At 43.4% G+C, this 71,226-nt stretch overlaps 2 protein-coding genes across 5 annotated transcripts in view; both read left to right on the forward strand.

Moving 5' to 3' along the window:
• Positions 1-11,588: 11,588 nt before the first annotated feature.
• Positions 11,589-44,772, forward strand: DDX6 (DEAD-box helicase 6). 4 transcript variants are annotated; one of them, XM_039229322.1, is made up of 14 exons: positions 11,589-11,652; positions 14,475-14,948; positions 18,823-18,886; positions 20,449-20,553; positions 30,231-30,360; positions 31,679-31,825; positions 32,921-33,015; positions 34,478-34,600; positions 35,096-35,224; positions 36,213-36,329; positions 37,673-37,736; positions 40,835-40,936; positions 41,439-41,621; positions 42,871-44,772. In XM_039229322.1, the coding sequence occupies exons 2-13, from the start codon at positions 14,749-14,751 to the stop codon at positions 41,612-41,614; spliced, it is 1,452 nt and encodes a 483-aa protein (XP_039085253.1). In that variant the 5' UTR covers positions 11,589-11,652; positions 14,475-14,748; the 3' UTR covers positions 41,615-41,621; positions 42,871-44,772. The 4 variants fall into 4 exon arrangements, with proteins under 4 accessions (XP_039085253.1, XP_039085252.1, XP_039085254.1 ...); XM_039229321.1 differs by lacking the exon at positions 11,589-11,652 and adding an exon at positions 11,791-11,868; XM_039229323.1 differs by lacking the exon at positions 11,589-11,652 and adding an exon at positions 11,800-11,872.
• A 25,750-nt stretch (positions 44,773-70,522) lies between these two features.
• Positions 70,523-71,226, forward strand: part of TREH (trehalase) — a 25,299-nt gene continuing 24,595 nt past the window's right edge. The window contains exons 1-2 of the mRNA XM_039229372.1: positions 70,523-70,553; positions 70,756-70,809. Of these exons, the coding sequence (XP_039085303.1) occupies positions 70,546-70,553; positions 70,756-70,809 (62 nt within the window). The 5' untranslated portion in view covers positions 70,523-70,545. The remainder of the gene's footprint in view (positions 70,554-70,755; positions 70,810-71,226) is intronic.

Genomic DNA, 71,226 nt, shown 5'->3' on the forward strand with positions numbered 1-71,226 from the left:
ATGGTAGTGATGCTCTCAGATTAAAACATATATCACCATGTCTGTGTGGAAAACAGATCAGGGTAAGGAAAGAGGGAATAAAGAAAGAGTCCTGGTTAGGCACTTGCAGCAGTCAACAGGCCAATGAAAGACAACCCTGTGGATGGTGAGGGAGGCAATGGGGTAGACAGATACAGGAAATGTTTCAAAGGTTGAACCCATAGGCCTTGGTGACAGATTGGATATGGGAGATGAGGGGAAGATTGAGACAGTATGCAGCCCTTTTGGAAGGGTTATTTTTGAGGAGGAGACCAAAGGGAAAGTGCAGTTGACTCAAGAGCCCATTTAATAAACATTTACTGAGCGCCTTCCAAATGCCAGGCCATGTGCTAGGTGTCAGACACACAGAGAAGACAAAGTCATGGGTAGATCCAGTCCTAATAGAAGGCAAACCTACAAACCTACCAAATGAACTCTGAATCCAGCTGATTTGCACAGTAAGAGAAATTTGCCCGGTGGTGGCACAGACGTGGGAGTGCTTCACGCTGCCTGGGGTTCCGGAGGGAAGAGATGTCAGGGAAGAGAGTAAGGTTAGGTTCTGTGGAAGATGAGTGTATAGGTGGGGAAGGGAAACTGCAGAATCCCAAGCTCCATGACCTTGATTTTTTGCATGAAGAATGCGACAGTCTTCTGCTACGTGTAGGTACGAGAAGACTTCAAGGATTGCTGTATATTCTTGGCTGTGTTCTCCACAGGTGGGGTGGCTGGATTTGTAACTTCAGCATTCAGCGTGATGTCTTGGCTCTAGTCACAGGGCATTTTATCATCCAGCGATATGCCTGAGGGCATGGGCATATCCCTTCCCCATCTTCTTTTTCCCCAAGTTACTTATTATGATTCTACTATTCATTCAGCAGCATTTAATAGGTATCTACTGTGTACCTGGCATAGGACAAATGAATGAATAATGAATGAATGAATAAACAAAAGAATGAATGGTTAAATGAATGAACAAGAATTATAGTTTGTCATTGACAGTCGAAACAAGATTTAACTGAAAACTTGATAACAATTATATTTTTAGCCACCCTACCTTCAGCATTGAAACAGGTTTTGAAGCTGCCTAGATTATGCACTATAAAAATAGTTGTTGTTTACTGAGGCTTGCAATGAGTCAGGGCCAATGCTAAGCATTTTACATATGTTTCTCCTTTACTCTTCTTACGATCAGCCCAGAGGCAGATGTATCATCCTGATTTTACAGATGAGAAAACAGGTTTTGGGAGGCTGAATGGCGTAGGAATTCAAACCCAGGTCTAATTATTCCAAAGTCAGATCTCAACACTATGCATAATGTCCTTCTTCCCCTACCTCTAAAAGACACTATGCTTTTGCATAAACATTACATGATCATTTGAACCTGTGCCCTTTTAGTTCCTGAAAATGTTAAGAGTGGAGATATCGGAAGCTCCTACTTTTGCTGGCTGGGAGAAGAGACATGCATCTACAAAGAGGGACAGTGATCTTCGACCCTAGTGTCCCTGACTATGGACACCTACCCCAATATTTTCTACCATTGCCATCATTTCACTCTTTCCTGCAAATTAATGGCACCACCAAGTACCGAGCATGTCAATATCAAGCCATGTATAAAGATGACTTGTTCATAGTTCTGCTATGTGCAATGGAGAATTTTAAGACATGACACTTGCCTTCAGAGAGTTTCCAGTTGAGCAGAAATCGGACATAAGACCACAAAAAAAAAAAATCCCTCAGTCAAAGCACACTAACCAATGTGTAGTTGGGGACTAAATTGTGTGGCACAGTCTACAAACGAAGAGGTTAGAAGACATGATATTTGGCATCATCTGGGCAAGGAAAAGTAAGGTCCAGTGAATCTTTTTTTAACGTAACACATTATGTGTTAGGTATTATGTTACACTCTTCACATACATGATCTCATTTTAATGTATCACCCAATCCTATTCAACAAACACTTCCTGAACTTCTACGATATTTATGCAAAATACCAGGGGCACCAGGGTGGCTTAGTCAGTTGAGGGTTCTGACTCTTGATCTCAGCTCAGAGTCATGAGTTCAAGCACTGTGTTGGGCTCTATGCTGGGCACAAAGCCTACAAAAACAAAATATAAACAGGAGCACCTGAGCGGCTCCTTGATTAAGCATCCAACTCTTGATTTTGGCTCAGGTCATGGTCTCACGGTTTGTGAGTTCAAGCCCCACATTGGCCTCTGAGCGTGGAGCGTGCTTGGGATTCTCTGTCTCCTTCTCTGTCTCTCTCTCTGCCCCTCTCTCTCTCTACTCAAATCAAAATACCTCACTAGGTGTTATTGGTGAAAGAAATATGAACATGACTTTGTTCCTGTCCTCAGTGAATTTAGAAATTAGATGTGTATGCAAATACAAATGGCTATGATACAGGGCTATAAATACAGTGATTATATAATTTATTGGGACACTTTTGAGACTCGACAGGATATTAATAATTACTGAAGACAAACAAACCCAAGCATAAACTCAAACTGTTCTGAACAAACCAGGTCGTATCACCTTACCAGTGAATGAACTTGAAGTGGTAGGAAGACAAAGGAGCACTTGGGGGTGAATCAGGGAAGCCCAGGGATAGAAGTGGATTTGAGCTGGGCTTGCTGCAAGGGAGGGCACAGGCAATAGGCATGTAAACAAAATAATTTCCAGTAGCTTAATGGGGTAAAGAGTGAAGGGGGGGAGGGAAGAGGACGAAGGCATCTCAGAGGAGGGAACATTTAAGCTGACGCTTGAATGATAAGAAAGATCAAGAAATTCAAAGACAAAAGAAAAACAAGTCACCAGAATAGTCTTATCCCAGTAGTGATCTGAAGGTCAGTAGGGCCAACCTCCCACTCATGGGGTCTGATAATAATTAAGAAGCAGAAATGGAAGCGATATTCCAGAGCAAGAACGGATGTCACCTAGTATAATGCCTGTTCCTCGGAGGCCCTCGGTAAATGCTGTTCCTCCCTCCTCTCCCACTCAGCAAGTAATGGGAGTGAGAGAAGATTGTTTTTGTTTGTTGTTTAGAATGGAGAAAAGGTTGGGCCTGAATCCAGGTTAAGGGGAAGAACCAGCAGCAAGAGAGATATTAAAAAGGTGAGGGAGGGGCGCCTGGGTAGATCAGTCTGTTGAACATCCGGGATTCTTGATTTCAGGTGAGGTCATGGTTCCGGGGTCCTAGGATCAAGCCTGCTTAAGATCTCTCTCCTCCCTCTGCCCGTTTTCCTGACTAGTGTGTACTGCCTCTAAAAACAAAAAACAAAAAAAAAAGTAAGGGAAAGGTGGTAACCAATGGGATATTTAATTTAAAAAAGGATGGACGTCAGGGCCGTATGACCCTTAGATAGGAGGTATGATACTTCATTGTTTTAGGTGGAACAAACAGAAGTCTACGTGAGGGAGGTGGAAAGCTAATGAAGCTTCTATGGTAAGGCTTTTTTTTTTTGAATGTTTTATTTATTTCTGAGAGAGAGAGAGAGAGAGAGAGAGAGCGGGAGTAGGGGAGGGTCAGAGAGAGAGGGAGATACAGAATCTGAAACAGGCTCCAAGCTCTGGGCTAGCTTGTTGGCACAGAGCCCGACGTGGGGCTCGAACCCATGAACTGTGAGATCATGACCTGAGTCACAGTCAAATACTTAACTGACTGAGCCACCTCAGCTGCTGTGGGGAAAATGCCCTTTAAGAATAGTAACTGAGGGGGGCGCCTGGGTGCCTTAGTCGGTTAAGTGTCAACTTTCGCTTAGGTCATGATCTTGCGGTTCGTGGGTTTGAGCCCCGCGTCGGGCTCTGTGCTGACTGCCGGCTCAGAGCCTGGAGCCTGTTTCAGTCTGTGTCTCCCTCTCTCTCTGACCCTCCCCTGCTCACGCTCGCTCTCTCTCCTAGAAATGAATAAAACACATTAAAAAAAAATTAAAAAAAAACAAAACTTTCTTAAAAAAAAATAAATAAACATTAAAAAAATAACAATAAAAAATAAATTCTTGTAGGACCAATATGATATATATATTTTTTATTTTATATTTTTCTACACCTTAAGGTCCTATAGAGTGACAGTGCCTTATGGGTACTTAATACATCTTGATTGAAAATGTTGAAAAGAAGGGCGCCTGAGTGGCTCANGTGAAGTCCTAAGAATAGTTCCTGGTGAAAAAAAAAAGAACAGTAACTCAGGGGCACCTGGGTGGCTCACTCGGTTAAGCATCCAACTTCGGCTCAGGTCATGATCTCATGGTTCGTGGGTTCGAGCCCCGCGTCGGGCTCTGTGCTGACAGCTGAGATCCTGGAGCCTGCTTCAGATTCTGTGTCTCTCTCTCTCTCTGATCCTCTCCTGCTCACGCTGCCATTCTTTCTCTCTCTCTCTCTCTCTCTCTCAGAAATAAATAAAACCTTAAAAAAAAAAAAGAACAGTGGCTGGTTCTCATTGTTGGCTGCACATTAAGATCTTCTTGGGAGACTTAAAACAAAAAGTGATGCTGGGTGCCCAGCCCCAAGGATTTTGATTTGATTCCTCTGGGATGGGGCCCAGGCACCAGTGTTTTTTAAAGTGCCTATGTTGACGCTAATGAGCAGCCATGATTGAGAACCACCAGTAAGAGGCTTGCCGAGGGCTCAGCTGAGGTGTGGGAACAGGAATTTGCTGTTGAGCCAACAATCAGCCTGGTTACACGCCTCTCTCCAGCATCAACTATTCCTGGAGCAGAAGCTGTGAAATTAGAGTGGCACTTGTTTGAGGTTGGTAAGACGCTAAGCTGAAGAAGTAAGTGAGGACACAGACTGGGGAGAAAGAATTGAACCGGCCAACCTTAGGCTCTAATCTGATCGAATAAGAATAGATTCAGATGAAATCTAATAAAATAGTAATAGCAATTTTTAAGTACCATCTACCAACTACTAAAATAAGGGAAATTATACAAATTCTCATTTACTCCTGCACAGCTGTGGGTCCCATTATCCCGCATTTTATACATGGAGAAGGTGAAGCTTAGAAGTTAAGTTTCCAGGGGAACTTGGCTGGCTCAAGAGCATCCAACTCAGGGTTGTGAGTTCAAGCTCCATGTTGGGTATAGAAATCACTTAAATAAATAGATATTTTTTAAAAAAGGAAAGGTTCCCAAGTTTATAGAGTTAGTAAGTGTCAGAAGTGGGATTTGAACCCATATCTGACTGACTCTGGAACCTGAACTCTGGTTGAGCAGGAGCTCAAAGTGGGAAAATTGGGAGGGCAGGAGCTTGCGACAATCTACTGGGTTCTGAATGGAACTTAGGCCCAGAGGAAAGAAAATGAGAGAGTTTCCAAGGGAAACTATGGAAGGTGAGGGGTGGGTCTCCTGTCAAGAGACCAGGGCCCCTGATGTATTGGAGGAAGAATGGGAAATCAAATGGGGTGGGGACACTGGCAGTCTCAATCTGACCATGGCATATAGACTCCAGGCGGTAAAAAGAAACTAGAAGACATTGGGGCACTTGGGTGGCTCAGTTGGTTAAGCATCTGACTTCAGCTCAGGTCACGATCTCACAGTTTGTGGGTTCGAGCCCCACATCAGGCTCTGTGCTAATGGCTCAGAGCCTGTTTCAGATTCTGTGTCTCCCTCTCTCTCTGCCCTTTCCCCACTCATTCTCTATCTCTCAAAACTGAATAAATGCTGAAAGAAAATTAAAAAAAAAAAGAAACTAGGAGACATAAACGGGTTATGGAGGGGATGGTTGACATGATAAAGAACAATGTTTAAATTTCATCGAATAGATGAAGAGCTAGAAGGTCACTTCTGCACTGAAATACTGTTTTCTCCCCCACATTCCTTGTCTTGCCGTGGTAGCCAGAGATGTTACTTAGCCCAACCTTGGCATTCAGGACTGAAGACATTGCAAACTCTTTAGCTCTAAGATACTTTCCCACAGCTCATGCCTAAGATTGCAGTCTATTTTCAAAGACCAATGAAAGCTCTGCCAATTGACTAGTGTTAAGAAATCAGGGGGCGCCTAGGTGGCTCAGCCTGTTAAACGTCTGACTTCGGCTCGGGTCATGATCTCACGGTTCGTGGGTTTGAGCCCCGCATCGGGCTCTGGGCTGGCAGCTAGCTCACAGCCTGGAGCCTGTTTCAGATTCTGTGTCTCCCTCTATCTCTGACCCTCCCCTGCTCACACTGTCTCTTTCTCTCTCTCTCAGAAATAAATAAAACATTTTTTAAAAATTTAAAAAAAGAAATCAGGGCTGGACACTTGTCACAATTGTTTCTACCCTTGCAAGGGAAGGTTATTCAGAAATATAATTTTGTTACAAGGTCCTGAGTACAAAGGAGGCATGGTACACATCCCAACACCATGACAATTCCACAAGTTCGTCATGGACCCCCATCAATGTCGCCTGTCAGCAACAAATTGCCCTTGAGCTAATTCAGAAAGTACGCATCATCAATGGGGATGGTGAGGTTCTTTCTTGATCTGATTAGACCAAATTAAATGTATACCTAAAGAACGAGTTTTCAGATTTCAGTGTCTTCCCAGCCACACATTATTTTCAAATTAATGAATAAGTTCAAATTGTTGGTGCACAGTAATTTTAGGAGAACCAAAGCGGCAAAACAAATAGGTAGGATTATCTGGGTGATGACCAAAACAATGCTGGGACCTGGGGCGCCTGGGTGGCTCAGTTGGTTAAGCGTCTGACTTTGGCTCAGGTCATGATCCCGTGGTTCATGGGTTCAAGCTCTGCGTCAGTCTCTGTGCTAACAGCTCAGAGCCTGGAGCCTCCTTTGGATTCTGTATTTCCCTCTCTATCTGCCCCCCACCAGAAAATAAATAAACATTAAAAAAACAAAACAAAACAATGTGGGACCTGATGAGGCCACAAGAAACCTGGTGACCTGAGCTAGCTGGTTGTGGTACCCTGGGAACAGGGAGATTTTTTCTGTCAAAGGGAGTATGAATTCTGCAAATGAAAGCTGAGAGTTTGGGGGAAATGTGTTTAACCCACCCACTTCCCTCTCTGGTTGTAATCTTGCATTCCTACTTTTCAACTTAAATTGGAACATTTATTCCAACAAAATGTGCGTGGTGTGGTCTCCCAGTGATTGAAGACATCTGGAGGCGCCTGGGTGGCTCAGTCGTTTAAGCCTCTGACTTTAGCTCAGGTCATGATCTCACAGTTCATGGTTCAAGCCCCAAATCAGGCTCTGTGCTGACAGCTTAGAGCCTGGAGCCTGCTTCCAATTCTGTGACTCTCTCTCTCTCTGCTCCTCCCCTTTTATGCTGTCTCTCTCTGTCTCTCAAAAAATAAACCTTAAAAAAAAAAAGACATCTGCTTAGTGTGCGTTGATGTCTATGCAGTGCCTGTACCTCTCTGAGGGTATCTTTGCTAAGCCCTCAGTAGGCTAATGCTGCTTCATTTTCCTCAGGTGTGTGAACTGAAGAGGCAATTTTTACTGGCTATAAGGCCAAAGAAAATGGTACTTGACATTCTGGGCCTATTAGCTTTCAGTCTTGGTTAGCCACTACCAGATGTTGCTCGAGGGTATTTGGAGAAGAACTTTATCTGTTGAACCTCCTTTTGGAAAATCAAAAGATTAGCCTGCAAACCATGTAAGATGGAAAATGCTGTACTATAAAGCTTAGGCAAGTGTGATATAATCATTTTGTTGAGAATATGGTATGGACAAATATGTTTTCTTCTAAGTAATGAAGTAGTTGAGTTTAAAACAAAATCATGTTTATTTTTTAAAAAAACTTATAGAAAGCTAAAATTGTGAAATCTCTTTTAGCATGTTGAAAACATTTGGAGTTTTTTTTTGGGGGGGGGGGTGTGCCTGGCTGGTTCAGTGGGAGGAGGATGTGAGACTCTTGATCTCGGGGTAGTGAGTTCGAGCCCCAAGTTGGGTGTAAAGATTACTTAAATCAATAAACAAATAGACTTTTTAAAAAATGAAACTTTTAAAAAAATGAGTATCACAGATGTATATGTTCCAGGTTGAAATTACTTGGAATTCTAGATACCAAGTATTTTAAATTGAAGTTAAAATGAAATCAAGTATAAATTAACCTGGGATTTTTCCCCTTTCTCGGTATTTTTAGGTAAATAAAGGAGGACATGAGACTGGCAAACAATATTTGCTGGGAGGATCCACTATGGTGGTCAAATTCCAAGTAGCGTTTTCTAGTTGCAGCTCATGACCTACAAAAAAAAAAAATTCTGTGTTTTAAACAGAGATGATGAAAACCTCCATTTTGTTTACGAATCTTTTTTTTTTTTTTTTTTTTTTTTTTTATCTTTCCTACAGGGGTGCCTGGGTGGCTCAGTCAGTTAAGGTTAAGCGTCTGACTTCAGCCCAAGTCATGATCTCACTGGTTCGTGGGTTCAAGCCCCGCCTCGGGCTCTGTGCTGACAGCCAGCTCAGAGCCTGGAGCCTGTTTCAGATTCTATGTCTCCCTCTCTCTCTGACCCTCCCCTGCTCACGCTCGCTCTCTCTCAGAAATAAATAAAACATCAAAAAAAAAATCTTTCCTACAGACCAGTTCTCTAGGAGCCAGCCAACAATGCAGGCCTAACACTTTAGCTAACAGCTTCATAGTTCAAAACCCAATAAGTAGGGTATGGAGGAAACAAATGGAAATGGCCAATACATCTTGGGAAGCACTTTACTACAATTACTAGGTGACTGCACTGGGGACAATATACCCTCCAGATGCCATATTTACCTCAGATTACCCAAACTATTATATTCAATAGTAACTAAAAGTCCAAAGGATTGGATTTTTGTGATATTTTTATTTTATTGTTTTTAGGTTTATCTTTATTTATTTTGAGAGAAAGATAGAGAGCGAGCAGGGGCGGGGGAGAGAAAGAGAGAGACAGAATCCTAAGCAGGCTTCATGCTGTCAGCGCAAAGCCTGATGGGAGACTCAAAGTCATGAATGGTGAGATCACCACCTGAGCTGAAATCAAGAGTTGGATGCTTAACTGACTGAGTCACCCAGGCGCCCCTTAAGTATAATTTATAAATATGAGGATACTATGTACATTATGAAATAATTCATCTGTATTCCTAAAGTGTCATATTTTCTACAATTCTCGTTAATCTGTTTGAATTGGGGAGAAAAAAATATATTGAGATAGTAGGACTGGACCTCCCAAACCCCGAAATTGAACCCAGAAGAAGATCCAAGGATTCATAGCTTAATTCTGCACCATCGATGCTTCTCACCAGAAAACTCCAAAGAGCTGACATAGCTTGTAAGGATATCTGAGTATCTTACAAGACCATTTTGCAGAACCATTAAAGGTTTTAGTCCTGGCAGGATTCCTAGGTGAGAAAGGGCAGCTATTTCATATTCCCTCTTCACTTTGGTTTTTTGTCATGACCTCAACCAGACTCCTTTTGAAAGTAATCACTGATTTGTGAACACAAACCCTTTTCCTTTGCTTGGTCTCATTTCTTTTCTTTTCTTTTAATGTTTATTTTTAAGAGGGAGAGACACAGAGTGAAAGCTCGAGAGGGGAAGAGAGAGAAGGAAACACAGAATCTGAAGTGGGCTTCAGGCTCTGAGCGGTCAGTTTAGGGTGAGGCAGAGCTGCGTCTCAGGAAAGGTGAGATCGTGACCTAAACCAAAGTCGGATACTTAACCAACTGAGTCATCCAGGCACCCCTGCTCTCATTTCTTGAGTGGCTTGGACCAAGAGACCCACCACCAGGCAGTGGCCTGTTTTAAATCCTTAGGCTCCTCTCCCTCCCACTTACTTCTTTGCTCTCCTTCCCTTAGCATTCCTGCTACTTGGAAAGGCAGTGAGGCAAACAAGGCCTCACACTTTAACTTTAATAACATGTTACAGGGCCACCTGAGCGGCTCAGTCGGTTAAGCAACCGGCTCTTGGTTTTGGCTCAGTTCATGATCTCACGGGTTCGTCAGAGTCAGATCGAGCCCCCACATCCAGCTCTGCACTGACAGCACCGAGCCTGCTTGCTATTCTCTCTCCGTCTCTTTGCCCCTCCCCACTTGTGCCACCCTCTCCATCTCTCTCTCTCAAAATAAATAAATAAACATTAAAAAAAAAAAAAGGAACAACTTAGCCATCCTCTCTCTAGGATGGGCACAAAGTGCAGGGTTATTCCCTTGCATGACTGGATGTTTTTAAAATCTGGGTGGGAGATGACGCTCTAAATTTTAATTGTTAATTTTTTTAAAAATTGTAAGGGGAGCCTTCTTCATAATCTCGAGAATAGGCTTTTCACACTTCTCTACAACCTTCCCATCGGCTGTGTGGAAATAAAGACGACCAAAGGGGACCGGGCTATTTATTCGGAGCCTGCTAAGCGAGAGGCCGCCACCTTTACTTAGTTTGGGAGACTCCAAAGCAGGCAGCGAAAACAAGGGAAGGCTTGAGGTGGGCTGTGATTGGCCGTCGTGGGCCTGAGAAGCCGGAGGCAGGCTAACTGGAGGCGGCGCTGTTCTGTGATTGGCTCGGGGAACATATTTGGCTTTCTCTGATTGGCCGCGCCTTGGAAGCGGGGGCGAACACTGAGGAAGCTGGCAGTGACCGAGCGCAGCTCGCTCTGGGCGCGTCACAGCCGAGGCCACGGTCTGGCTTCCCGAGCCGATTGCCGCAGAGGCGGAGGGTCGGAGTTTTGTTGTCGCACACGGTCTGGCCATTGTCCCATACGGCCCCTCACCTGGGGCAGACCCAGGTTTTCCTTTCCCCTTGACCTAGGAGGAAGCTCCCCAGCTTCAAATTTTTGTTTTCGCTGGGACAAGCCAGCGCTCCTGACGTATCAGGACCGGACATTTATGGGAACAAATCCTGAAATCTCTTTCTAGTGAGGGTCAGGCCGAGGGAAAGAATCGCTCTCCTGGTCCTACTGCCACGAGAAGGGACACCAGCAGCTTTCCAGGCCGGCTCCCCCCCGCCGCGACTCCCGAGCTGGCCTCCCGGGGTCGGGCAGGTCGCAGCCCCGGGGGCCCCCGCGCGCCCCCGTCCGCCCCGTGCCCCTTCCGGTCCCCACTCCCGGGCGCACGCCGACGCCTCCGGGTCCCTGGTTCCGCGCGTTCCTGGACGGAGGCCCCCCGGTCCTGCAGCAGCCTCCGCGGCCCGCGGGGGACGTCAGGTCAGCTCTCCCGTCCCCGAGTCGCGACCGGGACGGCTCGTTCTCGGAACGAGTCCTCGCTCAGGAACAAGCAGCGACTTCTCTGGTCACGACCCCCGATTCCCAGTGTCAAAGGGGCGAAGGCAGGGTGGACTCTTCCCGACCACTATGTCCCACTCATTTCTCCAGCTGCGGAAAAAGCCAGCCCCTCTTCCCGCTCAGGAAGGAGCTCGTATTGCCCCCTCGACTCTGCGTCAGCGGGGCCCCCATCTGTGTGAGAGCGCGGCCGTCCACCATTTTCTCCTCGGGGAGGTTCCCTGGCCCGCGTTCCTCCGGCCGCGAAGCCGGGGAGGCCGTGACGCCGCGGCCCTCGCCATCTTGCCTGTAGGAGGAGCCGCGGCCGCCGCGGCCGCCATGCGGACAGGCAGGGGGAGGGGGAGACGAGGGGGAGGGGGCGGCGGGCCGGGGGGGGGAGGGGCAGAGCAGCGGAGTTAGCTCAGCCCGGGCGGCGACTCTGGCGGCGCCATGAAAGCGGGCAGCGGCGGAGGTAGGGCTGGGCGGTCGGAGAGCCGGCGGGCGCGGGCGTCCCTGCCGAGCTGCCCTCGGAGCGGGGCGGGGGCGGGGGCGGGGGCGGGAGGAGGAGGCAGAAGCGAGGGGCCGGGTGGGGGCGGGCGGAGGTTTCCGAGGAGGAAGGAGCCGCCGCCATTTTGGGAGCTTCGAGTCAACAATAAAGGACCGAGGGTGCCGAGCGGGAGTGGCCTCGGTTGGTAGGACTCGGGACCGAGCCGCGGGGAGTGGGGTGAGGTGGTGGGATCGAGGTCAGCGGTGCGGTCGGGGTCGGGAGAAGCCCCCGGGCCGGTGTGGGGGGCGCTGTGAGGCGGAGGCCTGAGGCCTGGCCGGGGCCCGGGGAGAAAGGCGGGCGGCAGCCGTGTGGGGTGGGGGCGCCTGAGAGGAGTCGGATACGGGAGTGGCGTGCGCGGCGGGGTCCGGATTAGGAGTGGCCGGAGTACTCGGAGGAGCTTCGTGGAAGTCGAGGGGATGTGGGACCACCGGGGCGGCAAGGACTTCGGGGGATGGTGGAGGTTATAGGGTACGAGGCAGCCCTATAGGGGGCGGCAGGGACAAACAGTGTCGGAGGGCTCGCTTCGGAAGAGGACCCGCTGCTGCTTGGTTGGAGGAAGGCCTCGTAGGTCGGTAACAAGAGGCTGATTACGGAGCCCCCGAGTCGTGGAGGAAAGGAGGGGCTTTCTGACTTCAAGGGTTACTCTTTGGGGCCTTACAGGGGGAATCCCTATTGTTTCCTGCCCGCAGAGTTGGTTCCTTGCTCTTGTGGCGCAGCTGCGATTACAGGGCCCCAACCCTTTTGTGTTTATGGTCACTGGGGGCTCACTTGAAGTATTGTGGGGGTTTTGGGGGGGGCGTACTGGGGGAGAGAGAAATTATTGCCCCACTATTACGGAGCGCAAATCATTCGCTTCTTTCCCTTGTCGCTCCACTCCCTTTTCTCTCCCACGGCCCCCTTCTCCCTTCCGAATAAAACAGTCCAACTTGCAGACCAAGCTTAGTGAAACTGCGCTGCATTTGCAAACAAAAGCCCTTGTCTGAGATGACGATACTGTTTTGGGTGTGAAACTGTCAATTGCTAACTACAATCTGGGAAGTGCTGTAATTAACTCGGCAAGGGGCTCCTCCCAACTAGTCTACGTTTCGTTCGTATTTTTGAAAATGCAGAATGTAACTTGCAGGTCTAAATTGGGAAGGGGTAGGAGGAATATTTCCTTCTCTGAGACAGAAAGCTGCAGTGCAGGTTTCCGTTCAAGTAAGAAGGGAGTACTAGTTACATTTTGGATCTAGGGAGATGGGAGGTCTTACGTGCTGGAGGAACAATAATGGTACCTTTTAATCTTTAGAGGCAGCCTTCTTCATCGTCTTAGTGCTTTGCGACCAAACAAGTCTCGTGTGAACTCCATGATATTGTGGATCATAATATAAACCTGTCAGTACAGGAAACTGTTCAATGCCTTGAAATGAAATTAGGTGCTGTTAACCACGGTCTGATAAGGGGTCAGATTCTAAGTGAGTTAGAAATATACAGCTTGGTGTATGTAATAATCAGGATTTGCTGGTCAGCAACTTTATTTTTAAAAATTTTTTTAAATAAAATTTTAAAAAAATTTTAAAAAGACATAACTAGTTGTCTTTTAGAAAAGTTTATTGTTTTTGAATTCTTGGTGTTTGGCAACAAAGTCAACACTAATTAATAGGTGTATTTTTGGTAAGAAATACAAAGGAGTTTTAAAAAGAACCCAACAGAGCAGTCCTTGATTTTCTGGGCTTTGTAAATTGTTTTGTTTACTACATTGTAAAATAAGAATTCAATTCGGGCAATAATTTAAAACGGCAGAGATTACCTAGTTCTTTTTTAAAACAACTATTAATTAGTATTCTAGATTTCTTGGAAAGTTTGGTTAAAGTTACTAGTGTATTTTAGTCTTTACTAGATTTTTAACATAGGCAATTTGCTTTTTGTGTTTTTATAGATGGGTATATTTAATAACAAAGTTAATATTTCAAGTTAGGATATACTTTTGAAGTGTGTTACTGGAAATGTATGTGACTAATAGTTTTTTAGTATTAAATTTTATTAAGGTAGCTAAAGATTTTCTTGGCTGTTTCTCAAGCAAAAGATTGTGACATGTAGACATGTCTGTATCTCTTGACTGCTTCAGTTATAATCTTAAAGGGCAAAGCTTAAGAGAAGAAAAGAATTTATTTTTTTTCATGAAGTTCAACTTACATGGTTGAAATTAATAGAGGCACAAATGTGGGATTTTCTTCCTGAAAGCATAAAGTTAAGTCAAAAGCTCAATTTCAAGAACTCTCAGTTGATGTCGGAAATAGGGAAAAAAATATACATTGTCTTGCCTTGTTCCAAGATATGTATTGGAAATTTTACTAATTTTACAATTAGCAAAATGTGTGATACTTCTTTGAGTTGTAATGCAATTAAGTGTAATGAATCATTGACTTTTAGAGGTGTCAGGGACTTTTAAAGAATTCATGAGGGAGGAAAATGAAGGGAAGAGATCATCATTTGACAACTAATGCTAATTTAATCACAGTATCTTTCTACCTGATCTTTTTTGGGTTGCTTTGAACTGACAAAATGTTTGATATTGGTCTCATTTGGCTTGGTTTTTTGAGGCAGTTAATCTCTGTGTGTCTCTCCTAGCACAGCTAGTTTTGGTCTAAGTATGTCTGCGTTTTTAATTCTTCAATAGAGTGATTTCGTCTAAAGGGGTTGTTTAAAAGGCAAAGTTTTTTTCTAACTTTCCTGTGTTTGCTAACTAAACTTTCTCTTTGTTTCAGATTGAAGTGAGTGAATTCAGATACATAACTCAACCTTGTTAGAGGGCCTTTTAAAAAATAAAAAGTTGATTCGGTGCATGAGAGCAAGTTACTGCTGCTTACCGTTCAGAGACTTACAGGTGCTTGCCTGCATTGCAATAAAGGACTCATATATTGAGCAAGACTTATATTTATCTCTTCGTTTTGGAGAGCCTAATAAACTGTTATTACAGTTTCTCTACTGACTTTCAAAAGTTTTGAAGTTTGAAAGAGACATCTTTACAGTTAATACAGCATGAGCACGGCCAGAACAGAGAACCCTGTTATAATGGGTCTGTCCAGTCAAAATGGTCAGCTGAGGGGCCCTGTGAAGCCCAGTGGTGGCCCCGGAGGAGGGGGCACACAGACACAGCAACAGATGAACCAGCTGAAAAATACCAACACAATCAATAATGGCACTCAGCAGCAAGCACAGAGTATGACCACCACTATTAAGTAAGTGTTAGAATAAATACACTTTGGGAGACCAAGGAGATTTCTTTTTGTTACTTTGTTGTTGACTACTTTATTCCTTTTTTTTTTTTTTTATGTTTTATCCATTTCTGAGAGAGAGACAGCGTGAGCAGGGGAGGGTCAGAGAGGGAGACACAGAATCTGAAACAGGCTCCAGGCTCTGAGCTAGCTGTCAGCACAGAGCCTGATGTGGGGCTCGAACCCACGAACCGCGAGATCATGACCTGAGCTAAAGTCAGGCGCCCCTACTTTATTCCTTACTTAATAACATTTTGATTGCAAATAGAGGACAGATGACCTTGTATTATGGCCAGTGGGTATTTTTAAGTTTATATGACTTCATTAAAAATTTTTTTTAAGATTATATTACTTTTAGTATTGTTTTAGATAAAGCTTTCTCTTTTTACACATACACAATATTGCAAACAGTTATGTCATAGGGGACTCAAGATTTTGAACTCTTGGAAATGTGTATCTCTGAATGGTCCCAAGTCCCTTTGTTGACTCTAAAAACTTAGGAATCTCATCTTAACTGCAGAACTTTTTTTCTTTTAAATCTGCTGTTTGTCATCTAAGTGTACACTTTAAATTATTTGACTGATAACTATTAGTCTAGAGATTCAGTTAATAGAAAACATTAATTTGACTCTTGACCCCATTTTATGTTTGGCTTTATTAAGAATCTAGCCATAGAGATTGATTTACTCTCTTGAAATCTTCATATGATGAAACTGTTTCATGGAACTAAAGTGTATGTTTTATCACAACCTAGATCTTCTCCATGCCTAAGAAGCACTTCCTAAAGAAAAGTAGCCTTTCAATATCCTATAGATGGTTATTGGTATGTGATTTGCTAGTGACCTGTAAGAATTAACTTCCAGGGGCACCTGGGTGGCTCAGTCAGTTGGGCGTCTGGCTTCAGCTCAGGTCATGATCTCATGGTTCGTAGGTTCGAGCCCCGCATTGGGCTCTATACTGACAGCTAGCTCAGAGCCTGGAACCTGTCTTTGGATTCTGTATCTCCCTCTCTCTCTGACCCTCCCCTGCTCACTCTGTCTGTCTCTCTCAGAAATAAATAAAACATTAAAAAAAAACAAACAAAAAGAATCAACTTCCAGTGGAATTGATTTGGTCATTGAGAGAATTGGCATCAGTACATATTTTGGTCTGGTCTTTTGGCATATTTTATTATTTTTAACATGAATGCTTTAATTAGTATAGAAACAAAAAATAATTTCTAAATTGTAGTTTCTCTTGACAGTATGAATAGGCTAGCAAAATGTAGGCTATTTTTTAAACATAAAGATGTGTTATTGAATTATTTTCTACTTAAATTCTGATTTGAGACAACAGTAGATTTTGCTTTCTCTTTTTTGCTTATCCCGGGGTTAATGGTTACTTTTTAATTCTGGGTTCTTTGTTTTTAAGTTTATTTAAAAAATGTTTTTTTAATGTTCACTTTTGAGAGAGCGAGAGAGACTGTGAGCCGGGGGAGGGCCAGAGAGAGCAGGAGACACAGACTCTGAAGCAGGCTCCAGGATCTGAGTTGTCAGCACACAGGGCTTTAACTCAAGAACCACGAGTTTATGACCTGCGCACTGAAGTCGGCAGCTTACCAACTGAGCCACCCAGGCGCCCCTAATGTTTATTTTCAAGAGAGAGAGTGGGAGAGGGGCAGAGAGGAAGTGCAACAGAGGATCTGAAGCAGGCTCCCCTGACAGCAGAGAGCCCAATATGGGGCTCAAACTCAAGAACTGTGAGATCATGACCTGAGCCACCAAGGCGCCCCTAATTCTGTGGGTTGCTTAAATCTCAGTTTGTCATCTCCCTAATGAAGGTTTCTAGATCCCATCATTGTCTTCAGCAATCTTTTAATACTTATCTCTATCACTTATTTTCTCATTTTCAACAGTTTGGGTTTTTTTTTTTAATCTCCTAAGATTATAAGTTCCTTGTAAGATTTTCCATTCTATTTCTGCATTTTTATTCACTTTATATTGAATTTGACAGGGGCAAGTTGGCCTGCTAGGATGTACAACTGAAATTCTTGTTCAGACAACCTTGATGTGTTTTCTAAGCAGAGGTGAAAGACTTTGGTACCCTTGGAACTGGTAGCAAATAGTTAACCTATGTTAGAGTATCTTAAATTATGTAGGACCTAGCTTTAAGTAAAATGGCTCCTCTTTCTAAATCAAGACTCTTGAGATGTTTTGGCGGCTCTGATTGTATAAGAATTGCTATAATGAAATCAGTGAAAACTTTATTTTAAAGATGACACAATTGAAAGCATTGTATGCTTTACTGACAATTTTTTTCCTGTTAGATGCTTTGAGTGTAATTTGAGGTTTTTACCTGACCAAAAAGAGAAATTTATTTTATGTGTTTCTGTTTTGTGATTTCAAGCATTCTCAGCAAAAAAGATAGGGAGATGTTCATTAACAGCTAATGCTGAGTTCTTATTTTGCCAGGCACCGGCAAATGCTGAGTGCTTTATATAAATTACTTGCTATAATTCTTTTTTTTTAATGGTTATTTATTTTCAGAGCGCATTCAGGAGTGGGAAAGGGGCTCAGAGAGAATCCCAAGCAGGCTCTGCACTGTCAGTGCAAGCTGGACACGGCTTAATCCGAGGAACCATGATATCGTGACCTGAGCTGAAATCAAGAGTCTGACACTTACCTGACTGAGCAACCCAGGCACCCCCATTTGATGTAATTCTTAACCCACTTTATATAGGAGAGAATTAGAGGCTTAAAAAAGTAACTGCTGCAATGTCACAGAAATAATAAATAGTAGAGTCAGAGCTTGACCTGGTTTGAAACTAAAATTTGGAAACTTTAGAGCTCTTGGTTTTAACTAGTCACCAAAAGTTAGAAACTCAGTGCTTCCAGAAGACTGTGGCAGATGAGAGGGTAGTTACTTGGTCTAACTAAAGGAGTCTGCTGCTTGATTTAAGCTCCCAGTTATTAAGCTTTTTCAAACTCTTGACATGCAGACATTTGGAACTAGTGTTACTAAAGCTTCCAGTTTTTTCAGGAAAAGCCAGAACGTGGACTTTCATATGAAATCTTCTAATTTTTAAACATTGGCAACTAATTTAAATTGAAACACACTACATATATCAAAACATATGGGTTTCCAGTTTTGACAACAGTTGCACTATGTACTACACTGCTGCTCTTAAGAGGAGGGATGCCCAAGGGTGCCTGCGTGGCTCAGTATATTAAGCATCCGACTCTTGATTTTGGCTCAGGTCATGATTCTGGAATCAAGGAATTGAGCCCTGTGTTGGAGTGGAGCCTGCTTAGGTTTTTTGCTCTCCTTCCATCTGTCCCTCCCTCTCTCTTCCTCCCTTTCCCTCTCTCTCCCTTTCCCTGTCTCTCCCTTTCCCTCTCTCTCTCCCCGCTCTCTCCCCCCCCACTCTCTCCCCCCACCCCTGCCACCCTTCCCTCTGCCCCTCCCACTGGCTTGTGCCTTCTCTTTCCAAAAAAAGGGGGGGTGGTGGGGAGACAAGTGCCTTGTTCCCTTCTCTCTTTTTAAGGTTTTATTCACGTAAGTAATCTCTGCACCCAACTTGGGGCTCAAGAGTCACATGCTCTTCCAACTGAGCCACCCACAGTACCCCTGCCTTACTCCCTTCTATTTTTGATTTTTTTTAAATCCTCTCTAGATTGTTGTTCTTTTGTAAGAAGAGCAGTTTTTCTAAAGCTGTTTATTTCTCTTAACTATATTCTGAAGTAAATGGCAATGTATTAAACTTACTGTGTTTATTATAATTGTGGTGAATCGTGTTTGTATTATTAGAAGAGTGATGCTGTGCATTCTCATGCTTCAATTTTTCCTGTGTTCTCTGTAGACCTGGTGATGACTGGAAAAAGACTTTAAAACTCCCTCCAAAGGATCTAAGAATCAAAACTTCGGTAAGTTGGTTGTAAAATTCAAGTGGAAAAATGATGTGGAAACTCTAAAAGTGTTGTAGTTCCTTAACAGGTGCTGTGTGTTTACTCTGAAATAGGTTGAAGTGGTTGAAATTATATAGATTCTGTATGATGAGTTGCCAAAATTTTTCACTATTTGAAGGTATTCTTATTAATACAGTAATGTATGCCTGTATATTAAATACTGGGTTTACATATGTGTATTTTGTCTAACTTATGTAATACTTTCATGATTTGCAAGGCATTTTCTCAAAATTCTCTTTTGCCCCCACCAACATAGTAAGATTTAGGTTAGTATTAACTCTATTTTGTTGTTTAATTTTTTTTAATGTTTTATTTATTTCTGAGAGAGAGAAAGAGAGGCAGCGTGAGCACGGGAGGGTCAGAGAGAAAGGGAGACAAAGAATCCAAAGCAGGCTCCATCCAGGCTCTAAGCTAGCTGTCAGCACAGAGCCCAATGTGGGGCTCAAACCCACGACCCCGTGAGATCGTAACCTGAACCGAAGTCGGACACTTAACTCTCTGAGCCACCCAAGCGCCCCAGTATTAACCCTATTTTGTGGATGAGAACAAGGAAGGTTGAAAGGTTAGTTCCAGTTAGGGGTGGTTTTTGTCTCTTAGGAGACATTTAGCAGTAGCTAGAGACATTTTTGGTTAACTCATCTGGTTAAACTCAACTGGGTGGATGCTACAGGGCATCCCCTTACAACAGAATTTTCTGGCCCAAATGTCAGTAGTGTTAAGTATGAGAAACCTTTATTTAGGATACAATGTTTGTAGACAGTGAGTGGTGGGAGCTAGGGTTTGACCTCACATCTTGTGATTTGTAATTCATAGCATGGTACTTAAATAGAAATAACAGTATTCTACCAGTTCTCAGAAGAATATAACCACAGGGTGGCCTTTCCCCAAAACAATTTATTTTATTTTTTAATTAAAAAAAAAAAATTTTTTTTTAATGTTTCTTTATTTTGAGAGAGCGAGAGAATCCCAAGCAGGCTCTGCACTATAAGCACAGAGCCCGACATGGGCCCCGAACTCACAAACTTTAAGATCATGACCTGAGCTGAAATCAGGCAGCAGGCACCCCTCCCCAAAACAATTTTTTTTTTTAATTTTTTATTTAAATTTAAATAATTTAAATTTGCTTCAGAGAGCAAGACAGAGCATGGACAGGGGAGGTGCAGAGAGAGGGAGACACAGAATCTGAAGGAGGCTCCAGGCTCCGAGCTATCCATGCAGAGCCTGACGCAGGACTCAAGGAATTGTGAGATCATGACCCAAGCCGAAGTCAGCTGCTTAACCAACTGAGCCACCCAGGCTCTCCCTGCACCAAACAATTTTTAAATGCCTTATGTGTATTAAACAGTTGTTATTTTTTAGGAATACTTGAAATATAAAGATCAAGACAACTAATTTGCATATATTTATAATTCAAATGGGGTAGATAAAAATAAGTCTGAAGCAAACTCAAGCATACTAACTGCCAAAGGAACACAGTTGTACTTTATTATTTTGTTGTTTTGTTTTGTCTGCATGAGTAGGATGTGACCTCCACAAAAGGAAATGAGTTTGAAGATTACTGTTTGAAACGGGAGTTACTGATGGGAATTTTTGAAATGGGCTGGGAAAAGCCATCTCCTATTCAGGTATGTTTACCCTTTTTATCCATGTGTGATGTTAATGCGTTAGGTAGTCCATACTTTTTGATCTGTGTGGATGATACAATTAACCAACACTTTTGTTTGTGTATACACATGCACATACGTACTTTCTCTGAACCTTTTAAGGATAAGTCACAAAATCATGTCCCATTGTGTAGCAACATGGATGGAACTTGAGAGTGTTAACGCTGAGCGAAATAAGTCAGGCAGAGAGGGACAGATACCATATTTTTGCACGTATAGGAGGATTAAGAGGAACTTAATGAGGACCATGGGGGAGAAGAAGGGGAAAAATAGTGGGGGAGAGGGAGGGAAGCAAACCATGAGAGACTCTTGAATGCCGAGAACAAATGGGCTGATAGGGGTGGGGGGGTGAGAGGGGGTGATGGGCATGGAGGAGGGCATTTGCGGGGTTGAGCACTGGGTGTTATATGGAAACCAACTTGACAAACTATTTAAGGAAAAGAAGAACAAAAGCATGGCCCATTGCCTGTAAATATGTCCGTGTGTATTTCCTTGAGAATAGGACGTTTATTTATTTATTTTTTAAAGTAATCTCTGTGCCCAATGTGGGGCTTGAACTCACAACCCTGAGATGAAGGGTAACCTGCCAACTGTGCCAGCCAGGTGCCCCTAGGTACCTGTGTGAAACTGTTGTATAGTTATCTTTGGTCAGTTTAATACAGTATTAGTATCTCATCTATCATTTGTATTCTAATTTTTAATTGACTCTAAAATATCCTTTATAGGATTTTTTTTCTTTTCTGTATAGGATGCGTTCTAGGATCAGGTATATTACAAAACTATATTACATAGTTAATTATGTTTCTTTAACATTTTTTGTGAGCATTTCCTAGTCTTTTTTTTTTTTTTTTTTTGGTGTTTATAACATTGACGTTAAAAACACAGCCCTCTTTTATTTTTTAATAGAATATCCCTCATTTTGGGCTGATGTCCTGTCTACATGTGATGAGTCTCAAGCTATTCATTCTTTTTTTTTTTTTTAAATATATTTATTTTTAGGAGAGAGAGAGACAGTGTGAGGAGGGGAGGGTCAGAGAGAGAGGGAGACACAGACTCTGAAACAGGTTCCAGGCTCCGAGCTGGCAGTCAGCACAGAGCCCGACGCGGGGCTTGAACCCACGAACTGCGAGATCATGACCTAAGCGAAAGTTGGACGCTTAACCGACTAAGCCACCCAGGCGCCCCTCAAGCTATTCATTCTTAGTCAGGATACTGTAGAAGTCATGTTATGGCCTTCTCAAGCTACCACATTGGGAGGTATACACAGTGTTCTATTTCTCAACAGTGAATTTAATTTTGATAACCCTCTCAAGGTAGTGCCTGATTTTTAAAAAAAAAATTTTTTTTAATGTTTTTATTTCTGAGAGAGAGAGAGAACATGAGCAGAGGAGGGTCAGAGAGAGAGAGGGAGACACAGACTCTGAAACAGGCTCCAGGCTGTGAGCTGGCAGTCAGCACAGAGCCCGACGCGGGGCTCGAACCCACGAACCGTGAGATCATGACCTGAGATGAAGTCGGACGCTTAACCGACTGAGCCACCCAGGCGCTCCTAAAGTTTTTATTTATTTTGAGAGTGTATACACATGCATGAGCAGGGAAAGGGCAGAGAGAGGATCTCAGGCAGGCTCTGTGGTGTCAGTGTGGAGCCCAGTGCAGGGCTCAGTCTCACCATGAGATCATGACCTGAGCTGAAATCAAGTTGGACACTTAACTGAGCCATCCAGGCACCCCTAATTAATTGCTTTTTTCCCCCCTGAAAACTAATAAGCAGCCTATGGGGAGCACTTTAAGACCATGCAGGTATCTTATTCCTCCATCAAAAAAAAAAAATGATTTCTCTCTAGTCTTAGTATACGTTGGTGATTCTTGCATACTCTCATCTTTACTCTGGTGAATTATGATGAATTTCCAATAATAGTGCTCCTTGCACGTTTGGCCTTGTGAAGAAGAGCCTTCCCTTTTCATGTAGCTGCATATTATTAGTGTGGACGTATGAATTTTTTTCCCCTAGTGGTATTGTTGTGGTCAGATTCTCCCATTTTTGGCTATGGTGAGCTCCTTCAAGCTGGTTTCTGTGTTTTTGTAATATCCCCCCATCCTCCACCCCTGCTTTTTTCTGATAGACTATCTTTTGGAGCAATTTTAAGTCCACAGCAATTGAGCAGAAAATAGAGATTTTGCATAAACCCCGGTCCCTACTCCTGCATAGTTTCCTTCATTATCAACATCCCTCACGTGAATGGTACATTTTTTATAACTAAGGAAGTTCTGTTAACCGTACCCAAAGTTTGTAGTATGTTTATAGTATGCGTTAGTGTTCACTCTTGGTGGTGTACTTTCTGTAGGTTTGAACAAATGTATGCTGACATGTACCCATCACTATAGTATCACACAGAGTAGTTTTACTGCCCTAAAAATCCCCTGTGCTCTGCCTTTTCCCTTCTCGCTCCCCCCTCTTTTTCCTTGAGTGCTTCCTTTTTGGTATATCATGATGTCTAGTTTATCTGCAGCTATGTTGTCCCAGCCTTGGAATCAGCCACTTCTGCAGGGAGCCTTGATTATCAGCGGGACAGTAGTATTAGAGACTTACATCTGAGTACTAAGTGCACTCTTTTCTCCTTGACTCTTTGGGTGGAAATGTGTATGTGCACACACATATGTGTGGACCTAAACATGCATGTTAATTGAAACTTTTGGATCCTGGCTGCAGTAAGGACAAACCCTGTGACAAAGAGCACTTTTTCATTGAGCAAACATGTACTGAGTGACCCAGAAAATGTTAGATGCTGGAGATGTTGTGATGAACAAGACAGATAGGGTTCCTGCCCTCAGAGCCAGGTGGATAAGACTGCTAACTGTACAGATAATTCCAGTGTGAATTGTGTATATATGTAGCCATTAAAGAAGGACGGAATAACCTGGAAGAAGTGATCCATATTCCAAGCAGAGAACACTGGGATAGCGATTCCCTAGGGATTCTTATCTTTGTGTGCCTTTGTGGACAAACTAAAGAGGTTTATTGTGGTGAAGAAAGTATCAAGGTTATATATCATCAGATAGCAGTTTGAGTACATACATTAAAAATATTTTGGAATTGGGGCGCCTGGGTGGCTTAGTCGGTTAAGCGTCCGACTTTCGCTTAGGTCATGATCTCGCGGTTCGTGGGTTCAGGCCCCGCGTCGGGCTCTGTGCTGACTGCCAGCTCAGAGCCTGGAGCCTGTTTCAGTCTGTGACTCCCTCTCTCTCTGACCCTCCCCTGTTCACGCTGTCTCTCTCCTAGAAATAAATAAAACCTTTAGGAAAAAAAAATACTTTGGAATTTACTTTTACATACTGTAGTTTATGTTAATCTGTTTTATCTACAGGGACGAAAGTTTTATGAGAGTCTTCTATTGTAGGGACCATATCACTCAACCTTGTATCTCTAGTACTCAGAAAGGTACATGGCAGAAAATGCCTGTGATATTCAGTAGTATTTAGAATGTTTTGATGAAATTATGGTTGACCTGTCCACATGTGACCTTGGTCTGTTAGAACTATTGAAGAGCCTAGCTTTGCAGTCAGACTGCCCAGGTTGAATTCCTAATTCCCCTCCTAAGTTAATTATTTGAAGTCTCTCTCTAATCATCAGTTTCCTGGCCTATAAAGTTGATATAATAGTGTATATCATAGAGTTGTTGTTGTGGAGATAAAGTGAGGTAATTCATGATAGTATGCTTGGTATAGTGCCTAGTAGATGATGAATGCTCTATTATTGTTATGGGTTATTATTCCATATACTTGTTTTATGAGAAAAAGGAAAGGCAGGAGGCAAGAAGGAATAAATGCCCCTGCCTTCCTCAAAAAAGAAAAAAAAAAAACCCAAAAGATTGGTTCATTTAGGAGACCTATTTTTTGTTTTTTATGTCTTTTTTTATTTAGAGAGAGAGAGACAAGTGGGGGAGGGGCAGAGAGAGAGGGAGATACAGAATCTGAAACAGGCTCCAGGCTCTGAGCTAGCTGTCAGCACAGAGCCCGACATGGGGCTCGAACCCACGAATCGTGAGATCAAGACCTGAGCCGAAGTCAGATGCTTAACCAACTGAGCCATCCAGGTGCCCCGCCTAGGAGACCTGTTTCTTTTTCCTTTTTTTTTTTCTTTTTTTTTAAGTTTTATTTATTTTTGAGAGAGAGAGGCAGCATGAGCAGGGGAGGGTCAGAGAGAGAAGGAGACCCAGAATCCGAAGACGGGCTCCAGGCTCTGAGCTAGCTGTCAGCACAGAACCCGACGCGGGGCCCAAACCCAGGAACCGTGAGATCATGACCTGAGCCGAAGTCGGACGCTTAACTGACTGAGCCACCCAGGTGCCACTAGGAGACCTATTTCTTAATGGATCCTTGCTGGCTCTGTTTCCCACCTTTGTATTATAACTTAAAATTGACTTTGTATTTTTTTAAATTATGTATTTATTTTGGGGTGGGGAGAAAGGGAGAGAAAGAATCCCTAGCAGGCTCTGCGCTATTTGTGTAGAACCTGATGCAGGGCTCAGTCTCACAAACCATGAGATTATGACCTGAGCCAAAATCGGGAGTTGGATACTTAACAGACTGAGCCACCAAGGCACGCCTAAAATTGACTTTGTTGTTTGCATCTAAGTATTAATATAATATACAGGCAGTTTTCTCTCTAGCCACATAACCAGTTTCACATCTAGCTTTTTCTATAAAGTAAAAATAAGTAATCTTCCTCACAGGGTTTTTGTGAGAATCAAATGCAATTTGTAAACAAAATATTTTGACATAGCAAAGCAGTGTACAAATACAGAGTATTATTTTAGATGCTCGGGACCACCATTCACATTTTCTTTTTCTTCACTTATTTTGCCTGAGAATCTGTGGAAAATAAAAGATGGTCCTTAGAATTATTCAGTTTAACAAACCGTAAAAAGATTTTGAAACAAAGAAATTTAGAAACCCTCTATTTAACCTCATGCCTGGCTGCCTTCTGTTTGTTTTGTTCTTACCTACTTTTTCTCTCTTGTTTTCCAGTTGTTTTTAAGGTTTTCTATAGTACTTGGTTTTACAGTGTTGTCCAGACATTATTTCCCCAAAGACAAAAACCTTTTTGATCAGATGGGTGTCATCTGCATTTGAATCTTTTTTAAGATGTAGTGAAATTTTGTTGGCTATAAGATTATTGGACAGTGAAGCACTTAAAATTACATCTTCAAAATATGTAATACACATTCCATTCCTGACAGGCTGGAGCCATATATACTACAGATTGCTTCCACACGTCTTTCTTTGGTGCAACCATCTGTGACTCTAGATCTAGTTCCGAATGCTATCCCCCAGAGCTAGCATATCTATGCCATTCTAACAGCATAGCTTTATAGGAGCACAGACTTCTTTGGAAGGCCTAAGAATCCACTGTTTTATTCTGCTTAACATCGTGAAGCCTTACAGAGTCAACTCTTGAACAACAAAGGTTTGAACTGCATGGATCCACTTATACAGACTGTAAATGTATTTTTCGTAGGAATTTCTTAATACTTTCTTTTCTCTAGCTTTATTATTTATTTACATAGAACATACAAAATGTGTTAATGGACTGTTTTCCTTACCAATAAGGATTCCAGTCAACAGCAGGCTGTTAGTAATTGTAGAAGAGTCAAAACACTATGCCATGATGTGGCGGGGTGAGGGGTAGGGGGTCAGTGCCTATAATTCTCTCGTTCAAGGGTCAACTATTAACTTTGAGATGTTTGAAAATGATAGCTCTTACTGCTTCCAGACCCTGTGTATCACCTTTGGAGACTTTTTAGATAAGATAATGATGAAATGGCAAGTAGTACATTATTGAAGGAAACGTGGAAGTTCCTTATTGCTGGCAACAAAATTTCTCAACTCTTTTGAGAAAATATTTTGTTAGCCAGGTCTAATAAGAATAGTTTTTTGTTGATAGCTAAGAATTACAGCATTCTTAATCCTTTGCAAATCATTCCTCTTGCTAACGTGGATTTCTTATGACTCTAGGAATTTTTTCCTAAATTTGTAGAAAAGTCTTTAAAAGCATTTTCTCTGTGGTAAAATTGGGGTATGTTCCTTAAGTTAGAGATATTTTTGAAATTATTATCTTTCATATTCTCTTTTTCTGGGTAGCAGTAGATACCTATGACATCCATTGCTATCTTCTCCACCATAGTCATACTATCTTTTCCCCTGAAATTAATATTCTTTTTTTTTTTATTATTTTTATTTATTTCTAGGGGAGAGAGAGAGAGAGACAGTATGAGCAGGGGAGGGTCAGAGAGAGAGGGAGATACAGACTCTGAAATAGGCTCCAGGCTCTGAGCTGGCAGTCAGCACAGAGCCCGACGCGGGGCTCGAACCCACAAACTGCGAGATCATGACCTAAGTGAAAGTCGGACGCTTAACCGACTAAGCCACCCAGGCGCCCCGAAATTAATATTCTTAAGGTCCTCTGGCACTAGGAGGTAAAAAGAAGCAGCTACTCCAGAAGCAGCTAACTGGGCAATTTTCAGCTTTTTTTAGGTAAGACACTTTGTCAAATGCCTCTCAGTACTAGGAAATTGGGAAGTATATTGTCCTTTGGTTGTAGGCAACAGAAACCAACTTGGGCTAACTTGATCAAAGGGGAATTTATTGAAAGAATATCAAAGGAGGTCACAAGAGTGAGAAAAGTCTGGAGAAACATACTTGGAATAGACCAAGAACTGAGGCAGCTGTGAAGGGCTTAGAAAGCTACAAATTGTTATAAGATGTACTTTAACAATTTAAATTCTTAAAAGGGATCATGGAGCTGGCCAGACCTTAGTTGATGTCTCCTGTTTGGCTGAGAAGGTTGGCTAGACTATCTGGTGGGGGTGGGGAGATGTAATTCCTTACATGGAAGTTAGAGTGCTACTGGGAAAGGGGAAATGGATCCTAGGGTAACCAAAACACAACAAAATACTTAGTGGATGAGTCCCTAAACCTTATAGTGGAACATGGACTTGGAGAAGTAAGGTGGCAGAATCAGACCTCAGATTGTGGGGTTGTTATGGTTTTTTGGTAACTTGATTAAGATACAAATCCCATATCACAATTCACACATTTAAAGCATACAATTCAGTGGTTTTTAGTATATTCACAGTTGTGCACCTGTTATTAACAATCAGTTGTAGAACATTTTTATCACCTCAAAAAGAAACTTTAGCAATCTCCCTTTATTTTCCCCTAGCCCTAACCAACCGCTAATCTACTTTCTGTCTCTGTTTATTTGCCTATTCTGAACATTTCATCTAAATGGAATCCTACCATATGTGGTTTTTTTGTGAGTGGCTTCTTTGACTTGGCATTTTTTTAAATGTTTTATTTATTTTTGAGAGAGACAGCGTGAGCAGGGGAGGGTCAGAGAGAGGGAGACACAGAATCCGAAACAGGCTCCAGGCTCTGAGCTAGCTGTCAGCACAGAGCCCAATGCAGGGCTCGAACCCACAAACCATGAGATCATGACCAAAGTCTGACACTTAACCGACTAAGCCACCCAGGTGCCCCTTGACTTAGCATTTTTTAGGGTTCATGTTATAGCATATATTAGTCGTTGCCTTTGTATTGGTGAATAATACTTCCATTGTATGGCTATACTACATTTGGTTTATTAGTTGATAGGGTTCTTTTCCCCCACTGTTAGCTATTTTGAATAATGCTGCTGTAAACATTCATGTACAAGTTTCTGTGTGGAGATGTTTTCATTATAAAACAAAAAGTACCTAACTTGAAAGGATCTAAATAACAAAGTATCTGAGTGTCTAGCACACAGTAAGTTTTTAAAGTTTTTAGCTTGTTCCTTCTTTCTTTTCTCCCTGGTAGCTCTCATGATTTCCTCTTGGGTTTCAAAGCTGTCTGAGCCTGACTTGAATTCTCTTTCTTCATATTAACTAATCTTGTTAAGAAACAGTGTTAAGAGACGGTGTGGATGTGCTGAATTCCCTGCCTGCTAATCATAATGGCCACTATATGGGGCAAATATATGTGCATTTTAAAGACTAGCTTACTTTGTTTCCAAAAAAAAAGTACTTTAAGCAGTTTCTATAGAGCATAAACCCCTACCAGAGAGTGCAGGGGAACAGAAGTCAGTGGCCTTAATCCAGGTTAAAAGGTGAACCCAAAATGGGAATTAGGATACACCTAAGGTAACTCTAACCTGCCTCACTTTATTCAAAAGTTTTATTCTTTGGAAGAACTTAACTACAAGGGTGCTGGGGTGGCTCTGTCAGCTCTTGATCTCAGCTCATGTCTTGATCTTAGGGTCATGAGTTCAAGCCCCGTGTTGGACTCAGCTCTGGGTCTGAAGTCTACTTAAACAAAATAATAATATAAGTGAAGAACCTGGCTCAGAAGTCATTGGGAGACCCTTGGAGACCACCTAACCTTTTATTCTGCTCTAGAACTGAGTAATGTGCAAGTAGCCTACTTAAAAACTATAGAAGATGGGGCACGTGACTGGCTCAGTTGGAGAAGTATGGATCTCTTGATTTCGTGGTTGTGAGTTCAAGCCCTTCGCTGGAGGTAGAGATTACTTAAACAAACAAACAAACAGAAGAAAATGAAACCGTGGAGGTAATAGGCCTCTAGAGCAACTGAAGATTAACAGTTGACTCAAAGTAGGAGATTAAGACCAAAGGATCAAAGCCAAGGATTTTTTTCTTTGACCTGCTTTAGTGTGATAAGCAAACTGCTTAATGCTGGTAATAGGAAGAGAGGAATTTTTTGGTTTTAGAAATTAAAATTTTTAGTGTTAGAAATGGAAGTGTTCTGCTCCTCCCTGTTTTATATCTTCTTTTAATTTCCTTCTTAAATTTTCCTTCTTAAATTTCTCTCCGTATATGTATATTTAATTTTTAGTAATTTGAGGGAAGCCTTTGCTATTTAGGTAATTTGTCTTAATACGGAATGTTACCTACAAAGTAGACTTGACAAAGTAAGCTAAGTGTGAAAATGAGAAGTCAGTCTCTGATGTGACCATGGATGGAGATAACTGGAATAGAATTGGGCCTCCAGTTGAGCACTTCAGGACAGAAAAGTTGCATGTGTTACGTTGACATTGTGAACTTATGTAATAAAATCAGATAGGACCTAAAGTTAAACTTTTCCAGCTGATTCCCATTGTTTTCAAGGATAGGCTGTCCACGCCATAGTTTTTCATTGTGGTTAATTTAAGTCGGCTTCCTAGTCTCAAAACGTAGTCTTACCTTTGTATTGTTTGTACCACTTTTCCAGTTTTTAATTGTGAAATGTCCTTTGCTTTATCTGTTTAATCAAGTCTTGTGTGTCAGCCCAGGTTCCTCCTTTTCATTTGTTTTCTTTGTTTAGATCCCAGCTTCCTTAGGCATACACATTCTTACACATGCAAACTCACATATATAGTCTTTATTACATTGGGATACAGTTTAATATACTATAAGCAGTTCTAGTAAATGTTGTTTGATAATGTTGGTGATGTTGGCTGGTAATTTACCTCTGCGTATTGTAAAATGCAAATGTGGGACACTTTAAAGCTGTACGAAAGAAGTATACCTTCAGTGCATTTTAGAGAATAATTTCCTTATGTGTTACTTTTATTCATGAGTAATTTCCATTTTCTTGTCTCTTAGGAGGAGAGCATTCCCATTGCTTTATCTGGTAGGGATATCTTAGCTAGAGCAAAAAATGGAACAGGCAAGAGCGGTGCCTACCTCATTCCCTTACTTGAACGGCTAGACCTGAAGAAGGACAATATACAAGGTTAGTGTTGTTTTTTTTTTTTATTTTAAGTTTGTTTATTTATTTTGAGAGCACAAACTGGGAAGGAACAGAAAGAGCAAATCACGAGCAGGCTCTGCACTGCCTACACACAGCCCAGGGAGGGGGCTCGAAACTCATGAAATGTGAGATCATGACCTGAGCAGACATCAAGAGCCAGAGGCTCGACTGAGCCACCCAGGTACCCCAGTTGGTTGTTTGTTTAAAAATTGCAGTTTGCACCTTGAGCTATATGTAAGATACTGCCATTATTTTTAGTCAGAATTCATATAGTCTAGAGTTGGTATATACTTATCTTTTCACAGCTTGAAGACCAGTTGTCTTATAAAATACCCATCTTTTGAAAAGATTTCTAGTTTTCAGAGGAGTTTTACGTATTACACATTTTTGATAACATTTGGGTGAAATAGGCGAAATAGATATTATTGCCTTATAGGTAGGAAAGCTAAGATCATGAGAAGTTACCTGACATTGCTACTTAGAAACTGTGGAACGGAGTTATTTCCTGTGGCACCTTTGTGTCTGCAAGAGCTCATGAACTTTTTCTTCTATAAAGCATTGTGGTTTTGGAATTTTAAGAGCTTAGGAAGTAGAGAAGAAACAAATTTCCATAGTTGTATGCAGAGTAAGCTAATAAGAGTTAAATTATTTTTCTTTAAGTTTATTTTGAAGAGAGACTGTGTGCAAGTGGGGAAGGTGTAGGGAGAGGGGGAGACACAGAATCTGAAGCAGGCTTCCGGCTCTGAGCTGTCAGCACAGCTGGGCTCAAACTCACTAGCCATGAGAACGTGACCTGAGCCCAAGTCAGACACTTCAGTGACTAAGCCACCCAGGCACCCCATAAATTTTGACCTCTAAAACTTTTTCTTAAATTTTCATAAATTGATCTTAATCTATAATGATCATTTCTCCCATCTTCACTTTACCTACTTTTCATGTTATTTAAATAGAACCTGGGCAGCAGGAATTTTCTGTTTAGGTGTTTAGATTAAGTGAATCTTTTACTGAAATATTAATAAACTTTGGGCTAATGGTTACCAATTCAAAGAACCCTTTAAAGGTTTGTAACTAAGGAGTACCAGGTTTATATAGCAGTGTTGCTGAGGAAAAGTCTAGATCTGGAATACTGTAATAGGTTCTTTTTTTTTTTTTTTTGTAAAGGAGATTTACATACTTAACTTTTTAGAATCAGGCCTATTATTCAATTTTCTAAAATGTCCTGAGTATCTAGACTGTAAGGGGCAATATTTTTATAGCTTATTAAACTCTTAAAATATGTTTCTTTTTTCCTGTTTTCCAGCAATGGTGATTGTTCCCACTAGAGAACTTGCTCTACAGGTCAGTCAAATTTGCATCCAGGTCAGCAAACACATGGGAGGGGCCAAAGTGATGGCAACCACAGGAGGAACCAATTTACGGGATGACATAATGAGGCTTGATGACACAGGTAGGAAATGAATGATATAAGGTGGCCTGGCTCTCTGAGTGTAATTACAGACACAGGTGTTTCCTTTTAAACTTAATAAAAATTGTTTTTGAGAATTAAGGACCAGAAACATTGTAGTACAAAAATGACTAAAGGAAATGACCATTTCATTCAAGAAAGAAAACATACATTAATAGTAACGGAAAGGATATTCAGCCTTCCTGGTAATTTTTTTAAATGTAAATGAAAACAGCACATTGATACTGTGCCTATCCATTGGCAAGACTAAGAAATAGTAGTAAATAATAACAAAAGTTTGAGAAGAAAGAGTTTATCTTGTAGTGTGGAAGTATAAATTGTTACAGTCTTTATGGTGAGCAGTTTGTCATTATAAATTTGAAATTATAAATTCAAGAATCTTTCCTGAAGAAATAGGCAAACGCAGTATTAGGTTAGTATAGTATGGTTTGTAGTACTAAAAAATTGGAATATCCTAAATGTTAGCAAAGATTGGCTAAATACATTGGGGTATAGTCTGAATGGAATTCCACAAAGCTATTAAAAAACGAAGCTGAACTGTATTCATTTTCATTGAGTTCTCCATGATACATTGAGTGAAAAGAGGTGACAAAACGTCAAGCGTGAGATCACCTTATATAAAATTATCTATAAAGTTTGAGTCCGAATTTTATGTATGGTTATCATCTGGTAAATTACTATGTGCTTCATGCTGCACAGTTATTTAAAATCATTGTCTCATTTTATCTTTATAATAATCTTCTGAAGGCCATTGCTCTAGATTAGAGGAGAGCCACTGTATCAAAAGCCTAGTATGCCTTTGTTATTCTTTGGGGATTGTTTTAAGACAAGTACACCCCTTATTTGGAGCAGGTGATTTGGGAATCTGTTAGCTCACCCCAGTAGAAGTGAAACAAGTATTCTCTGGCCGACCTAAGATGAAATGAAAATCCTTATCCTAAAACAAATCTTTGCCTGTTTGGATTATTCCTACTTTTACAACAGTGTTTCTGAGAAAATATATATGATAAACCTTAATTGTATCCTGTTTGCCCAAGCTAAAATTAATGAGAATACGTATTTTCTAATCTTGTATAGTGCACGTGGTGATAGCTACCCCTGGAAGAATCCTGGATCTTATTAAGAAAGGAGTAGCAAAAGTTGATCATGTCCAGATGATAGTATTGGATGAGGTAATGTCTCTTCATTTGGAAAGTACTATTCTGTGCTTTGTTTATAACTGCCAGTGAATGAAGCAAAAGCTCTTTGTGTTTGTGAACCTTTAATAAATGCATGACTCTTGTCAGTTCAAACTAATTTACTTATAAAACATGTTTAGCCCTTTAGAGGGAATAGATGATAGGTATTTACAGGAATAGTTCAGCCTTGCATCTTTTTCTTAGATATGCCAGATAGTTTGAGTTTTTTTATTTTTCCAAGGAAAGGAATTACTGAATACTTCAAAGCCAAGTTCATTCTAAGTCTCTTTCCAATCAGTAATATGTCTTAAAAAGCAAGTAATGTGTCTAACTCGTCATTTAGTAGGTCTTTTTTTTTTTAAGTTTGTTTATTTATTTTGAGAACGAGCGAGCCAGAATCCCAAGCAGGCTCCATGCAGGGCTCAGTCTCACAAACCGTGAAATCCAGAGTCAAGACACTCAATTGACTGAGCTACCCAGGCACCCTACTATGTCCTACTTTGTGCTGTTTGGTTTTTCATCCCTGGTATATGTGTTATCTCTTCAGGTTGTAAGTGCCTTTTAAGAACTTTCTCGGCTCTACATTTTTGGGATCTGGCAATGTTTTTGTACGTAAAGTGTATCAGTGTTCATGTTTTTGAAATAAAGTTGCTTTCCTGTTTGTATTTTAGATAACTAGATCAGATTGTTGTAGTTTAATTCAGACAGGTTTTCTGTCTTTGAGAGAGAATGTTTATTAGTGACTACTAATACTTAGTAGTGTATTAGTGATTACTTAGTAGCAATAAGTGCTGAAGATGTTTTTTCATTTACTTTTTACACCAACCGTGTAAGGTAGGTATCCTATAAAGCAGTTAACAGTAAATGAAATTCGTAATTTTAAAGTTGTAGAAACTGAAGTATTGAGTGTAAATAACCTGCCAACATAGCTAAAAAGTGAAGAGACTAGGTTTCAACCCAGGTAGTTTGACTCTACAGATTGTAGTCTCGACCATGTACTGTCTCTCATGGAAATCACATTAAAATTCTGTTATGGGGGGTGCTTAGGTGGCTCAGCATCCGACTCTTGATTTCAGCTCGGGTCATGATCTCACAGTGAGACTTAGCCCCAAGTGGGGCTCTGCACTGAGCACAGATCCTGCTTGGGATTTTCCCTCTTTCCCTCCCACACGTGCACATTTTTTTCCTCTGGCTCTCTCTAAGTTAAAATTCTGTTACAGGAACAAGGATTATATCTGTCTAGGGTTTTTTTTTGCCTGTCCAGAATACGGTATTACAGATTTTCCCCTTTCTGAATCACTGGGAATATGTTTTGGTGCCATTGGACTGGACAGTGTTGTTCAAGAACTTACTGTTTACAGTCAGAATATTAGATGAATGCTCTTGGGTGATGCCTTATTAACCAAAGACCTTAAACACGAATTGTTTTTGAAATTGTCTTTTCTTTGTACTGCAGGCAGATAAGTTGCTGTCACAGGATTTTGTGCAGATAATGGAGGATATTATTCTCACGCTACCTAAAAACAGACAGATTTTATTATATTCAGCTACTTTCCCTCTTAGTGTACAGAAATTCATGGTGAGTAGAAATCTGTACATGGAAGTGGTGCCATTCTGTTGCCCATAAAGATAAGTTTATTCATGATTACATCCTGTAATCAGTTTTTGCGTAATGCTGATTGTTTCAGGTTTTTGGCTTTTTTGTCAGCTAATCAGTTAAGGTTTGTTGTGCCTAAATTAACTGATTTTTTTTTTTTTAACCATAATAGTAATTTGGTTACATTCTTTATTCGCATCGCATTTGGTGTCAGGGTGACATATGATCATTAATAACTGGATAAATCGATTATAGTGTAATCCTATATACAAAGCACAAAATGGGAATTTAACTACATACCTGAATGTTAGACCTTCCGTTATATGGTAAACTTGTTTCTTCCATCATAGATTATGTAAACTTTGAAGAGATCTGCCATCCCTTTTAAGCAGTAGTTTATCAGAAAAATATAGGATATATTTTGAGTTCCAGAGATCTACTCTGCTTTCATTGAATTATATGACTTCTTTTTTTCAGAATTCCCATTTGCAGAAACCCTATGAGATTAACCTGATGGAGGAACTAACTTTGAAGGGAGTAACCCAGTACTATGCTTATGTAACTGAGCGCCAAAAAGTACACTGCCTCAATACACTTTTCTCCAGGGTAAGTAATAGGCTTCAGCTACTGAATATTACCCATTATTTAACCCCAGTTAAACAGTTGAGTCTTTTCCCACCATTTTCAGTGTAAAAACCGTCCACAGCTTTTTCTTAAAAGGTAGTTTTGGTTGTTGATCTGAAGTTGATACAGTATGATGTCAAAGACACTTTTAATTAAATCCTAAAATAATTTGACCTTAATTATAGTTGCTCCTCATTATTTGCGTATTCTGTAATTGCAAATTTGGCTACTTGCCAGTATTTGTGACCCTACAATCAATACTCATGTGCTTCCTTCAGCTCTCACAGACGTCTTTCTCCTAGTCTGTGCCACGTTAATGCCACATTTTTTGCATTTTTATGCTTTTTTTTTTGTTTTTGTTTGTTTCATGGTTTAAAATGGCTCCTAAGCTTAGTGCTGTCCATTGCTCCTAGGCACAAGAAGACTGATGTGCCTTGCAGAGGAAATGTGTATTGGATAAAACTTTGTGCAGCAGGCGTGAGTTAGTGTTGTTGGCCATGAGTAAATAAGGGGTCTTTGAATAGTAACACACATAAGACAAGATTATCTGTTGATGGATTGATGAAAAATCAACTAGAGGCTCACAGGAACCTAATCGTCCCTCTCTCCTAGGAGCAGTAGTTCTGTATTCGTGTGTTGAGTATTTTTTGTTTTTTTCCACATTTTCAGTGTTTGTGGCAACTTTATAGAACATGATTACTGCAAATAATGAGAATTGAATGTGTTTTAATCTTGTTGGTATTTATGTGGCTCTTATTAAGCATACTGTTCGACAAAACTTATAAATGATCTGTAATTATTAAGTAAATGAATGTAGTATTTACAGTTTTTGCAATTTTACATCTTTTGTATCATGAGGGTCTAAGTCTTAGACCATGTTTTTAACATCTGTCAGTCACTGTTCAAGATTTGGCAAAATAAAATGCAGGTTTTTGTTTTTCTTTCTCATGTCTTTTTCTCTTGTACTTAGCTTCAGATAAACCAGTCGATCATTTTCTGTAACTCCTCTCAGCGAGTTGAATTGCTAGCCAAGAAGATTTCTCAACTGGGTTATTCTTGCTTCTATATCCATGCTAAAATGAGGCAGGTAAGTATAAAACAAGAACCTGTGTGCGGATTTTTAAAATCTTTTTCTAAGTATTTCTCAGATTCTGTTTTTTGTTTTAATGCTCCTCCATATGCCCTAAACATAAGAATAAATTATTCCTTAGTAGGCAAGTAACCTTTCATTGTGACCTCCATGGTTCACTTTTCTGACTATAAAACGGGTGTGCACACTCTTAACTCACGAGGTTGTTAGGAAGGTGGAGGTAGTTTATAAATAAGTACTCTGTAAACTGTTGTGCATGATACAAGTATGAAATTTTGCTCCCTTTCTTCTCCAGGTAATGCAGATTTGTACTGTTTAGTACAGTAACGACTAGTCACTTGTGGCAATTTAATGGAGTTAAAATTAAAGTTTAAAATTTAGTTCCTCTGTCACACTAACCACATTTTAAGCGCCATGTTATGTGACTATCAGCTACAGTTTTAGAAAGTACAGATATAGAACAGTTATATCATTGCAGAAAGTTCTACTGGATAACACTGCTCTAGATTTTTAATTTATGTACCTCTGCCCGTATGTTTTTTTCTTCACTTAAGGATACAATCTCTGAATTTCAGAACTTCTTTTAACAGTTAAAAGAAATTCAACACTATAAAAATAAGATGTGCGTGTATGCGTGCACTAATAGAACGTGCAATTTTGTGAAAAGCAGTTTCTGTAGATAGAGCTTAAGTTAATCAGCTCACATATGGTTTTCAAAGAAGCTTGATAATGGATCAGATATCATCATACAGATCCTAATGTTAGAAATTGTCACAGGAAATGAATGTATTAAGGTGTAGAAAAGATTTCCAACAGAAAAATGTTGCTTTGAAAGAAAGGAAAGACGAGTTTAACAGATGTTAGATTTGTCACTTTTGTTAGAGTCCTTATGCATGGATTTTCATTTTTGTATTTTAATTGAAAAGTTAATTTTTATTTTTGCATACAGATTACTAAAAAGACAAATAGTAGATGTTTAGATCAAGCTAAACTTTTGTCATCTTCTGTTTGAAACATTTGAAAAATAGATACATAAAAATATGGTGAAAATTGCCATTTAAAATCCAGCAAAAAAAGATGAAAATATTCTTAAGAGTTTAGATAAATGCTACATGAAGATATGCATAAATATGTTTTAGTTGCTTATTAATTTTTGTGGGAAACTAATTTGTGGTAACTTCTCTATCTTTTGTTTTTAACTTAAGAGTTTTGAATTGGCTCCTCTCATTTGTGTAAATTTGGGGTATACTAAATTGTTTGGATAGGAGAAATTAACGATGGGAATTTTAGAGTTGTGTGTGTGAGATTTAAACAAACCAAATGCATTGCTTTGTTTTTAGGAACATCGAAATCGTGTATTTCATGATTTCCGAAATGGCTTATGCCGCAATCTTGTTTGCACTGGTAAGTGTTTCTTTTACCTGTTATTTTTCTCCTTATCTGAAACAACAGAACACTTGTTGGCACTCATACCTCATCTTTGTCTTTTAAGAAGTTTGGGAATTTGTGTATTTTCTGAATAATTTTAGCATACAGGAATGAGATACATAGTACATGCAAAATAAATTAACATTAAGAAACCATGTTTTGGAAATTATTTACTGTAGTCTTTTAATTTTTTTTTGCCAGAAACAGATTAGTCTGTATTTTGGTGTATATTTGGTTTCCTGAACGTGAAGAAAAACAAACTGGGGAGGCAGGTGGACATTCAATTCAGATCAGACAGAGCAAATGGATTGACTATCCTCCCATCTCTACACTGGAAATAAAATCATAGTATTGGTACGAGATTAATCATCTAAACTAGGCTTCTTGGAGGAGAGAAGAACCTGGATTTAAAAAAAGATTTTTTTTTTTAATGTTTTGTTTATTTTTGAGAGACATAGAGTATGAGCGGGGGAGGGGCAGACAGAGAGGGAGACTCAGAATCTGGAGCAGGCTCCAGGCTCCGAGCTGTCAGCACAGAGCCCGATGCGGGGCCTCACCCCACAAACCATGAGATCATTACCTGAGCTGACGCTTAACTGACAGAGCCACCCAAGTGCCCCAAGGATTTTTTTTTTTAATTGAGGCATATGTACACAGAGAAATACAGTAATTGTTATAAGGATATCTTTTCAGTGAATTTTTGCATATGTACACACGCATATAACTACCATCCAGATCAAAATGTAGAGTAGTTTACAATTTGGGGTTTTTTTACATGCTGCTGTAGAAATAAACTCCACATTTTTACTAACAGACTATTGAACTTGCTAATTTACAAAAACCGAAAAAGGACTATCAGGTATCCTGGGTGCTTCCAGTTTATCTTTTTCTCTGTCTTCTATCTGAAAGGATAGTTAGTAACAGGTGTGAATTAATACATATATGTTTACTTGATCAGTTTTAACGTTTATATTGAAGTATTCAAATATAAAATATCTGATTTAATGGAAAAGATCTCAGACTTCTAGAATTTTTTTATTTAATTTTTTTTTAACGTTTATTTTTGAGAGAGAGAGCACTCGCATGCGTGAGCATGAGTGGCAGAGGGGCAGAGAGGGAGGGAGACACAGAATCCAAAGCGTGGACTTTAAGAATTTAAGATTAGGGTTCGAGTCCTGCCCTTTTTAGCCTGTAATCATACGACCTTGGACAAGTCTTAACGTTTCTTTTATGCCTTTTTTAAAAATCTGTAAATGAGAAAACTTTAATCCAAATTCTGAACAAATATGTTTTATTTGTTAATTCAAAAATAGTTTTTGATATTTAACCAGTATTCTGCCAGGTATTTAGTTGGTACTGAAAAAAATATTACTCCTCTCAATTTTATGTGTATTCTACCACGATTAAAAATTTTCAAATCAGGGGCGCCTAGGTGGCTCAGTTGGTTAAGACTCCAGCTTTGGCTCAGGTCATGAACTTGCAGTTCGTGAGTTCAAGCCCCACATCAGACTCCGTGCTGACAGCTCAGACCTTGGAGCCTTGCTTCGGATTCTGTGTCTCCCTCTCTCTCTGTTCCTTCCCTGCTCACTCTACCTTTCACGCTCTCTCAAAAATAAACATACTTTAAAAAAATTTTTTTTTTTTTTTTTTCAAATCTATACACACACTCCCTGCACTTGGGAACCTATAATCTAGAAAAGAAACTTGTTCATTGGTGAAATGTTGAGTTGTTAAGCAAATTCAGAATGTGCAGACAGAAAACAGAAGAGTGTTTAATATGTCAGTAAGTACTGAATAACGTGTACAAAGTGTATAAATAAATACATGCAAAGTATTACTCTTCAAGGAGCAGTGCTTTACTCAGAGATTTAAAAAAAAAAAAGAATAAACAACATTAAGAGTCTAAGGCAAGCCCTGCAACCTTTTTCTTAAAATGCCAGATAAGGGGTGCTTGGGTGGCTCAGTCAGTTAAACGTCAGACTTCGGCTCAGGTCATGATCTCGCAGTTGTGAGTTCAAGCCCCACATCAGGCTCTTTGCTGACACACATGGGCATGGTCCTGTGGCAGTAAAACTTTATTAAAACAGGCTTTGGGATGGGTCTATAAGTGGGCAAAGTTAAATTGCAAATGTGAGGCATGTGTAGTAAAAATTCCTAAATTTTCATAGGACAGGGAATTAGCTGTGGTAATCTGAGAAGAGATATAATATTAACTGGCTTTCTAACCTAGATAAGTTTTAGACTTGCAGAGGAGTTTTAAGTTAGGGGGCTGGTATAAAACATGAACCTTAGAGGGCTTCAAGAAGATGGGTTTAAGGAAGGCTAAGTGGATGAATTTGGTGGAGAGGAAGGTTTGTGAAGATGTGTTAGGATCAACATGTGGAGGGTGGAGGACTTTGTATGTCAGCCCTACATTTTATTCAGAGGCAATTTAAAATAATGAGTTACAAATTCAAAGCAGTGTTTCAGAAACACTAGTCACCATTGTGGATTATTTTGGAATGTGGAACTGATAGCCCTAAAACCTAGTTATTAGTCTATTGTAATTGTTTCTACTTGTAGTTTTCATAGCTTAAATTAGCATAGTAATTGTGTAACAAAAGAGGAGGAGTGGCCTTGCGCTTACCTCAGACTTGCAAATCACTTAGTAGAAAGAGATGAATGAATTCTAAAAGTATAAATAATTACCTTTAATGGATTATCTCTTCAAAGTATTCTTGGTTAATCTATTTAACCTTGGATTAAATACTAAAAGAAAATTACTGGTTATTCCTGAGACTCCTTTATGAGTTTGTAGCTTAACAGTCATTCTGATCTCTTCCTACATTTGCAGTTACCTTACACCATTTCAGAAAATTTTATGGGACTTAGGAAAGGTAACTTGTTAACGTAAAGTTATTTATGATAGTGTGTGGGAAAGATAATGCTAGTAATTTGCAAATGCATTTAAAATACCTAATGAAGTGAATAAAACTTAATATTGCACTAGAGATACATGTTAAGGTGTATTGTGGTACCAAGAAACGTGCTTAAATTGAAAGATATAATGGAGATTTCTTTCTTTCTTTCTTAAGATTTGTTTACCCGAGGTATTGATATACAAGCTGTGAATGTGGTAATAAACTTTGACTTCCCAAAGCTGGCAGAGACCTATCTCCATCGTATTGGAAGATCAGGTGAGGAAAAGGAAGATGTTCTTCACGGAGGTGTTTTGAGAAGTGTAATCACTAAATTCTGTTCTTTTATGAAATAGAGTATAGTAGCAATGAGAACAGTGAATTAAAACTGATTTAGTTGTTTGATATTTAAGACTGATTTCTTTCTATTATAGAGCGTTTGAGAACAGTTGAAATAACTTTACTATATGCTTAAATTGAGAGAAAATTCACAAATGGGAGGTGCACTTCTCATTAGGTGCTGCAAGCTGTACTATTTATATGTTTTGGCAACTTTTGATATAAATGGGCCTCTGTTTTGTCATTTGAAAAAGGTAAATGAAGGTACTACTTAGGGGCGTGAAACGAAGCTGTAATGTGTGTATGAGTCCATAATTGGTTTCGTATACAGTAGCAGTAAAGAAAAACAATCCTGTATAGTTTTGCCACTAATAGACTTGCACACCCGCATTGATTCTCATATTTAACTCGGTTTTTTAAATTAAAAACTGTTTTTCTTTAGGTCGCTTTGGTCATCTTGGCTTAGCCATCAACTTGATCACATATGATGACCGCTTCAACCTGAAAAGTATTGAGGAGCAGCTGGGAACAGAAATTAAACCGATCCCAAGCAACATTGACAAGAGCCTGTATGTGGCAGAATACCACAGCGAGCCCGTAGAAGATGAGAAACCTTAACAAGCATGTGCGTACCTGCCAGAACAGTAGCTAAGCGAGTGTAATGTCTAAAGAAAAGAAGGAAACCAAAGTCCTCTTTCCTGGGGAAAATACGATGTTGCACCACATGTAATCACAGTGATAGGGTAAACCCCCAGTTGGCATAAACAAACTGGGACTTCTTGCTTGGCTGAAGTTGTGGTCTCATTAGACAATCTATAAATGCAGTTCTTGAATGTAGTCTTCCTGTGTGATGTGGTACAAGAGCAGTACTTAAGTCCATGCTTCCAGAATAATGAAAGTGAAGAATCTTTTTCAGCAGTTTGAATATGAAAATATTTTTTGTCTTTATCACTCAGTCATCTCTCTGTTGTTAGCATCAATCTTAATTTCTACTGGGCACCTTAATAAATCAGGTTAAATTTTTTTTTTATGTTTATTTTTGAGAGCGCACACGTGAGCAGGGAGGGGCAGAGAGAGATTGATACACACAACAGAATCTGAAGCAGGTTCTAGTCTCCGAGCTGTCAGCACAGAGCATGATTCAGGGCTCAAACTCATGAACCAAATCCTTGAGATCATGACCTGGGCTGAAGTTAGCCTCTTAACTGACTGAGCCACCCAGGCGCCCCCATAATATATCAGGTTAAATTACCTGCAGTGCCTCATTGCCACATGTGTGATCAGGTTATGAGGATAATTGTCTTATCTTAACTGCCCACTGTGGTTTCCTGTACTACCCTTTCATTTCATTGTTTCCTGACTATCAGGCTCTAATAGTAATGCTCAAAAGAAGGCTCAACATAAAGGAATATAGGCTATTTTGCAGTTTTTTTCTAAGGAAAATCTGATTTGAGAGATGATTGTTTCCAAATTAGCAATAAACATTTTACCTGTTGGTTTTAAGTTTCTAAGATCCTCTCTTCACTTATAGTTTATCTCCTCCCGCCCCAAATTTAAATGTCAAACACAAAACCCTTAGGCAAACCTAAAAGTAGACAGTGTTTGCTGGTGTACCAGCAGGCTGTTGAATTCATGGATGGTTAAAAAAAAAAAAATCTGGATTTAATTGTTTTGGATACCAGAGCTTCAGGCTCTCATTCTATCTCTGGGATGCCTAGCAGAAATTCCTGAATCCCAAATGGATTCTGTGGGAGGCAAAGGCTCAGTAGAGGCCACTACAGAGAGAGCATTTGGGATGGAGATTATGAAAAAGTAGGTACCCTCGTTCATATTGCTTTCACAAAGGTTAATTTTAGGTTTCTTCCTTTCTTTAGGCTTTGACAAACTACAGAAGGCTCGTTTGGATCTGTGACACATCGTTTGGGGGGGATGCTCTTCTCTTTGTGGGTTTTTCATCTTCTATTGTTTTGGAACTATGAAGACTTAAAAGAGCTCAGACATTTTTTTCTTTTTAACTGGTGAAGAGAAAAAGCTGAAAAGAAGGAATTTACCTTTTTTGTTCCACTTGTTTGCACTGTGTGCTGACTGAACATTAGTTGCACTAACTGCTGGTTTTTAAAAAATGTTTTCTGGGGCAGGGGGACAAGGAAGGAGGAGAGAGAAGAGAAGGGGAGAAACCCTAAAAAGAGAAGAATCTTGATGAACACACAAGCTTGTCTACGATTTCAAAATTCTCCAACAGCTGACTCTTGAGTGCATTTCAACTTCTCCCTAATTACTCATCCGTTTTTTAAGCCTGAAGAGCTTATTACTTATTTGTGCGAAGTGCCTTATGCTATGAGACCATTCAGAATATCATCTTTTAGACACAGCCCAAGGAATCAACATAGTAATTCTTTGCTTTTTTTCTTTTTCCTATCTTTTAAAAATTTTTTGTCTTTTCTTTTTGGTTTCAAGTTGAAGTCTCTCTCTTCCCTTTTTCCCCAATACTCAAGCCCAGGGCTGGAAGATGAAACATACTAGGAATGTTAAACACCATTTTCTTTTTCTTTATGTGGAGGAGTTGATATGCAACTGCAGTTCATCCGCACTGTAAATACATGTATTTAAAAAAAAAAAAAAACAATCCCAAGTAAAAATTTCTTCTGGGCTGAGTAGATTCCAACATCATCGCTCCCAAAGGAAAGAGCAGTCTATCATTGCAGGAGCCGTATGACACGCCTTTGTGCTCTACAGCAGAACACTAAAGACTGGTTTCCATACGCTTCCATTAGCAGTTATGGCACTTGATGTGTAGACATGTCAGAGCCTTGACCCTCTTTCCTCTGTGGCAGAGCGTGTCCCATAGAAAATTGGGTGTGTATACTTGTATAAACTTTGTAAATAAGTTTTTTTCTGGGTTCATATATATATATATACATATATATATATTTTTTTTTTGGATGAAGGTTGCTGGGATTAAGGGGATTAGAGTGATTATGGGAGCAGCTAAAGATGAGAGGGGCTCAGTTTTCCGCAACACTAAATTCTAAAAGTGCTTTGGCCTCTTGCTGTAGAGAGCAGACCTCTGTGGGGACCCTGTGTTGGAAGAGGCACCCAGAAGTCTGGGATTCACTGTTTGCTGCCACACTGTATCATCTGACACCTTTGGAGAATGCCTGCGAGAGAGAGCGGGGAAACTTCATAAACCTATGATTCAAGATGCTATTTTTGAGAAGCTCTCTCTGATTTTGCTTCTTCCCCCTTTTTAAAAAAAGTTTGAGGAACTTTTCAAGCTCAGCAAAAGGGGACAAAGATTAAATCTCCCTTGCAGTGTGGGAATTCAGTTGAGTGGCAGTGTATGTACAAAGCATGGATTTGCATTTCAGAATACTAGCCAGTACCAGCTTTGGGTAACGTTAGCAGTTCTGGAGCTTACTTTCTGTGGATCACTTCCTGTACCGTGTAAGTGTGTTGCCCTCCGCCCACCTTGCTACATACACTTCCAGGAATGGGCAACTCCTGAGAGCTGTTAACTTTCATGCTGCAGAAAGCTGCTTACCATTCTCTTGCTTTGTGACAAGAATTATCTGTCATTTTGCATTGTAAATTGCTGGCAAATGCTTTTCAGTCGATAGTGTTGCTTTAAATTGTGCCCCTCCCAACATGCTTGATGTTTGGCCTGATCTCCAGGCAAAAGGAGTGAGATGAATCAAAACCAGTGAACTTTTTTTTTTAATGTTTTTAATTCCCTTTAAACCCAGTGTACTAGGTCAGTCAGGAGGCATCTAGGGTTTTAAAAAAAAAAGCAAAAAAATAATACGAGAAAAATTTGATTTCCATACTGCATTTTTTCAAAACCCTAAAATATTACAAGATAAATCCTGCATATGCTTTCATGCTTAACTCATCTGGGTAAAGAAATCAGTTATTCAAAGTTGCTTTTTTTTGACTCTTGCCTAGTTCTAAGCAAAACCATTTGTGACTCACCCAAAATTCCTTAGGCTCAAAATCCTGCAGATGCCTCCTGATCAGACAGAGCCCTAACTCCTTAAAAAACTGTAGCAAGAGCTGCACAGTACAAATCCCAAAACGAATAAGCTCGAATATTTGGTATCCAAGCTATGATCTATCTAGCCAATGTTGTTACTAAATACAAACCCTAATTAAGGAATAACTTTCTTCCAGGGAGGGGTGGGGGGAGGGAATTTAGAAGGCATCAACTTTTGACCAAAAAATCTTATCCTTGTACTGATGCAGCTCTCTCTCTCTCCCCTCCTCTGGCGAGATAAGAGGGATCATTCATTACAGAGAAAAGCAAGAAAGGCTTGTAAATGCAAATTGGTATCTCGCTGGAGAGAGTGGGTGACAACAAACCGCACAGTCTCCTTTGCCATCCTCAGACTGTGCCTGGTGCCACATGCCTGTGGGTCCCTCTTAAAGCACAGACTTAACTGAAAGTATTACTGAAGTATAGCCTCTGATGAGGAGTGGCACTTAAACTATCTGGGACACCACTATTGGACACAGTCTTGCAGAGGCAGCTGTCCAGTTTTGGTGCTTGACTCTTGAATAGGAATTGTTAAATGGAAAGATGCTCTAAGGACTAGGTCAAAGCCTAGTCTTTTTTTTTTTTTTTTTTTTTTTTTATGTCCCCCTCACTATTAAGGAGCGTCATTATTGGAAATTGTTTTTGTGTTCTTTCCAATATTGGGTGTCTGAAGTAATGGTGATTTTTTTTCTCCCAGTGGTTCATTTGAATGAAACTTCCCTATTTTTAATATTTAAATTATGTCCAACTCATGGTTTGGCCTGTGGTGGTAGTTGTGTAACGGTTTATGAACTGTTACACACCTTGATGCCTCTGGGCCTATGTTTTGTGTTTCTCTTCCCGTGCATTCTGATGGAGAAACTTTCTTGGCTTTCCTTTGGGAATGGAATAAACTTACTCTAAAATGATCTTCCATGGAAAGAAGTAAGGGAGAAGGAAATCTAAATACGTCTCTAAATTATTTTCAAGTTCGTCCCAGCATCATAATATGGGTGGGTGCCCATGGCTGCCGGGGGGGGGGGGGGTGCAGTTGGTTCTCAGTATTTGTTTTCAGAATGAGATGGGAGCATCTTTCCTGTGCTTTGTGTTTGATGACATCACGCTTGGGTCCGAGCCAGACAATTCAGCACAAAGCCTTGAGTGTAAATTTGTTGGAATCAAAACATCTCATTCTGATCACTTTATTTTTTTTTCTTTCTTTTTTTTTTTTTTAATAGGGGTGGGAGGGAGGTTACTATGCCCCAAAAGGGAGGGTGTCTGCACTAAGGATTTAGAAACACTTTGGAAGCTCATGACCTCATTGGCCTTTAGCCACACTCCTGACCTTATAGATGAGTAAAAAAAGATGAAATCATTTGGGAGGGAATTAAGCCATGTTATTTTAATTTGCTACTTTTTTCAACGTTCTGTGTATCTTAAAAGTTGTTACTGTGAAATCATTTTCTGACAAAATACCCTTGTCAAGCAAAATTTTTGGCTTCTTGGAAGCTGAAGTCAGTCAACTTTTAGGTGGAATTAAGTGGACTTTGGTGAGTTTGTATCCTATGTTATATCCTTAAGAATTGTTTTTTTAAGACTCTCAAAAAAAAATCTCTGGTCTAAAAACTCATCTTTGGGGTAAAGAGTTAAGTGTCTAAAGGTTATAACAGTCCATGAGGTTAGAGGGAGCTAGCCTGGCACCTGGACTCTGCCCCTCCACAGCTGACAGATTCCAGCGGAAGTGTGTTTAAATTCTCCAGTAGACAATACTGGGCAGGGCAAGGGAGGGGGTAGGGGCTGGGTTATGAAGATACAGGCTGCTGTATTTTAACCAGTGGTTGTGTGGGAGGGGTGCCTGGAGAAAACAAAGTCGCTTCCCTTTTTGAAACAAAACTAAAACTTGAAAAAAAAATTTTTTGTTCAGTAAAAATGGGATGGAATTCCAATGTCCCTAGCCACAAGGGACCAGTTCCACTGAGAAGTGAACAGTGGGGACTCAAAATTTTGAAAACATTTGGGGAAAGGGAAAATTGGCTTTCTGTTAATTGGCAAATGTTCCAGTGGGGTTCTGTTTTTGTTGGGATGTGTTATGTTGAACGTACACGTATATGGACCAGAGTCTCTGCTGAGTTTATAAGGTTGAAAAAAAGTGGTTGATAAAATCTTGGTTTTTGTTATAATTTATCTCAATAAAAGCCCACTGGAACTCCACATGTGTGTGTGTGTTGAGGAATTCTTGCATTTAAGAACGTGTTACTACAGTAATCCACATGGTGAGGCATGAAGACCGCAGCACTACTACTGTAAGCCCCTGAGGGCACCCTCATCCAGTGTGGATAATGCCCTGCCATCTTCATTTCAGTTTTTCAGTTCTCACTGCCTAAACAGAACGAAGATGATAGTCATTTGGAGAGAGATGTTAGTCTGTGATACATGGAAGTGGTGGGATATCAGATGTTCAAATAAGCTGAACATGCCCAGAAAGTAAGTTTACTTAGGAATGAACCTAACTAACAATATGAACGGAATTTGTATGCTAAGAAGTACAAAACACTGATAAATCAGAAGACCTAAAAGAGAAACTCAGATACTTATTGCTGAACACACCACCTTTGTCCCAACCCCCAAAGAAATAGGTATAACAAAAAATGTGCAAGATTTGTATGCTGAAAGCTGCAAAATATGCTGATGGAAGAAATTGAGAGTTGCCGTGTTCATGGAATGCCACAATTTTGGAAAAATTGAAGGGCTTATTCCCTGCCTTTAAGACTCGGCTACGGCAAAGTTGTAAACGTAGTTCCTACATTACAATCCAGTGTCTGTGAAGAAATGTAAAGGGACATGACATCAACCTTCCCATCTAAAGAGCAAAGACAAAATTCTAGAGATTAGTGCCACAACAGAGACTTCAAAGATGAACACACTGGTGGTTCCTACCATTTCTTCTTTCGACACGTGTATTTGGTTTATGCAGAAGACAAATGGATTATAAAGATTGGTAGTGGATTATGATGACTTAAGTTGCAACTGCAGTTCTGGATGTGTGGTTTTGTTTTTGTTTTTGGTTTTTCTTCATGGAGAAAATCGTATCCTCCTACACCTGGTATGTAGCTATTGATGTGTTGAACGCTTCTCCCCGCCCCCCTGACCTCATAGCAAAGACAGATTGCTATCAGCTGGCAGCACCAGCACAACTTCATTGTCCTGTGTCAGGGCTCTATTACCCCTCTGGTCTACAGAGACTTTGATCACCTCTGAATTCTACAGGGTGTCATGCTGGCCCACTATATTATGGATATGATGAGCAGGAGATATAAGATCTACCTGGATACTTTAGTAAAACTCAAGCATGCTAGAAGATAGGAAATAGATTTAACAAAGCATCACGGACTTGCCTCAATGAAATTCTAGGGATCCATAGGACCAGGGCATGTTGCAATATCCCTTTTTAGGTGAAGGACAAATTGCTACATCTGGCCTCTTCTACCACTAAGAAAGAGACATAATGCCCAGTGGGCCTCTTTGGATTTTGAAGATTATATATACTTTGGGTGTGTCACTTTAACTCATTTGCTGAGAAATTGGAATTGTTGCCATTTTTAAGTGTGACCCAGAACAGGAGAAGGCAGGCCCTGCACCAGGTGCAAGCTGCAGTACAGGTGGCTCTGCCACTTAGGCCGTATGATCCAGCAGATCCAATGACCAAGTACCCATGGCAGGTAGGATGCTTGTATAGAGCCTCTGACAGGCTCCTCTAGGTGAATGACAGCACAGGCCTTTAGGATTTCGAAGAAAAGCTATGCCAACCTCTGAAGAAAAACCATTTCCCCTTTTGAGAAACAGTTTCTAGCTTGCTATTGGGCCTTAGGAAGGACTGAATGCTTGACCACCAAGCATTACCAAATTGCCTGAATTGCCCATCATGAATTGGATGTTGCGTGACTCAAGCTATTAGACACCTTTGGGTTCTGCTGGTCCAACAGTCTTAGTTCCCAAGACTACCCCTCCAGAGAACTCAGCAGAAGTTCCATTAAACTGGAAATTGAGATTGCCACCTGGGCTTCTGCCTACTTTGGGCTTCTCATGCTGATAAACCAACAGGCTGCTTTGTGCAGGTTGATCCAGATTTGAAAGGGGGAAATCGGGTTGTGATCACACAAAAAAGGTGAGGAAGAATGACTGGAATGCAGCAGATCTTCTGGGTAATTAAATTACTCTTAATTTTACCATATAATGTGATAAAAAGTTAGTAGAAAACTAAAGCAACTTAGCACAGGCTGGACTAGGAATAGCCCCAGACCTTTCAGGAATGAAGGTTGGGTCATTGCTCCAGGCAAGGGATCAGGACTGTCCAAGGTACTTGCACAGGACACAGAAAATATGGGATGGATGGTAGAAGAAGGAATTAATTATAGATACCATTTATAACCACATGACCACTTGTAGAAATGAGTATAATAGTTACGGTATTTCTTATAAACTTACTAGGTATGTATTAACTAATTCTCTTTTTCTCTCCTCTCATTCCACCATCTAAGATGTATCAGTAGAGATCAGGGGGGATTTTGACATACTTTAGAAAAAGCTTGAACATCACTTGAAGATAATGTGACATAAGAATTTGTATCGTTGGGGCACCTGGGTAGTTCAGTCAGCTAAGTATGACTCTTGGTTTGGCTCAGGTCAATATCTCATGGTTTGTGGGTTTTAGCCCAGCATAGGGCTCTGTGCTGATGGTGCAGAGTCTGTTGGGATTCTCTCTTTCTCTCTGTCTCTGGCACTCCACACTCGCTTGCTCTCTCTCTCTCAAAATAAAAAAAAAAAAAATTTGTATCATCTTTTGGGGAAAGGGCATGTTTTTGATTTTTTGATGAACAACGGAGTATGTTAATCAGAAACATGATTTTGCTGTTTATTTGGAAGTTAAATATGGTTAAAAGAGGTGTGACTGAATGTCAGATTAACATAGGATGGAGCATTGTGGTTTTGTAATTTGTCTGCTAGGCTAATCTGGACCTACCTTTCCCAGAATCCCCTTCCCTGTTTGGCTAGGGATCAGAGTTGGCCCAAAGAAAATTTGCACAAGATTTGGGAGGTGGGACTGAAGTAGCTTGCATTAACAATAGGAGGGTCATCGTGGTCAGAGGTGATAGAGAGGTTCCAGAAAGTTCTAGTTTCCTCTTGCTCTTTTTCCTTGTGCATCCTCGTTCTTGCTTCTCCCTTGTCCAGCTCTCCTTCCTTATTGCTAGTTCTGCTGAAAAGCAATCCCAGACCCCTTACCAGACCACTTGGCTGTGAATTCACAGAGGGTAGCTATGAAGAGACAAGTCCCCTCTGTGATCCCATTCCAGCAGCCCGATATGCCTTACTTCCACATTTCCCTGAAAGCACTGACTTGTTCACCAACGCTAGTGTTTAAGAGGGCCTATTAGTGATTTCCCCCCTGGTTTTCCAACACTGTAATTTGAACCATTACTTCTCCAGTCTCTCCTCCAATTATGTAAGTGGTGACTCTCAGACTTCAACCTGCGTCGATATCACCTAGAGGGCTTATTAACACCAGTTTGTGGAGTCTCACCTTCAGAGCTTCTGGTTCAGCAGGTCTGTGGTAGGGCCTACATATTTACATTTCTTTTTTTTTTAATGTTTTTATTTATTTTTGAGGGAGGGACAGAGCGCGAGTGGAGGAGGGGCAGAGAGAGAGGGAGTCACAGAATCTGAAGCAGGCTCCAGGCTCTGAGCTGTCAGCACAGAACCCAACACAGGGCTCGAACTCACAAACTGTGAGATCATGACCTAAGCTCAAGTTGGACACTTAACTGACTGAGCCCCCCAGGCGCCCCTAGGTATTTACATTTTAACAAACTCTCCAGTAATGCTGCTACTTGATGCTGTTGGTATAGTGACCACACTTTGAGAACCACTGGAGTAAAATCTAATTCCTATAATAAATTCCTTATAATATCCATTGCAGTTCTGCATTCCTTGATTTAATTCTGGCCAACATAGAGCCCCAGAGCACATAGGGGAAGAAAAGAAATTAAAAACTATAAACGTGCGATTAGGAACAGGCCCGTGAACGTGGGAGAGGAAGACTACTGTCTTCCACCTCCTGCCAACGACCAACAACCAATGACAGACAATATGTGAAGTGACAGTTTTCAAGACACTGGACACCAGCCAGTGAAAGGCAGTGAAACTTGAAGATGAGAAAAATGAGATGAGCCCTATGGTTACGATCACCCAGCCCACTGCCCTAAAGAGTTTCCCAGCCATGATGTGGGAAAGGGAAGCCAAGTAAGTGGAGCCCAAGAAATTGAGGAAACAAAGCTGATTCTGAGAAGATGAAGCAGATGGAGTTTGCAGGATAGAGTACCAAAAAGGAGGGAGCTGCACAGAAAAAGAACTCCAGAGATGCACAGAGGGTCCCCTTGAGTATTTGGCTGGGTATTAATCAGCCCAAGAATGTGCAGAAGCTACCTGAGGCAGAAGAAAGAACCACTCAAAAGAATTAGAGGGGACAGTGCCCAGCATGCACATGGGGTTGGGAATAGTGCCTCTTCCCACCAGGCAGACTGGAAAACCTCATGATTCAAGGGGCATGGGATAGAGTACTCAGAAAGTAGTGGGAAATAATTAGACTTAGAATGAGCATGGATATGGTTCCATTTCACAAATCTTAAAAAGCAAGACCTGAAAGAATTGAACACTTTCCAAATAACTCACCCCAGAACAAAGTTAAGAATATAGGAATATAAAAACTGCAGCACCCAACAAAGTGAAATTCATAATATCTGGAAGCTGATAAAAAAAAAAAAAGCAGACAAGTACAACCCAAAATAAGGAAAATTGACCCAGAAATTAGAATTACCAGACAAGGAGATTAAAACAATTAGAAGTCTGTTCCACATAGCCCAAAATTAAAAGATGAAAGACGTTAAGAACAAAAACAAAAACCACTCAAACTTCTAGAGGTGAAAACTACAATGTCTGAGATGAAAAATATACTGGAACTGATTGACAGCAGATTAGACACTGCCGAAGAAAAAAGATGAGTAAACTTGAAGACACAGCAATAGAAGCTATTCAAAATGAAAACAAAAATTATTTCATGAACAGAATACCAGTGAGGTGTAGAACAATTTCAAGTGGCCTAATATCTGTGTAATATATGTTCTCAAAGGAGGGGAGATGGAAGGGATAGAAGAATTGTTGAAGAAATAATGGCCCAAATTTTAAAAATTTGATTAACATTATAAACCCACATATTCAAGAATCTCAATAAACCCCAAACACAAGAAGAAAACTCTAAGGTATATTATAATCAAATTGCTCAAAACTAACGATAAAGGAAAATCTAACAAGCAGCCTGAAACACATACATATGCGTGCACACACGAGGTCACACACACACACACACACACACACACACACACACACGATGTGCAGAGGAGCAAAGATAAAAATGAGTGTAGAGTTCTTATCAGAAAGAATTCAAATGAGAATTCAGTAGAGCAACATTTAAAGTACTGAGAGAAAAAAAACCATTGACTTTGAATTCTATACCCATTAAAATACATTTCAAAAATGAAGGCTAAATAAAATATTTTCAGACATAAAGAAGCTAAAAGAATTCATTATCATCAGACCCACAACATAAGAAATGTTAAAGAAAAAGCCAAAATGAAATAAAACCATGTGGAAATATGGATCTACAGAAAGGAAATAAAAATCCCTAAAAAGGATAATCTACATGGGCAAACGTATGATGTTTTTATTATTTTACCTCTTATTTACATGGGCAAACATGATGTTTTTATTATTTTACTTATTATTTATTACCTTTGAAAGATAATCTGGACACCTGAGTGGCTCAGTCAGTTGAGCATCTGACTCTTATTTTATTTTTTAAATTATTTATTTTGAGAGAAAGAGAGCAAGTGAGTACAGGCGGGGGAAGGGCAGAGAGCAAGGGAGAGAGAGAATTCCAAGCAGGCTCTGCATTGTCAGCACAGAGCCCGATGCAGGGGTGGAACTCACAAAGCATGAGATCATGACCTGTGCCGAAACCAAGAGCCAGACACTTAACCAGCTGAGCCACCCAGGCTCCCTGAGTGTCTGACTTTTGATTTCAGCTTGTGTCATGATCCCTGAATCATGGTATCAAGCAAGCCCTGCATCTGGCCATGCTGGGTGTGGGGCCTACTTGGGATTCTATCTCTCCTTCTGCTCCTCTCCCCTGCTCGCATGCTCTCTCCCCCCTGCCCCTCTCTCAAAACAAATAAACACTTTTAAAAATAAAAAATAAATAAAATATGATTGTTTAAAAAAATAATAAAAATGTAGTGTGGGACTTAAAATGTATGTAGACCAGCACTTGGATGGTTCAAGTGGTAGAGCATGCAACTCTTGATCTCAGGGTTGTGAGTTCAAGCCCCACACTGGGTGTGGAGATTACTTAAAAATAAAATCTTAATAAAATATATATAAAGGGAAAATATATGCCAATGATGCAGAAAATCAGGAGGGAAGAATTGGAAATGTTCTATTGTAAGGTTCTTATTCTGTACCTACAATGGGATAATATCATTTGAAAGTAGACTGATGAGTTATCTTTTAATGTTTTATTTTCATTGAGAGGGAGAGAGAGAGAAAGAGTGCATGAGCTGGGGAGAGGCAGAGAGAGAGGGGAACAGAGTATCTGAAGACAGGGCTCTGTGCTTGACAGCAGTGAGCCCAATGCGGGACTCGAACTCATGAACTGTGAGATCGTGACCTGAGCTGAAGTTGGATGCTCAACTGACTGAGCCACATAGTGTCCCAGACTATGATAAGTTATGATGCATGCTGTAAACACTAAAGCAACCACTAGCCTAACAAAACAGTTATAGCTAATAAGCCAGAAAAGGAAATAAAATAGAATCATAAAAAAGACTCAGTTCTTCCAAAAGAATTGTAAAAATAAGAAAAAGGGGTTGAGGGGTGCCTGGGTGGCTCAGTCAACTATCTGACTCTTCACTTTGGCTCAGGTCATGATCTCACAGTTAGTGGAGTCTAACTCTGAATTGGGCTCTGTACTAGCAGCTCAGAGCCTGCTTGGGATTCTCCCTCTCTCTCTGTCTTTGCCCCTACCCCACTCTTGCTCTCTCTCTCTCTCTCTCTCAAGATAAGTAAATAAACATTTAAAAAAGAAAAAGAAAAAAGAGTAGAAAGAACTGATGGGACAATGGAAAATGCATAGCAAGATGATAGCTATAAACCTAATCTTATCATTAATCACATTAAATGTGATACCACTACAAATCCATTAGAATGACTAACACTAAAAAGACAGTGTTAGCAGAGCGCCTGGGTGATTCGGTCAGTTGAGCATCGAACTCTTGATTTCGGCTCAGATCATGATCCCAGGGGTGTTGGATTGAGCTCTGAGTCGAGTTCCATGCTGAGCATTGAGCCTACTTGATATTCTCTCTCTCTCCCTTCCCCCCTCCCCTCCCCTGTTCTCGGTCTCTCTCTCTCAAATTAAAAGAAAAAAGACAATGTTAGCAAGGATGTAGAGGAACTGGAACTCTACTATGCTGTTTGTGGGAGTATAAAGTTCTACAACCACTTTGTCAAGCAAGCTGGCAATTCCATTAAAAAGTTAAACATATACCTACCATATGATCCAGCCACTCCACTCTTACATATTTATCCAAGAAAAGCAAAAGCATATGGCCATATACAGTCTTGTACATGAATCTTCACGGCCGCTTTATTTGTAATAGCCAAAAAGTAGAAACAGCCCAAATATCCATCAACAGGCAAATAAACATATTGTGCGTGGTATAGCCACACAACGGAATACCACTCAGCAATAAAGAACGAACCATTAATACAAAAAACAAGGTGAACGAGTCTCAAAATAACTGTGCTTAGTGAAAGAAGTTGGACAAAAAATATATACACGTGATCCACATAAAAATTAAAATTCTGGAAAATGTGAACTTACAGTGACCAGAAGAAAATCCATGGTTGCCTGTTGGGAGAGGTGTGGGAGGGACCCAAAAGGTACAAGAGAAAATTCCAGGGAGTCAGAGATATGTTCTATTACCTTGATCGTGAGGATAGTTTACAGGTGTATTAGACATACATTAAAGCATTAAATGCCACACTCTCAATATGTATGGTTTTTTGTAAGTCGTTACACCTCAGTAAAGCCGTCTAACAGATCACGGAGCAACCGGGGAGATCCAGAAGATCCTAGGGAAGCTTTGAAGGAGTCATATGTAGTAGCGTGTGCTACTCTTGATCTCAGGCCTATGAGTTGGGTGTAGAGTTTCCTTTAAAAAAAAAAAAATTACAGGGATGCCTGAGTGGTTCAGTTGGTTAAGCATTCAACTTCGGCTCAGGTCATGATCTTGTGGTTCATGAGTTCAAGCCCACATCAAGCTCTGTGATGACAGCTCAGAGCCTGGAGCCTGCTTTGGATTCTGTGTCAGCCCTCTCTCTCTGCCTCTCACCCGCTCTCTCTCTCTCATTCTCTCTCTCTCTCTCTCTCTCTCTCTCTCTCTCTCTCTCTCTCCCCACCCCCTCAAAAGTAAGTAGACTTTAAAAAAATTAAAAGTAAATAAATTACATTAAATTAGGGACACCTGGATGGCTCAATCAGTTGAACGTCCACCTTCAGCTCAGGTCATGATCTGGCAGTTTGTGAGTTCGAGCCCCGCGTTGGGCTGTGTGCAGACAGCTGGCTCAGAGCCTGGAGCCTGCTTCCAATTCTGTGTCTCCTTCTCTCTCCGCCCCTCTCCTGCTCATGCTCTCTCTCTCTCTCTCTCTGTCAAAAATAAATGAACATTTAAAAAAATAAAAAATAAATTACATTAAATTAAAAAAAAAACAAGGAAAGTCTGAGAAATTATTGCAGCCAAGTGTAACCTAAATACATGTGGTATCCTGGATGGCATATTGGAAAAATAGAGGTATAAGTGAAAAACTGAGGAAATCTGAGTAAAGTATGGACCTCAGTTACTAATAATGTATCAATATTGGTCTATCAATTGCAACAAATATGCCGTATGAATGTAAAATGTTAGTAACGGGGAAGCTGGGCATAAAGTCTATGGAAAGTCTCTTTGTAACTTCTCTGTAAGTCTAAAATGATTATAAAATTAAGTGGTTTTTTTTAAATTGAAAAGCCTCACAAATGCTTCTCTCTTGGAATTAGGTAGGAGTGAGGACACTTTCAGATTCTAATGTTGTAAGGCCAATGAAATCTCTCAGTCTTAGTTAATAAACAAGTTCTTGACCTTCCAAATTCCCCAAAGTGCAACCCCCCTCCCCCACTTTCCCAACCTTCCTTTATCCTGCCTGCCAAGGAGTAAACTTTTCCCTACATAAAAGCTTTTATTTTATTTTTTAAAATGTTTTATTTATTTTTGACAGAGATAGAGACAGCGTGAGCAGTGGAGAGTCAGAGAGAAAGGGAGACACAGAATCTGAAACAGGCTCCAGGCTCTGAGCTGGCTGTCAGCACAGAGCCCAAGGTGAGGCTTAAACCCACGAACCATGAGATCATGATCTGAGCTGCAGTCGGATGCTTAACCGACTGAGCCCCCCAGGCGCCCCAACATAAAAGCTTTTAAATGGCCATGTCGCAATAGCTAATTATCTCACAAGCTGATATGACTCTCCTCGGGCTGCACCTCTCATCGCCTCTAGACCCATGCTGACCATCAGACCCCAAAACAACTCAGTGAGAGAGGTACAAGGCCAGGTTATCCACCAACGAGTTACAAGGTCTTGCTAATCTGTATCAGCAAGAATCTGGGAGGTATACATGGGCGTGAATTCTCGGCATGTCACACTGAAGGTGATAGAACAGAAGACTTGATCCAGCTGAGTTCGTTGATACAGGTGCAGCCACTAATGGTTTGACTGGTGCAGACTTGAGTAGCGTTTGTAATTTGCTAAATTGGCTAATGAAAGCGTGGACTTCTTCGTGGCCCCCAGCAGTGGCTCTTAAGAGCTTTGAAGTGGGGGTTCCGGGACTGGCAATACCAACCCCACTCTAGAAGTTGTTAGAAATGCAGAATCACCGACCCCAACCCAGACCTCCCAACTCTGAAACTGTGGGGCAGGGCCCCACCAATGTGTGTTACAAGCCTTTCAGGTGATTGTGATGGACACCGAAGGCTGAGAACCACCCGCATGCAATCACTGAGGTCAAAATGCCAGGTCTTCCCAGCAGAAGGTCATCAGGCAAGAGTTCCTAAGGCCCCAGGAGTATGTTGGAATTGGATCTATTATATGCAACCTGCTCACCCTCCCCTACTTTTCTCTCCGTGAGAGCTGAAAGAGTTACACTTTGTTAAGCTTTCAGTTAGCGAGGCGAGGGCCAGCCTCCTCGAAGTCCTCTGCTCTGGCCACGGGAGGAGGTAAGAGTAGATGCTGGAATTGGTTTCCTAATTACAGTGGGAATAATGGAGTCTCATTGGCAAAGGCCAGGTGCTTAACCCTCAGAGACAAGGTGAGCGCAGTTACCACGTTAGGGGCCGGAGCCTGGGGTGGGGGGGGTGAGGGAGTCTCAAACTAACACAGAACTGAGGAGGGCTTTGTTCCAGGGCAAGATGGCGGCAAGGGAGGAAGGCTCTGAACTCACCTCCACAGACACACCGAATCTACACTTAGGAAAGAGTAAGTCCTCCTGAGGAAGAACCGAGGGCTGACTGAACACCTTCTCCTTAACAGAACACAGAGAGACCACCGAGGGGGCAGGAGACAAGGTAAGGAAGGAATCCCACCCCAAGCTGTGAACTGCGGCTGGGAGGAACAGGGCTGAGGGACCTGCCCTGGGGCACAGCAGAAAAGTTGCCATTTAAAAGGCCCTCAAGAGGGGCACCAGGGTGGCCCAGTTGGTTAAGTGTCTGACTTCAGCTCAGGTCATGATCTCACAGCTCGTGAGTTTGAGCCCCACGTCGGGCCCTGTGCTGACAGCTTGGAGGCTGGAGTCTACTTCGGATTCTCTCTCTCTCTCTCTCTCTCTCTCTCTCTCTCTCTCTCTCAAAAATAAATAAATAGGGGCCCCTGGGTGGCTCAGTCGGTTAAGCATCCAGCTTCAGCTCAGGTCATGATCTCATGGTTTGTGGGTTCGAGCCCCACGTCGGGCTCTGTGCTGACAGCTAAGCCTAGAGCCTGCTTGAGATTCTGTGTCTCCCTCTCTCTGCTCCTCCTTGCACATCATCTCTCTTTCTCTCTTTCAAAAATAAAATACACATTTAAAAAAGAAGGTAAAAATAAATAATAAAGTAAAATAAATCTCAAAGAGGAAAGATAAAAATGCTGATTCCTCCTCACTGAAATTAAAAGCTCTGGGGCACCTGGCTGGCTCCGTCAGTGGAGCGTGCGACGCTTGATCTCGGGGTTGTGAGTTCGAGCCCCACATTGGGTGTAGAGATTACTTAAGAGAATAAAATCTTAAAAATAAAGAAAACAAAAGCTCTGAGAGTAGGCACAAAAATCTGCCTTAAATAATAAATTCTGTGTAGCTTTATGCTTACTAAGGTTTTTCAAGAGCTACCTGATATTAGAACAGCAGATTTTAAATTCCTTAAGGTTGCTCGATGCACGTACCAATTTGTTCTTGTGTTTCGGTTTTTTTCAATAAATTTTTAATGTTTATTTATTTTTGAGAGACAGAGCATGAGCAGCAGAGGGGGAGAGAGAGAAGGAGACACAGAACTCCTAACAGGCTCCAGGCTATGCACTGTCAGCACAGAGCCCGACGCGGGGCTCAATTCCAGGAACCGCGACATCATGACCTGAGCCACAGTCAGATGTTTCACGTGTCCCACACGTACCAGTTTGTAATGAAGTGTGTGTGATAGGGGTGGGGAGGGAGCGTTGGGGCAGGAGGAATGCTGAAGGTTGAAAGACCCCGTAGTCTGGGCATCAGTTATCAAAATGACAGTGTTCTGAAGAGTGGAGAGTGTGGCAATCAGATGAAGCGACAGAGAGCCCATAAACCACATAAGAATGAGCATGAGTGACTGAGGGGTTGGATATGTGTAGTGCTTGATGTCTGGGGGTTCCCTAAGTCCATCTGGGAAATAAACCCTGTTATGGGGGTAGTTCTCAAAAACTATTACAAGGAAGAAACTAGGTACCCTGAAACATATAATATAAAACATGTATTTAAATTTGATTGATTCCTATAAGATAAACATCGGTATTTTTAGGGGTGCAGTATCTCTTTAAAGCTCAGGTATCTCACAACTTGTTATTTTGGGTAACTTTTACCACCACCACCCACTCTCAAATCAATATATAACTTTAACTTGAGCCTGTAACCACCAGGCTAAACAATTTAAATACATTAGCAACTTGTCTTTAAAACCAAATAAAGGGAAATAAAATAAGATAGAATTGGAGGACATAAAATAGAGAATCTGATGAGCCCTCAGGAAGACAAAGCTTTGGGACTAAAGGATTGATTTCCAGTAAGTGTCTGATTTGAAGAAAACAGATAGTGTTGGAATTCTCTTGGGTGGTGGCGGGTCGATGAGACGATGTCTCCTATCAATCTCGGGAGCTTTCACGAAGAGGCATGAACAGGAGGTGACCCAGGCTGGGCTAGTCTCACACAGTGGACTGGATGGAGGGTTGCTTGTGCGACTGATTTTATCTGCTTTGGAAAATGTTGAAGACTCGTCTCCATTTATGTTTTTATTTCAACGGACTCTGACTGAACTCCTCCCACACTGTATTCCCTGCCCATAAATACGACCTTCCCCAAACCCTCAACAGACTCACCAGTGGCTTGCTGCCTGCACTGCAATTCCTCTGCCCTTCCTGAAAATACTATTGGCCTACCTCGGTTTACCTCTTTAAGTCAACGATGGTCATCGAGTGTCGTGGACCGTGTGGATCTGTGGTCGTGGCTAGGTGACCACAAGCCTGGAACTGGCCTGAGCTGTTGGCCTAGCTAAAGTATTTGCATGGCACCGATCCTTAGTAAAGGCATGAAAAGTAGCAATTAATAGTATTGCTCTACAACTATGGCTCTCGTGACTTTCAGGGAGGTGTGTACTGGCTGTTAGCATTGTTGACTGATTATGGGGAGACTCATCTCACAGAGACCCCTGGGAGATTCTGGCTTCGTGGGGTGCTGGAATTATCTGCAGAGTCGGGCTGCTGCCCTACAGGGCCCACTACATGCCTGAAACCAGTGGCCAATAGATGTATGGTGTCATATGTGCGTCCAAGAACCAAGGGGTAGACGTGAGCATGGCCTCTTGCACTATGATTCCCAATAACCCACTAGAAAAGTGCTTGCTTCCTATCTCTCCCCACTCTTCAGACTGGTGAGTTGGAGGTGCTGGTGCCCAAAGATGAAAAGCTGTTTCCAGGGTACACAGTCATAATTCTGGCAAATCAGAAGCTGAAATGGCCCTCGCTCGTTTGGGGCTCCACATGCCACTAAACCAACGGGCGAGGGAACGGGTTACCTGCACTGGGTGGGGTGATTGATCCTGGCTACCAGGGCAAAACAGGGTTGCTGCTACTGAATGGGGACAAGGAGAAGTGTCTGAAATGAGGGGCATCACTGCAGCACCCGTGTGCCCACCAGTCCAAGTCAGCGGAAAACTGGGAACCCAAAAAATAAGGCAACCAAGACTCAGAAATCCTGTAAGAACGAAGGTTTGAGTTACCCCGCTAGGTAAAGAGCCCAGTCCCAACAAGTGCCAGCAGAGGTGAAAGGGAATGGAAGCCAGAAGAAGGCGTCTAGGATTACCTTGGCCTTGAGGCCAGCCATAGAGGTGGAGACTGTCACGCCCCTATTTCGCGAGCTGTTACCGTTTCTTTTTCTCCCTTTTGCCCCTTACTTTAGCTGAGGAACACCAGTGAGTTCAGCTGGGAGTATGACCACTAGCATTACCCCTTGCTGGTATGATCGCTGGTGAGACATGGCGGGTCCCCTGTGTAGGAGAAGACCAGATGCTCACCTGGGAAGAGGCCTAGGCGGATGCTGAGGGGCGAAAGGGGTAGCCTGTGCCATTCATAGTGTTTTGTCCTTTAGAACCACCTCCGCCCCCGTCACCTTCTCCACTCAGCCCTCTGCCCCGGGAGGCCGCCATCTTGTGGTCCACATCCAGTGTCTCCTGTGTCCTGGTGGAGCAGGAGATCGGAGGCAGAGGCAGAGGTCGGGTGTTTTGCTTCCTCCTGTGATCGGCCGCTATCGTGTCTTCTCTCCCGGGCCCTGCGGTGCATTTCCCTCCCCGCGGAGGCCGATGGCCATTCCCTCCCTCATCCCTTCCCACACCAGGGTGGTAATGCTTGGCTGCCACTGAGCTTGGTTTGCTGCCCTATCCCTTGTGGTTCCCTGACACCCACATCATTTTTGTAAATAAACCCTCCTCAAATGATCCTATTTTGAATGTGCCATCTGTTTCCTGTTGGGAGACTGACTGATGCGGTGGGTTTTGTGCCAAAATTACTCTGTTCACAGTTTCATATCTGAACTTCAACTTGTGGTGTCCTGGCATTTCTCCCCACCCTCTTCCAGGGGAGCTGTTTTGAGCCCCCTGGGAGGGTCTGCCCCGTGGCAGGCCAAAGGGTGAAAGAAGACAATGCAAGCACCCAGCACAGTGTCTGTACAGGCAGACTCAGTAAATGCTAGGAGAACCCCCCACCTCCCACCAGGCTCCACACTGCGGACGAGGCTCGTGGGGTTTGGTGTCTTTTTTGTTCTGTCAGTCATGCATGATAGCAGTTTGAGTAGGGAAGGGTTACACTGGAGCCATTTTGCCAAAAATGACTGTTTTTTTAATGTTTTATTTATTTTTGAGAGAGAGAGAGAGACAGAGCATGAGCAGGGGAAGGGCAGAGAGAGGCGGAGACACAGAATCCGAAGCAGGATCCGGGCTCTGAGCCTGACGCGGGGCTCGAACTCACAAACCGCCAGATCTCAGCCTGAGCGGAAGTTGGACGCTTAGCCGACTGAGCCACCCAGGCACCCCATTCACCATTTTTAAGTGTGTGGTTTAGTGGGATTAAGTTACATTCACAGCGTTGCACTACCATCACCACGCTCTGTCCATAGACCTTTTCCATCTTCCAGAACTGAAACTGCGCCCATTAATCAGGAACGCCGATCCCCTTCCCCCAGCCCCTGGCAACCATCATTCTATTCTACTTTCTGTCTCTGGGAATTTATGGTTCTTTATATAAGTGGGATTGCACAGTGTTCATCTTTCTGTGTCTGGCTTATTTCACTTAGCATAATGCCCTCACCGTCCAGCCAGGTGGTCACAAAAGGCAAGATTTCATTCTTACTGCTGAGTACGCTTTCTAGGCATGGAATTGCAAGGTCAAAGGATTCACAAACATTAGACTTTTGATAGAAATTAGATGACATTCTTTTTTTTAATGTTTGTTTATTATTTTGAGAGAGAGGGGGAGGGAGAGAGTACACACAGGAGAGGGGCAGAGAGAAGGGGAGAGAGAATCTCAAGCAGGCTCCACACTGTCAACACGGAGCCTGATGCAGGGCTTGAATTCACAAACCGTGAGAGGATGACCTGAGTGAGCCAAGATCAAGAACCAGACACTTAACTGACTGAGGCACCCAGGTGCCCCCAGTCTGAGTCCATCCTGAGTTTGGCCTTCCAGCCTGGGCTCTCCATGTTTAGGGATCATCAACGACCTGGAAGAATTCCAGAGGATGATAGGGGTGGATACAGGCTCTTGAGTCTGTGTTAGGTTCAAATCCCAGTGCTGCCACTTGCTAATTGTGCTACCTCTGCACAAGTTACTTAAGCTCTCTGAACCTCAGTTTCCCCATGAACCGATGTGGGGCTTGAACCCATGAACCAAGAGATCATGGCCTAACCTGAAGCCAAGAGTCGGACACTTAACTGACGAAGCCACCCAGGTGCCTTATACTCTAAATTTTGTAATATGCTTTGAGTTTTTCATAATCTGAAAGAAGAAGATGCTACATACGCTTGGCAAGCAGGAGTCATTCGGAGACCCGACCTTAAGAATAAGCGCCTACCCTCCTCACGTGGCCTGAGCCGCCTCCACTTACTTGTCGAGTCGGGAGCAGAGTCTGGAAGGTGGACTGTCACCCTCCCCGGGCTGGCCAAAGCCCATCCTTCTTGCAAGGACCCCGGGGAGTCGGAGGACGGAGAAACCGCTCGAGAAATGCAAGCTACCGACAAGCCGTGAGCTAAAGGCCGCCTTCTGTGGGGAAACGCCGAAGTGTTACTTCCCGCGGGGCGGCCTCACGTCGCGCCAGCCTCCTGCATGAGGACCTCTTAGGGAACGAGTCAGGGGGCCTGGAGCCCCTTTCCACACTGACAAGGCTGTGAGGAAGGCGGTCGAGGTGAGGGCTCAGCCTCGCCTGCCAAAGGCCCTCCTCCCCCATGAGGAGTGACGAGAACCTTCCCGCAGGAGCCTGAGCCTGAGCCATGGGTGTTGACTACGATGAATCCCCATGTTTCCCACCTCGTGTGGCGAGCTGAAGGCCTCTGCGGGTGGGCTGGCTCTGAGGAGCCCGTCTTGTCCCTCCTCACTGCCATGCAGATGGCTGGACCAAGAGGCTCGCCTGGACGCCAGCCCAAGCACAGTCTTTGTTGCCGTGAGGCCTGCTTTGCTCTCGGCCCCTCGGAGCACCAGTGATCCTGGGAAGGAAGGCCCAGATGGTTGCCGGCGACCCCCCTCAGGCCACAGACTTGTGCCATGCGAGGTTCAGAGCGTGAAGGGTCCTGAGGGAGTGGCCCTGCGGTGACTGGCTGACAAGAAGGTCCTCCTGCTGTTACACCCAGATCGCAGTATCCTCACCGACCAGAGACCACCAGGGAGACCGAGTCACGCGTGCAAAGGCAAAGGGCTTTATTACGGGCTTAAGCTCGGGCTCACAGACTTCACCAGCGCATGGATCCGTGCTGAGAGCCTCGAACAAGGGCAGAGTAGGGTTTTTATGGGGTTTGAGACGGGGGAGTTACAGAAGTTGTGACATGGGAGCAGTGATCCAATCATAATTATTCAACATCATTGACAGCGGGTTTGACCATACACATTGTCTAGAGTATTCGTTACTTTTGGTGGGATCCAATTACAACATTTAGAGTACCTTTTAAATTCAACCAATCACACAGCGAGCCTAGGGTCTTGTTCGGTGACTAACAGGTTAACTTTAACATTAGGTAACAGGGTCCTATCTATAGTTTCTATCTCCAGGCCTCTCCCTCAGTAATGTGGAGGGTGGTCGCTGGCCTTTCCTGATCGGGTGTTGCAAGGGTGGTTTCTCCTGCCTTGGGCAATGTGTAACTGCCTGATAGTTTCGGGGAAGCTGAAACTTAGGCCTTCTAGTTTGGAGGGGAAACTTAAAGCCTGTCATGGAGTCAGTTTGGTTTAGACGTTTAGATTTGTGGCCTTACACCGCGGAGGCCTGGCCTTAAACGCACCTTCTCCGGAGCCCTGGGGAATGTGTGTGAGCTGCGCAAGGTCAGGCCCGCGTGGCGGAGCGGAGAACACGGTCACTCTCCCGGCCTTGAGCTGCTGGGATGGGGCGTCTCCACCCGTTAGCAAAAGAGGCACAACCCTTGGCTGGCTACCTGCGTGCCCAAAACACATCCTCTCTCATTCTTTTTTTTTTTTTTTTTTTAATAGTTTATTGTCAAGTTGGTTTCCGTATAACACCCAGTGCTCATCCCCACAAGTGCCCTCCTCCGTGCCCATCACCNTTTTTTTTTTTTTTTTTAATAGTTTATTGTCAAGTTGGTTTCCGTATAACACCCAGTGCTCATCCCCACAAGTGCCCTCCTCCGTGCCCATCACCCCCCTTCCCCTCCCCCATCCTCCCATCAACATCCTCTCTAATTCTTACAACGGCCTCTAAATACTGAGGCTCTAGAGGCTCAAAGAGGTGATGACGGCTCAACTGCACTCAGGCCACAAAGGTGGCCCCCCCACTCAGAGGCAGCCTCTGTTAGCGGTCAAAGGCGGCTGTCTGGGGATGGGGGTGGGGCCCAGGCGCAGGTGGGCTCGCAGGCCCTGGGGAGCTAGCCGGGGGAGTAGGCGGGCACCGAGGCGGCAGTCGGGCACAGCTGTCGCTTTAGAGACTTTAGAGACGAGCTTGTTCCTCCCCTGCCCTTTTGTTTTTTTACCTCCTCACCACAATAGAAACTGCTTATCTGCAAGTGTGCGGCTATTCTAAGAGCTCGAACCCGATGGCTTCTTCGAGTTGGGGCAGATCAGTCAACCCCGCAGCCCCGCTCAGCCCGGAGGCGGCTGCACTCCCAGCCCCGGCTGCCACAGGCCCTTTCCCCTCCTGTCCAAGCGGGCCAGCAAGCAGGCCGATGGACTCTCGTTTAAACGTCCACCTGATTTTCTTACGAACGAAAGCACCATTCATAACATTCAGGAAAGTGCATAAAACACTTTCGCCAGCGTACAGATGGTTGTAAAGCAAACAGCTGGTAATCGGGTCATGACATGGAACCTCGCGGGCACCCCGGAAGCTGGACGTGTCACTGCACAGCTGGCAGTCACTCGCCAGGCTGGCCTCCCTGCCACCCGAGACTCCAGGAACTGTCGGCACACACTGATGAGGGGTCCAGGGGCCTGGAGCTGTGAGGAAGGCGGTCCGCACACTTGCTCCGCAGCACCTGATTTACGTGGATATAAGGATGCAGGTGGGTAGACAGACAGACAGATGGATCGGTCTGCCGCTCACACCTGAGATTAGGCCAGGCAGGCGGGAGCCCCACAATATTGCTGGGACATTAGAACATGGTTGGACGTATTCAGCCAAATGTGACACAGAACTGAAAACCGGTGGCTTAAACAACCGAGGGGTTTGTTTTCCTCCTATAATGGGGCCCAGGGCGGTCGTGACTCAAAGTCGCCACTGACGACAAGTTTCCAACTTTCTGCTCGGCCGTCTTCGGCAGCATGTGGTTTTCAGCCTCAGGTTCATTGTCTTGTGGTCACAGGGTGGCCTTCATCCGTGCTCAAGGCAGGCAGGAAGGGCAAAGGACGAAGCCAGCAGAGTCTTTCCCCTTTTAAGGAGCCCCTTCCAGTGACCTCCACTTACCTCTCGCTTGTCAGAACTATGTCCTTGGCCACCCCTCACTGCAGGGGAGCCTGGGAAATGAACTTTGAAAAAGGTCTGGTCACACTGCTACCCTGAGAATAGACACGGAGAGTGGGGTGCCTGGGTGGCTTAGTCGGTTAAGCGTCCGACTTTCGCTTAGGTCCTGATCTCGCGGTTTGTGGGTTCGAGCCCCGCATCGGGCTCTGTGCTGACTGCCGGCTCAGAGCCTGGAGCCTGCTTCAGTCTGTGACTCCCTCTCTCTCTGACCCTCCCCTGCTCACGCTGTCTCTCTCTCTCTCCTAGAAATAAATAAAAATATTTTTAAAAAAATAGAAGATCTAACAAATAAGGTGCCCACGTTCCCTACCATCACCCACCTTCAGCAGAGTTTCTGCACACAGTCAGGTGCGTGCTCCCCTAGTCTTCCTGACTCCCCGAGATGATGCCCTTGAACTGTTAGTTCCCTTGTCCCCACATATTTCCGCACATCTGTACTACTAGAGTTGGAGTTTGCAACCCCTCATGGAGAACAAAGCCTTCAACGTATGTCCCAAGGACCCAGAATGATAGAGTAAGTGGCCCAGGACACAGAGCCTGCAATGGCGTAGTCAGGTCTTCAGTCAGGATCTCCTGGGACCCGGTTCTGATTTAAAGCATTTCTCATGGACACTCACAAACACTGCTAATGCCGTGGCTTACAGGGCCGTGAGTTGGGGCCACCTGGGAACATCTGAATTTTGCTGACCCTAGGCTGTGGCCAGGCAGGTGCCCAGTCATCTGGATGCTGCGGGAGCCCCTGACCCTGTGCCCTGTTCCCACGGGGAGAGGAAGTCACAGTGGTTGAGGTGAGAACAAGAGGTTGCCCTGGGTGGGCAGAGGCAGCCACAGGCAGCTGCAACCGGCTGATGCCTGGCCCAGATGCGCTCTCTTCACACTTTCTGCAAAAGTTGCTGCCATGTGCAGAAATACAGAGATGTGCGATGTCTGAGAGCCAGTGCCCAGACGTCGTCCCCAACCCTCCTGTGTATGCAGGCGGCCCTCCTGATGCGGCCCCAGCCCGACCGTGCACGTCTTTCAGGCAATTTGAAGTTAAAATAAAGAGAGAGAAGTGTTTTGATCCACAGATAGCTGTGGTTCGAGCAAGGGCGTCAGGGGAGGGGCCAGCAGGTTGGTCTTGCCTTGGGAGGAGAAAGGGGTGACCCTGCAGTGCAGGCTGGTGGCCGAGCTGCAGAGAAGAAAAGCCCCCACGGAGGTCTTCTTGGTCCCGGCCTCCATGTCCTCGCTCCGCCAGCTCGCTCTCTCCTCTTGCCAGGACAGAGCTCCAGCACAGCCGTCCCCAACCCTGGTGGCCCCTGGCTGCCATCTCTGTCCCCTGGGGCCTCTCCTTCCCCAGGGACGGCTCAGGAGAGGGGGATGTAGCTCTGCATGGCCAGTACCTTGGGGCAAGTTTCCTCTACAGCCTCTGTGTAGCCACAATGCAGCCTTGCCAGGTAGGGAGGAGCTGGGAGAGAAGTGTGCCAGAGCCGCCCCGCCCCTGTGGTTCCCATTGTCACTGCTTTTCTGACAACACAGGCACCCACCCCCTCAGCATCACCCTCGACATGTGGGGCTAAGTCACTGGCCCTCACACCAGAGTGAAGAAGACACTGAGGGGCTGGCGGGGCAGCTCCTTACCTGGGTCCCCCGTAAGGGACAGAATAGTGATTCAGCAAGTAGCTCTTCCCCCCCGAGGTCACAGAGACGGTCCTGTTCTCAGCCCAGAAGTCCAGTTCCAAAGCTAGGGTTCCCATGTTGTCCCTGGGGTGGAGCCGGGCACCGCCTCAGCCCGGGCCCGCCCCCTCGGCCCGCCCCCCGGAGGTCCCAGGGAGGGGGGCCTGCAGGGCCGCGGGGGGGCGGGGTGCCCACCGCAGGAAGGCCGTGTCGTTGGTGTGAGCCACGTAGCGGTGCATCATGAGAGTCAGCAGCGGGGGCTGGCTCCGCTGCAGGTAGTACACGCGGGCCCCGTTGGGGACGTGCCCGTAGCTGCCGAGGGGGGGGCCTGCTGAGGTGCATCTGCCCAGCGGCTGGGGCCAGGGCCCACCCAGCGGCGAGCCCGCCCCCTCTTACATTCGCACCAGGCCCAGGAAGTTCTGCAGCATGCCCTTCACGGTCTCGGGCATCTCAGACAGGAGCAGCCCCTCCATCACCCAGTAGGAGTCCCTGGGGAAAGGGACAGCTCAGGCACCCCTCCCCTCTGCCGCCCCCTGCCCTGCACACCCAGGCCAGTCATGGGGACAGGCCAGGCCAGCGGCCCTGGGCTCCCCGACTCCTGCCCTGCAGCCCCGGCCACTCACCAGTAGTAGAACTCGACAAAGCGCCCTCCAGGCACGATGAAGGGGTGCTCCGAGTAGAGCAGCGAGAACTGCTCGGGGTGGCTGAGGACCTCTGGCTTCACCTGCGGTCGGGAGAGGGGGCACAGGGAGCCCGGGACCCCCGAGGTGTGGCGGCCGGGAGAGGCCGGGGGTGGGGGCCCTGGCAGCTGCGGCTTTGGAGCCAGGCCGCCGGGGCACGAGTTCGGGCTCTGCTGCTGGTCAGCCAGGGGCTGGGGGCTGAGCTCAAGCCCCGAGCCGCCGCGGGAGGCTGGTCTGCTCGGCCCCACGTGCCGGCCTCTGGAGTCCTGGCTCAGCCAGCCCGGCGCGGGCAGGGGCTCGCGCAGCAGCGGCTGCTCTCAGCACCGGCCGCGGGGACCACGTCCTCCGCTGGCTCCCCCTGCCTCGTCTCTGTTGCCACCGCCAAGCCAGGCCCAGAGACGCACGGCCCGGTCCTCTGACCCAGGCGTGGAAGATGCCCCCAAACTGCTCTCCCCGTGAGGCAGACGCACACGAACGTGGCCTCGGGAGAGCAACGGTGGCACCAGAGTGGGGCCTGCGTGCCTGCCTCTGTCAGGTCCGTTCTCTGTTCACGGCTTCCTGCTTCTGTCCCGGTGAGTGTGGTTTCAGTGGGAGAGGGGGCAGCCGTCCGTTATTTTGAGGGGAGGAGTGGCACAGAGCCGGGCTTTGCTCCCGTGGGGCTGGGCGGGGAAGGGGCCTGGGGGCTGGCTGGGAGGACAGACGCTGTGCAGCCTTGGGCAAACCAGGGCCGTCTCTGAGCCTCAAAGGAGAGAAAGTGTCTAACAAATAGTGGAAACCACAGGCCACAATTAGCAGCGGCAAATATTCCTGAGCAGAGGGCTGGTTGGAGGAGACCAGGGAAGGGGGAGCCCAGATGGGGAGTGAGCAATTACTAGTGGAGTAAGAGGCAGGTCTGGGTAGGTTTATCTGGGGGGAGACTGGTGAGGGCTTCAGGGAGGCAATGAGAAGTTAGAAGTAAACTTTCCCTTGCTACTGCCTCCCCCCTCAATTTCTTTCTAGAAAGCTGCAGTAGAATACAAGGGTATGCACCTTCTGCCTAAACCTAGTTGTCCAAGAGTATGCCTCCAAAGCTATGAATTACTGAACTTTGCAGAAATAGCACTGAGCTGTATCGAAGGCCATTCTATGAGATGAGAAGGCTACCTGGTTTGACTGTGACCCTGAACATGGGAAGACTTTGGACTTTTATCCATTCGGCTACACTTCTTTTTGAGGCAGCTGCTTTTCTGTCTCTGGAGTCGTGGACAAGGCTCTGAAATACCGGAGGGGAGGGGAGGGCTGGTATACTGGGGGCAGAACCCCCTGCTCTCTCCCTGTCTCTGAGCCTGTGACTTCCCTTCCCTGCTCCCAACCACTACCACCACTCCCCTGCCTGAGCCTGCGGGTCCCGCTGGAGCCACCAGGGGGCAGCTGTGAGTAAGAAGAGAGTCCAGGAAGGGGAACATCTGGCTTGAGGAGGGCCCAGGCCCTTGGCTCCTCATCCAGTCCCCACCCACAGTCCGAGAAATGTCTGGAATCTTCTAGGACAGCCAGATCTTGACCTACCGGTACGGGATCCCGACTTCTCTCCAGAAGACCGGCCAGCAGTGGGACTTCCCCAATGCCTGGGCCCCCTTGCAGGACCTGGTCATCACAGGTAGGGAGGCAGCGCCAGGGCACATCCCAGGGCCTGACCCCCTTGCATCTAGAGGGTCAGCCCCCTGGCACTGGGGAGGTGTGGACAGAGGAGGTGAGGTCTCTCTCTGGCTCTTCTGTTCTCATGGCTTCCCACTCAGCAGACACTTATGAGCCAGCCTGCCTTTGTCCCTCCAAGCCCAGGCCCTGGGTAAAGAGCACTCTGGCCTTTCACGTGATTTCAGGATGGAGGTCTTAAAGCTCAGGCCTCTTTCCCTCCCTGAGGAGAGTAAGGCTCCCTCTGGGATGGGCACTCAGGTGGCTCAGGGTCCTGCCTGGGGGTGGGGTCTAGGTCTGGCCAAGTCTCCTTCACCTCGGGCCCAGGAAGTGGCTTTCCAGCTGGCTCAGAATTGGATCCGTACCACCTTTGAGGTCTACTCCAGAAAGTCAGCCATGTATGAGAAGGTGAGCTGCTCCTGGGCCTCCTCTCCATGGGGAGCTGGGGGAACTGCCAGGCTTTGCAAAGCCTGGGGAGCAGCGGTGACACCCAGTGGCCAGTCCTGGGCACTGCAGGCCAGAGCAGCTTCTCCCAGAGGGGCTCCCTAGAGGGCGGGGGTGGGGGGCGGGGGTTAGTGCCTGACCTTAGAGCTTGTCCCTTGGTTCCCAGTATGACGTCAGCAACGGTGGTCAGCCAGGTGGTGGAGGGGAGTATGAAGTTCAGGTGAGTGGGCCCCTACCCCCCAGGAACTGCAGGGCTCTGCTGTCCCCACAACTGGCCATGACCACCTCCTCTGTCTGAGCTTGTTTCCTCCTATGGATGTGGGTTCACAGGGAGGATGTGTCCTGGAGTCCTTTTACCCCTGGGCAGCTCTAGAGCCCCTGGGTGCAGATCTCACCACCCCCCTAAAAGAATGTGGGGCCCTTCCCCGGAGATCCTGGCCCACTGGCCGTGCCTCTCTGCAGGAGGGCTTTGGCTGGGCCAATGGCATGGTCCTGATGCTCCTGGACCACTACGGTGACCGATTGGCTGTGGCAACGAGCCAGAGAAATGAGGTCCCCGTCTTCCTGGACCTTACGTAATTAGGGAAAATGCTAATTGAAGTATAACTAAAAGTAAAATGAAGCGAGGGGGCTGCTC

This window comes from Hyaena hyaena, unplaced genomic scaffold (genome assembly GCF_003009895.1).
Source record: "Hyaena hyaena isolate Hyena2069 unplaced genomic scaffold, ASM300989v1 scaffold_37, whole genome shotgun sequence".
NCBI lineage: Eukaryota > Metazoa > Chordata > Mammalia > Carnivora > Hyaenidae > Hyaena > Hyaena hyaena.

Bases quoted from the DNA above. Each gene is read 5' to 3' on its own strand.
- DDX6 (XM_039229322.1), top strand. From the start codon at position 14,749: ATGAGCACGGCCAGAACAGAGAACCCTGTTATAATGGGTCTGTCCAGT. The intron at 20,554-30,230 runs GTATGTTTACCC...CTTGTCTCTTAG, and splicing joins AAAAGCCATCTCCTATTCAG to GAGGAGAGCATTCCCATTGC. The intron at 35,225-36,212 runs GTAAGTAATAGG...TCTTGTACTTAG, and splicing joins TCAATACACTTTTCTCCAGG to CTTCAGATAAACCAGTCGAT.